At 34.0% G+C, this 72,089-nt stretch overlaps 7 protein-coding genes across 12 annotated transcripts in view; all 7 read left to right on the plus strand.

Annotated features, from left to right (window-relative positions):
* The first annotated feature begins 5,465 nt into the window (after positions 1–5,465).
* Positions 5,466–6,719, plus strand: LOC131001091 (polygalacturonase inhibitor-like). Its single transcript, XM_057927300.1, has one exon. It carries the CDS (start codon positions 5,685–5,687, stop codon positions 6,687–6,689), a length of 1,005 nt encoding a protein of 334 aa, XP_057783283.1. The 5' UTR covers positions 5,466–5,684; the 3' UTR covers positions 6,690–6,719.
* Positions 6,720–13,969: 7,250 nt separating this feature from the next.
* Positions 13,970–14,491, plus strand: LOC130998090 (polygalacturonase inhibitor-like). Its single transcript, XM_057923523.1, has one exon. It carries the CDS (start codon positions 14,006–14,008, stop codon positions 14,489–14,491), a length of 486 nt encoding a protein of 161 aa, XP_057779506.1. The 5' UTR covers positions 13,970–14,005.
* Positions 14,492–19,624: 5,133 nt separating this feature from the next.
* LOC130998092 (polygalacturonase inhibitor-like) lies at positions 19,625–20,533 on the plus strand. Its single transcript, XM_057923524.1, has one exon. The coding sequence runs from the start codon at positions 19,625–19,627 to the stop codon at positions 20,177–20,179; it is 555 nt and encodes a 184-aa protein (XP_057779507.1). The 3' UTR covers positions 20,180–20,533.
* A 2,739-nt stretch (positions 20,534–23,272) lies between these two features.
* Positions 23,273–27,209, plus strand: LOC131001092 (ureidoglycolate hydrolase). The gene is made up of 12 exons (XM_057927301.1): positions 23,273–23,633; positions 24,582–24,667; positions 24,869–24,943; positions 25,092–25,220; positions 25,371–25,457; positions 25,553–25,749; positions 25,842–25,944; positions 26,078–26,169; positions 26,368–26,430; positions 26,509–26,749; positions 26,845–26,885; positions 26,974–27,209. The coding sequence occupies exons 1-12, from the start codon at positions 23,445–23,447 to the stop codon at positions 27,069–27,071; spliced, it is 1,401 nt and encodes a 466-aa protein (XP_057783284.1). The 5' UTR covers positions 23,273–23,444; the 3' UTR covers positions 27,072–27,209.
* Positions 27,210–35,444: 8,235 nt separating this feature from the next.
* On the plus strand, positions 35,445–38,893 carry LOC131001093 (protein WVD2-like 3). Of its 2 annotated transcripts, none has more exons than XM_057927303.1 (7): positions 35,445–35,614; positions 36,782–37,337; positions 37,597–37,681; positions 37,851–37,936; positions 38,009–38,080; positions 38,184–38,294; positions 38,410–38,893. In XM_057927303.1, exons 2-7 carry the CDS (start codon positions 36,786–36,788, stop codon positions 38,662–38,664), a joined length of 1,161 nt encoding a protein of 386 aa, XP_057783286.1. In that variant the 5' UTR covers positions 35,445–35,614; positions 36,782–36,785; the 3' UTR covers positions 38,665–38,893. The 2 variants fall into 2 exon arrangements, with proteins under 2 accessions (XP_057783286.1, XP_057783285.1); XM_057927302.1 differs by lacking the exon at positions 35,445–35,614 and adding an exon at positions 36,178–36,319.
* A 17,772-nt stretch (positions 38,894–56,665) lies between these two features.
* LOC131001094 (uncharacterized) lies at positions 56,666–60,451 on the plus strand. Of its 2 annotated transcripts, none has more exons than XM_057927305.1 (6): positions 56,666–57,293; positions 58,541–58,706; positions 59,080–59,256; positions 59,355–59,438; positions 59,634–59,715; positions 59,811–60,451. In XM_057927305.1, the coding sequence occupies exons 1-6, from the start codon at positions 56,866–56,868 to the stop codon at positions 60,266–60,268; spliced, it is 1,395 nt and encodes a 464-aa protein (XP_057783288.1). In that variant the 5' UTR covers positions 56,666–56,865; the 3' UTR covers positions 60,269–60,451. The 2 variants fall into 2 exon arrangements, with proteins under 2 accessions (XP_057783288.1, XP_057783287.1); XM_057927304.1 differs by having other exon boundaries at positions 56,695–57,293; positions 58,538–58,706.
* An 11,386-nt stretch (positions 60,452–71,837) lies between these two features.
* The window catches only part of LOC131001096 (uncharacterized), a 1,791-nt gene continuing 1,539 nt past the window's right edge, over positions 71,838–72,089 (plus strand). For 2 of the 4 annotated variants that reach the window (XM_057927308.1, XM_057927307.1), the window contains exon 1: positions 71,838–72,089. This exon is cut by the window's right edge. The gene's annotated coding sequence lies outside the window, so the exon portion shown is untranslated. The other 2 variants (XM_057927310.1, XM_057927309.1) reach the window with 2 other exon arrangements.

Raw genomic sequence — 72,089 nt, forward strand, 5'->3', positions numbered from 1 at the left:
CCTCGTTTCGCCGCCTTCTTCACGACACCCGCCGGAAACAACCACCGTACGCTTCTCTTATTTATTTATTTATTTAATTAATTAATTATGAATTTATTTATGTATTTAATTATATGTTAATTAAATAGATTTATTTGTTATATATAGTTAATTAATTTATGATTGACTTTGTTTATACATTGTGTTGTTGGAGCCTTACGGCCTGTCCAAAGTTTGCACGCAAGCATTTAAGATGTTTGATAACCCAGGCGGGTACACATGGAAGTTGACGCCCCAGGCGATGAAGGATACGTTTTTTGGTGAATTACAGGTACAATTAAATTTACAGTACATATAAATTTATCATATTAAATTGTTAAAATGTTTGATATTAAATTAATTCTCTTTCTTTCAACAGAAGGAGTTTTATTGGCAGCCCGAGGATGAGCATGACGTGAGGAAAATGTGGGAGAAAAATGCCCGCAAAAGGTACTCCAACATGATGAGCGACTACAAGAAAGAGCTCAAGGAGTGTACCCGCCAAGGGAGAGAGATGTCTAGACCCGTCTAGATGACTCCCGATTTCTGGACTGGACTCCAGGAATATTGGCAGCGTCCCGAGGTTCAGGCTGTTTCTACACGAGCACGTGCCAACCGGATGTCTGAGCCCGATGAGGTGTATTTGGATGTGGTGCATCCGGATAGGTCACGGATCTACGGCGTCGGGAGTGCCGAGCAGAGTCAGGCTAGTAGGGGGTCTATCCGCAGCACAGGCACTTCTGCGGTGTCTCAGCAGCTTTATGAGACACGGATCTCCACGCTGGAGGAGCGATTGGCGGCAGAGCAAGCAGAACGTCAAGCCATGCAGGAGCGCATGGCTCAAATGGAGGCGTTTATGAGGATGTATAGTGGTCAGCGAGCTCCATCCCCTGATGCCGATGATGATGATGATGATGATGATGCTTAGGACTTTCCGTATTTTATTACCATATGCTAGACTTATATTTATGTTTTCAAACAAAATTACATTTGAACTTTCTTTTCAAATTTATGTTTTATATATGTTTTAATTATATATTTTAAATTGAACTATATATGTTTATATTTATGTTTTCAAATTAAACTATATATTTCAAGTGCTTTAATTATTAAAACTATATATGTTTTATATATTTATGGCAATGATGATGATGATTGCATTTAACATAAACAAATAAATTCAAATCACATTATAATAACCAAATTAAAACACTTTTGGTGTATTAATGTTTTAAAAAAAAATTAAAAAAATAAATTAAAATATTTAATTAATAATTAAATATTTTACCGACGATAAAAATAAGGACGGAAACGAACTCGATCAGTAATTAACAACATATTTCAGGTATTATCCCCACATATTCAAAGATTATAAATATATGAGTGAGTATATAACATTTAAATGAATTAATAGGTGTAGATATATCAATAATACGAGTGTTCTGTACTGGTGACCACTCGAAAAGAATTTCAAAGTTAAGTGTGCTTGACACAGAGCACAAGCAAAATAGGTGACCCACTGGGAAGTCGGGTGACCGACTGGGAAGTTCGTCTAAAGTATGCAATACCGTATAAATACGAAAATAAATTGTGGATATACAATAAATAAATAAAATTAGAAAAATTATCGAGGGCAAAATGCCATCGCTAATTACCGACGGCAATTTGCCCTAGCTAATAGGCCAGCCACCTCCGGCGATGCGCCACCGGATGTGGCCGGACTATTACCGGCGGCATCAATGCCGCCGCTAATTAGCGGCGGCAAACGCCGTCGCTAATTCTCCGGCATTGCTCCGCCAGACTCCGGTGGAAATCACCGACGGCATTAATGCCGTCGCTAATTAGGCCGCTAATTCTCCGGCATTGCTCCGCCGTTTAACGGCGAAATTTCGGCGGCAAAACCGACGTTAATTGCTGGCGGCGGCCGGTCGCCGTCGGATTGTTGTTACCAACGAGTCGATTAGCGGCGACAAGTTGCCGTCGGTAGCACAATTTACCGGCGGCCGTCTTTTATTATTGACGGCATTCTGCCGTCGGTAATCACCGATTTTTTTGTAGTGTCGGAGCTCGGCTCGAAAAAAACTCGTTCAAGTTCGTTTAGAGAAGTTCGATAAATAAACAAACCAAACTTGAGCTTAGTAGTATTCGGCTCGTTAGCTCGTGAACATGTTCGTCAAGTGATTCAGTTTGAAAATTATAAATTATTAGTAGATACAACTTATATTTATCCACTAAAATTAATAATAATTGTATTAAATCTCTAATTAATTTTGTTTGTTATAAGAAAATAATTACTCCCTCCGTCCACGTAATGAGTACCCATATTTCTTTTTTCGTCCGTCCACGAAATGAGTACTCATTTCCCTTTTTGGCAAGTGTACCCACACAACCGTTTAATTAATACTCTCAAAAAGTGGTACCCTTAAACTATTCACACTGCACTCCATACATTTCTTAAAACCCGTGCCATCCACAAATGAGTACTCATTTCGTGGACGGAGGGAGTAATATATTTATTATTTTGAATAAAATAATTTATTTTTAAAATAAAATAATCAATATTTTGAATATAAATATAAATTTAAAAAATTCGTATAGGCTCGATTAGGCTCGTGAACCGCTCGTGAGCAGGGGCGGATCCAGGAATTTTGTTGGGGGGGGGGCTGAACTTGCACGGGGGTTCCGGGGCGGTAGCCCCCGTTTTTTTTTTGGGATATAATATATAGTAATTAATAAATAATTGTTTTTTTGTCATTAGATCAACAACAATAATAAAAACCTACAATAGTTTCATTCATTACCATGTATATTACATTACAAATAATCTATGAATAGACACTTGGCGAACCCGAGCTAGTAATTGTGGAAATAATAAATAATCATCTGGCCCAAAGTTGATCAATGTTGAATTGGGAGAAATTATTTCTCGGATCAAGACACGCCATGCATCTAAGCAAATTAGTGCTAGCTTCGGAAAACCGAGTGTTTAGCTCTTGTATTGTTAGACCAACAACCTAAAATATTAACAGAGTATTTAGTTTATTATTAGTGCTAGCTTTCAGTCTGTCCCATTTGTATTTCTTAACAGAGTATTTAGTTTATTATTATTTTTAATTTCTATATTATAAAAAAAAAAATTCAAAATTTGGGGGGGGGGGTCTAGCCCCCCCTGGATCCGCCACTGCTCGTGAGCCTCAATGTATTCGGTAAGTAAAGTTCGGGATTCGATTCGATACTAAACAAACCAAACTTGAGCACACCACTATTCGGTTCGGCTCGGTTCGATTACACCCCTAATCCCACCAAAACAAATAGCCACGATTCTTCACGCAGATTGAGAGTTTTTTTTATTTTGTTAAATCTCATTGAATTGTAAACTCTTATTGTTCCTATTTTACCCTTGTGCTAATCGCAGAAAATTGAAATTACTTTTGAAACTAGCATTTATTAAATCAGAGTCTTTCAACCATTGAAATAATGATTATACTTTAGCCGTCAAAAAATGAAAAGAAATGAATGATTATACTATTAATTAATGGGAAAATTGCACCTAAATACACAAACTTTGCTAAAAATCCATATTTGACGCGAAGTTAGGATTTTACATTTTAATACACCAACTTTCGTTGTTGTCCAAATTTGACATGACTTAATTCTTAAAAATTCAAAAAATAACCCGTTTTTGTAAATAATTATACAAAGACTCATTTATGTTATAATTTGGGACATTTAAATCAAAACAAAATATTTCCTTATGATGTTTTCTTTTAAACCATTTTAGGCGCGCATCAAAGATTAAAACAAGATTAAAATAATTCTATGATTATTTTCTCTATCAGATCAATGCGGTTCCATCTAATCAAAATTTGTAAATTAGCCCTGTGGGAATTATTAATAAGGCTAAAATTGAATAATTGTACACAAGCCCAGCCCAGCCCAGCAATAAGGCAATAACTGAGTATATTTTGATAGCAATAAATAGTGAGGTGATTTTATATATAACCATCATTATATCCATTATAGCTTTTAATTTTTTTTAAAAAATGGTAAAATAATGAATAAATTTACTATTTTATCCTCATAGCCCCAAATAATAAGAATCATCATAGCCCCATTTTTCATGCTATTGTGGGATATCTCCCAAATTTCAGTATGCGAAACGCAAGGAATATTTGAATTCGAATTGAATATGCAAATTCCCCTATTTAGATTCCTTTTTGGCTCAGTCCTTAGCACATAGTAGTATTTTCGATATGGAGGGAAAGTTGATGTGTTGAGTGCCTTCATATTTGGAATCATCCAAATGTGTTGAGTTGAGTGCGCAATGAAACTTTTTCTGTCAAACCAATTACTTTAGATGGGTGCACTTGGGCAGGAGCAACAAACTCATCTTCCAAAATGCAAATCCATAATATTAATATATACTATACTTTGGTGTCTTCTTATATTTGGGGCCCAAAATTGACACAAGCTAGGCACATGAAATTCCACTCTCTTCAGTCTCACTCCTGTTGTTGAGGATGTTTTACAATTGCATGAAAGATGGTATATGAGGATAGAGCAGTAGATTTATTAATACTTCTATTATTTTATGTTTTAAGTTGAAGGCTAAAGTAAATAAATTAGCGCTATGTATAGAATTACTCTAAATAGTCCAGCTACCACCAGCCCACATCAGTACTAATAGGTCTTTTAATACATTTATAGGGGAGGTTTTTCAATACATAAATCACACACACACGCACACGTGTATACCTATATACATATACATTTGCACAGATCTGAGTTCGTGTAATTAATTTTGAAGCATATTAGGCAGATAATTTTGAATTCTCTGTGTAGCTTATCTACTTTTATGATAGATATTTATTGATAAGTTCTGGAGTTCTTGTAAACCCAAAGTAAAATTATGAAGCTTGTAAGTATATGATTATATGATTATCAATTATATATATATATATATATATATATTAGGAAGGAGGAGCAGTAGCATTTGAGTTCCAAATCAAAGCTCGAGCTAGGGCGCATCAAAATCAATTATTGATCTTGAATTTTCCTTTTGTTTTTCAGCGTAAAACCCGAATAATTTGAGAGCACAGCACATTATCTCATATGACATCCTAATTAAAAAAATACTATATCGATCCCAAAAAATCAAGTAATGAAATATGAATCTAAACTTATACGGAGTATTTCTTTCATGAACTGACCTAATTAGTGGTTGCTAGTCAAGGATTTAAATTTAACCAATATCAATATATACACACCGGACGAATTCAATACCGACATTATACTACTAGCAGCCGTAGGCAATCTTTCCTTGACCGATCCCTTTTTCTTTTTAATTATTAAAATAATAAGATGAAGCTATGGGTGGTCCATTATTGCAGTTTGAAGATAAGATCTGCCGCATATGAACTCCTCAAATTGCATATAATGTCTGAATTTCAGGATTGAAGTCCAATATTTCAATAACAAAGCTATATTGTCAACTACGCCCACTTGTTAATTTCACATAACTCTCCCCTAGTATCTCCCTCTTCCTCTCATATTACCAAATCACGTGTCTTCTCTTAATCTTACTGCTACTATAACAATAAATAAGCACTATATATATATGAATACAACTACAACTTTATTGGTATCAAATAATTAAGCAAGCAAGGATGATGAAGCTCTCTGTCCTCACCATTCTCTCTCTGATGAGCATCCTATCCCAACCCCCACTCTCTCACTCCATTAGGTGCAACCCTCAAGACAAACAAGTCCTCCTCAAAATCAAGCAAGCCTTCAACAATGCCTACCACTTCGCTTCGTGGAACCCCGACACTGACTGCTGCTACTGGTACATCGTCAAGTGCGACCGCAAGACCAACCGCATCATCGACCTCAACGTCATCACCGCCAACATCTCCGGCCCCATCCCCGACGCCGTCGCCGACCTCCCCTTCCTCGAATCCCTCACTTTCCACAAGATAGCCAATCTCACCGGCACACTCCCACGGGCTCTCACCAAGCTCACCCACCTCAAAAGCCTGACCATCAGCTGGACTAACATATCAGGCCCTATCCCATCCTACGTCAGCCAATTCAAAAACCTCACGTCCCTCGATCTCTCCTTCAATGACCTGAGCGGCCCCATCCCTGCGTCCCTGGCCCAGCTCAGGGGCCTCACCGGCCTCATGCTGGACCGGAACAAGCTCACGGGGAGCATCCCAGAGTCTTTTGGGGAGCTCCCCGCGAGCTTGCAGTACTTGGACCTGTCCCACAACCAGCTGTCGGGGAGTATCCCGAAGGGGTGGGGCGGGCTCAACTTCACGACGCTCCAGCTGCAGCGGAACAGGATCGAAGGGGACGCATCGGCCCTGTTCGGGAGGAATAAGAGCATACAGAATGCTGACCTGTCGAGGAACATGCTGGAGTTCGATCTGTCCAAGGTTGAGTTTCCGGACAGCTTGAGATACTTGGACTTGAACCATAATAGGATATTCGGCGCCTTGCCGGCGGGACTGGCGGGGGACACGCTCACGTTTCTCAATGTCAGCTATAACAGGCTTTGCGGCCGGATTCCGGCAGGCGGGGTGCTGCAACAAATGGATTACTCATCGTATTTTCATAATAAGTGTTTGTGTGGAGCACCCTTGCCCGACTGTAAATCATCCCTGCAATAAACTAAAGTTAATTGTCGTGGATTTTCTTTTTATTGGATTAACTTTCACTTTGTCTTTTGCTTCTACTTTTCACATTTCATATTTTGTTCGATCAACTATATAAGATTGGTACCTAATTGGTTTTGAAGACAAATTGGCTGGAAGCCGATTCCACTCATGTTGTAAGGCTACTTCAATTGCGTTCTGATATTGTCCCATGGCATTTCATTGAGTTCTTAAGTTACTCCCCCTTTTTGATATTCGCGTTTCACATTATGGCAAATCCAAATACTCGATCCCACTGGTTGGTGGAATCATGCTAGTCCCTCGATTGCCGTTCAAAATTAAGGATATTCATATCCACAATTTCTATCGCAAAGTTAGCTAATGATGTCTTCTTCATTTCGTGGCTTTGATGAGGCAGGTCGTGTTAAAGATTTTGAAGATGCTAATTGGGGTGAGGCATTGGATGGTGGTGATGTGGATGACATAAAGAATGGAAAATTTGGCTTCCTACTTTTGTTGGTTTTTGCTATCATTGTTTTATTCGGCCTTCTTTTTGTTTATGCTTTTTTTTTTCTTAACGAATATTTTTTTTTACTGGTACTTTTCCCATTGAATTTTCGCTAGAAAATTTTTAATTAAACTCGACCCTTAGTTAGTGTCTCAGTTTCAAGGGTTTGCTAGATTTTCTTTTTCGTTTTTCTCCTTTTATATAATTTCTATTTCGACAACTAATGTATTTATAACTACGAACATTTTTTATAACTTGTGTCCTCTTCACCTTAATTATTTATAAATTTATGGACGAGGTGAGTATTCCCTTTTCCAACTTAAAACTTGAATAGTCCTAGAACAGTTTATTTCGACTGACAAGTTAATTAAATAGCATTCTAGAACAGTTTATTTCGATTCCTAACTTAATTAAATAGCACTAATTCCAAAAATTATGAAATTCGAATATAAGCTTAATTAATTGCATTACAGAAAAAAATTTCATAAGTGATATGAGACTTGGTAGCTATTACGTGTGTCATAAAAATTAGTGACATTTGTTAATGTAGCTAATCACTAATATATAGTTACACTTTCAAACGCCACTAATTTTTATGACATGAATATTAGCTACCAAGCCTCATGTCACTAATAAAAACTATTTTTGTAGTGTTGGTAAGGAGTCAATATAACAACCGAAAAATTGGAGGTCCCAATTCCACTTGATCATTTTTTTTTCTATTAACAAAAAGAACGTACAATATATATAGTCAATGTTATTTTATTTGATAAAAGTAGGAATTACAAATATATATTTATTATATTTAATTAATAATTTGGTCCATTTGATTCTATAACTATAGAAATTTTTTTGAAAATAAGGATAAATATCATATTAAACCCCAAATTATATTCATTTTATAAAAAATGTCACGAACTATAAAAAATGTTTTTAAAAATTCCAAACTATTAAGTTTATATAAAAAATATCATGCGCCCTTTTTTCGGTCTTCGGAATAATGATGTGGCTTGGCGGATATCACTGAGTAATTTAATAGTATGATATTTACCCTTAAAATAATATTTCATCCATCCACTAAAAGCATAACACTTTTGGTGGGCACATATTTTAATAAAATTGGTGGTAGTTTTTTATGTAGTGGAGAAATGGTCTCACCATTTTTTGAAATGAGTGATTGAATTTGAATTGAGATGATTTTTTTGTAAATAAATGGTATTTGTAAGGATAAAATATAAGGAAAAGATATGGGTCCATGTTCAAAAAAGAAAAGTGCTATACTTTTGGTGGACACCCAAAATGGCAAAAATGTCATACTTTTTGTAGACAGATGAAATACTTAATATTCGCTCCATCAATAAAAGAACTTCCTACTTTTTCTTTTTGGGACGGCCACAAAAAAACTTTTTACCTAATTTTGGACTATACCCCACCACTTATAATACTCCATTAACCTTTATTTTTCACATTTTCACCACTCTCAACACTAATTATAATGTCTTTTCACCACTTTCAATATACTCAACAACTTTTTCTTAAAACCAGTGTCACTTCCTGCTAGGAAGATCTTTCATGTACGGAGGGAGTAAATTAATAAACTCTATAAATTAATAAATATCTCTATTCCCGACTTGAGTCAGTTTAAAAAATCATCTATTTTTTAATATTATCAATTAACAATTGTTAAAATATACTCCATCCGTCTCATAAAAAGTATCAAATTTGTCATTTTCGTCCGTCCTTATAAAATGTATCCAGTCTATTTTTGGTAAGTTTTACACTCACAATATAGTGGGGCTCTTACTCCAGTCACAACACATTCAACTATTTTATTAAAACCCGTTCCATTTAGAAATGGATACTTTTTAATAAGGGCGGAGGGAGTAACAATTATGTATACCATGGTAACTTATTAAAATATGAATATATTGTTGAATCGTCTTCACGTTGATCATCATTACGATCTCCAGTAATATCAGTAAAATGAATTGATAGATACATGTATTTATTTAATTTAAATATTATCTCTCATTTGTTTCTTCATATTAAGAAAATACTCTATAAATTTAAAAATTATTAATTTAACAATATATTAATATCTCTCTAAATTAATAAAGTCCATAAGTTCCAAAGTTTATAGAGGTTTTATTGTATTTTTTTAAAAAATTTAACATTCATGTTAATTTTCAAACGCATACATATCAAGGTATATACTCCCTCCGTCCCAAACGAAATGTCATATTTCTTTTCGGCACGGAGATTAAGAAATGTATATAAAGTATATAAAGTGGGTTGATGAAAATTATTTAAATATTAAGTATAGAGAGAGAGTGTATTGCCAAAAAAAAAACATGACATTTCGTTTGGGACAGCCCAAAAAGGAAAACATGACATTTCGTTTGGGACGGAGGGAGTATATGATAACATTTATACACTCCATATGTCCTTAAAAATAGTCCTAAGATGGAGTGTCACGAGTTTTATAAACGTGGTTGAGTGTATTATGATTTATGAGTGAAGAAATGGTCACACCTTAGAGACAATATTAAAAAAAATTAATTAATTATATTATGAGTTGAGAAAGGGTCCAACAGCCATATGCATATGATAGAATATGTTAAAAGGTTGATATATTGAGAGCAATATGTTGTGGGATAATATCTATAAATAAAAATAAACAATTTTTTGTGGACGTACCAAAATAACAAAAATATATACTCCCTCCGTCCGCCAAAAGTGGACCACTTTGGCTAGGCACGGGATTTAATAAAATTGGTGATAATTTTGATGTAGTGGAGAAAGAGTCTCACCACTTTATGAGATGTGTGGTTGAGATTGAATTTGGAGTGGTTTTTTTGTAAATAAAGAGTGTTTGTAAGGATAAAAGATTAAAGTGGATGGTGGGACCATTTCTATAAAAGGAAAGTGGTATACTATTTACGGACGCCCGATATAGTAAAAATAGTCCACTTTTGGCGGACGGAGGGAGTACTATTTTTTGGGACAGAATGAGTACATTTTAGTGTATGCGTGATAAGTACCTTATTTACTTATATAATATTGATTTATAATTATTTTCATTTATCTAGTTAAGTAGTTAGATTCTATAGGATATTTATCTTTTTCATAATTCTAAGAAGAATTTTAGATATGGTGATTCATAAAAGGATGGGTATTGATCACTATTTTTATAGCAACAAATTACCGCAACTAAACGGTGCAATTGTAGTACGCAAATAGTAAGCAGAGTATCGTATCCACAGAGACTATAAAACGAAATCACTCTATCTACTTCCTAAACAGACTCTCACAGTATGCAAGTGAAACGAAATTGAAGGTGAATTACGAACTAAATTTAACCAAATTTAAACTAAAGAGCATATAAATAACAATTACTTAACTCAAATATATGGAAAACTCTGACCCTAGGGATGTACTTTCACTAATCAACTACATGCATTCAACCTATTGATTCAATTACCAATTTTAATCCAACCCTGATGAAAGATCACTATATTATTCACAAGCGTCTCTAACGACCACCTATGAACGTAGATTAATTAATCCCTTTTCGCATTCAAGACTCCAAGGAATAAACTAACTCCAAATAGCACATAAAGAATAGCTTCCTATAGCTTCACCTATCGCATTCAAGACTCAAGGCTAACACTATATCATGCATTCCTGAATCGGCTGAACAATTATCACATTCAAGACTCAAACTGAACAGCTAGACATGTAAATCATTGATCAGATAATTCACAAGAGAACAGGCACCAGGAATCATGAATCACAAGTTGGAAGACAAATTGATATCAATAAATCAAAAACACATAATCAATCAGCTATGTACAAACCCTAGGTTCAGATTAAAAGACTAGCCAGACATAATAAAATCAAACATAAACATAATTAAATTGAACGCAATTGTAAAAACAAATTGTATAAAAACCGAATTAAAACGATTGTAGCGGCTTGAATCTTCAATCTTAATCCAAGCCTTGAAAACTGGAAAGCTAAAAAGTTCTAAAGCTATAAAACTGAAGTATGAAAGTTGGGAACTGAAAAACTAAAGCTGGGAACCCTAGATAGGTCAAAAGATGACCTATTTATAGTCTTAGGGTGAAAAACCAAGTCTTAAACCGAAAAGAACTTGAAAAATCGTAAAAACGCGGAAGAAAACAAAACACGCGGTCAATTCGGCGACCCGTTCGGCGGTCGCCGAATTGATCGCCGAAAATGGCCGGTTTTAGTCACGAAAACGGCGACCGCCGTTTTTCTCTCCGAAGGCCAAAACTCAGACAGGGAATTCGGCGACCTGGCCGGCGATCGCCGTCTTGGTCGCCGTTTTCATCCTTTAAATCACCGAAATTCGGCGGTCAACTCCCTTTGACCGCCGAGTTGCTCCTTTTCCGTCCCGACTCCAGAATCTTCGTCTTTTCTCGATTTTTGGGCTCGATTCTCTCAAAATTCTTCTCTTCAACATGTTCCTTACACTCCATGCTCCAATATCACTCAATTCTGCATCCAAACAGTCAAAACTACACCCAACCGTGAAATCACGAAATAATAGTCAATAAACTCTAAACGATAATGAAACGGGTGTAAAATCGACTTAAACTACAGAATATAAACCATAAAAACCATGCAAAATGAGTGGTAATCAGGTATCTATTTAATCGACGAATTATTAAGGAATCGTGAATTGTACCTAGTTTTGATCGGAGAAGACGAAAGAGGGTAATCAGAATTTTTGAGCACGAGAGTAAAACTGCTGCTCGATAATAAAAGATAACGTATCTCTACAATGTGTGCATGCACGAGTATTTATAGAGGAGTACAAGCTAAGGGTAAGAAAGTAATTTCGCTCCCCGAACACGCTCCTCGCATGGACGGGGGCAAAATAGTAAATTCCTATCTAAGAACATGCACTCCGCGTGGTCAGGGGCAAAAAGGTAGATTCACTGGTGAGGTGGACGATTCCTCTGGCGCGAGCCTTCCCTCTGGCGAGTATGATTCCTCTGGCGAGTATGATTCCCTCTGGCGAGTATGATTCCTCTGGTGAGTATGATCCCTCTGGCGAAAGCCATCTCGCTGCTTCTCGTGATTCCTCTGATAAAGTCATTCCTCTGTTCCGCATATATTACTCCTCATCAAGATATATATTAAAATAGAATTTGGATTAGGTAATATAATTAATTAATATATTTTATAATATTTTAATATCTAATGAATTGATATCTATTTCTTCTCTCTCTCTCTATATATATATATAATATAATATAATTTACTCAGTTACTCTTAAAATTAAATATGTAATCGATATACTCCCTCCGTCCCACAAATCTTGACACGTTTGGTTTCGGCACGTGAATTAAGGAATTGTAGATTAGTGTTTTAAATGTGTAGTTAATAAAATATAAAAGTGATAAAGTATGAGAGAGAAAATAATAAAATTGATAAAGTAGGAGATAAAAGTTACCTTATTTGGAAATGTGTTAAGATTCATGGGACGGCCCAAAAAGCAAAACGTATCAAGATTCGTGGGACGGAGGGAGTATAATAGATAAGTGTTAATCTATAGGGTGAAATACCCAAATTTATAATTTAGTATATAAAAAATACTCACCTCCATAATCTATATTTTGTGTCCAAAACACTTAAAATTAAATAGTACTCCATGTAATAGTGATATAATAAGTAATCCATATTTTGTGTCCAAAATACTTTTTATGTGAGTATAGATTATCCGGGTTCACACTCAAGAATCACGAATAACAACCGTAAATGCGATTTATATGATGAACAAACTCCTCACCATCCCAAGAAATTCGTTCATTCATCCATTAATAGCCAAACAACCACATGGTTATTACATCCTTTACCTTTGGATAACTCTCTCTCTCTCTTCCTTTCTTGTTTCTTTTTCACAGCATGAGGATTCCAGTATGGGGCTGAAATTATTGTACTTTAGAAGCCCCCAACGTGAATTTTGCAGGTTGCATTTGATGCGTGAAATTTTCATAATTAATGTCCAAAAATAAGAGTAATACTCCCTCCGTCCCACCTCATTTGGCCTAATTTTTTTTAACACGATTATTAAAGAGAGTTTGATTGTAGTGTAAAGTATGTGGACATTATATCTATTGTAGTGAAACTTTATTATTCAAAAAAAAAATAAGTCAAGTCAAATGAAACGATCCAACAATAAAAGTAGGCCAAGTGAATTGGAACAAATAGAGCAATAAAGAAAGTCAATTACGCGTATTCTCGTTCAAGAAACTCGGTTGTCCTTTTTACTACTCCCGATGTACTTCCTCGTTGTCGCCAATAAATTAATTAAATCAAATTTTGTATGTCAATTATTTCCCTTGTTTAATTCATACGCGAATGTAGAGATCTCACGTTCCCTCTTTCTCTTGTCAGCTACCACAACCATAAAAGTAGCACAAATACGAATTACAAACAAAATGCACTACATATACCTACGTTGCAACTAGCTGATTGGTTACATGTACAACACTATCACAAAACGCTTGTAATTTGTGTATGTGTATTGATTTAATGATGATAAAGTGGTTAATACGTGAGGTGAAAGGTTTAGGATTCGAATTCATCATTACACGAGAAACATTTAATTTTAAATGTTGGTTGATTAAAAAATGAAAATTAATATTAGTGATTTTGCTCATATTTTGATAGTATGCTTGAATTTGAATCTTAACTTGTTTAAAAAAGTTTAACTCCTCAAATTGATCAACCCGAACTATATATATATGGTTATAAGTTTGGCAGAAATGATAGTAGACCGAAAGCAAGCACGATGAAGCTCTCTCTTCTCCCCATTAATATTGTCTCTCTCCTCATCACCATTATCCTATCCCAATCCCCAGTCTCTCTCTCCGAAACCGAAAGGTGCAACCCTCAAGACAAACAAGCCCTCCTAAACATCAAGAAAGCCTTCAACAATGCCTACCACTTCGCCTCGTGGCGCCCCGACACCGACTGCTGCGACTGGTACATCGTCATGTGCGACCGCCACACCAATAGAATCATCTCCCTCGACATTTTCGCCGCCAACCTCTCCGGCACCATCCCCGACGCCGTGGCCGACCTCCCATCCCTCAAAACCCTAACTTTCCACAAGATAACCAATCTCAGCGGCACAATCCCAGTAGCCCTAACAAAGCTAACCAACCTCGAAATGCTTACAATCAGCTGGACCGACATCTCAGGTGCAATCCCTGTTGGGAAATATACACAAATACTTCCGCCCATTATCAAATCGAAAGCAATATCAAAGATATAAATTATGTAAGACGAAAAAAATAATGACACCGATATTTAACGTGGTTCGGCCAAACTGCCTACGTCCACGGACCCACCCCAATATATTAGAGAATCTCACAAAGGAGGAGTACAACAATACCACACTGTATTTTGTATCTTGCCTACACAGAGGCTATCTCTCGACTCACTTTTATCACTCGTGTTTAACTTCCACACTGAAGTTTTCTCTCACTATATTTTCTCACTCTCTAACACTTCTTTCACAAGACTTCTTTTGTGAATTTGGGATGCTCTTCAAGTTGCTGCGATGCACATATTTATAGCCTCCATTTGTTGATTCCACCTCACATCCCAACTTTCTCAAAGTTGATTCCACCTCACATCCCAACTTTCTCAAAGTTGATTCCACCTCACATCCCAACTTTCTCATAGTTAATGGGGCTGCACTTTCCTCTTTGGTGGTGGCAAAGTTGTGGTGGTGGCAAACAACTTTCTCAAAGTTGTGGTGGTGGAGCCTCCATGTTTTGGCTAACAATCTCTCACTTGAAGACTGATTTTAATCTGTCTTCACACCTTGATCATCGCAGCAGCCTTACTGTCTTCACTGTAGAAGACCAACTGAAGTTGAGCACAACTCCAGTTTCTCTTTGCCAACTGTCTTGGTTAACATATCGGCTGAGTTCTTGCTTCCCTGGATCTTCTCAAGTTGTAAGATCTTCATCTCCAGCAGGTGACGGATGTAGTGATACTTCAACTCAATGTGCTTTGTCCTTGAGTGAAACGCTGGATTCTTAGCCAAGAAAATAGCACTTTGACTGTCACAAAAGAGTGTACTATTCTCATGCTTCTTCCCAAGTTCTCCCAAGAAATTCTGCAACCATACCATCTCCTTGCTTGCTTCCGTCACGGCTACATACTCAGCTTCCGTAGTAGACAACGTGACAATCTTCTGCAACTTAGAAGACCAAGAAATAGCAGTACCACCAAAAGTAAATACATACCCGGTTGTACTCTTCCGACCTTCCAGGTCATTTGATGCCAAATCTGCATCAACATAGCCAACCAACTTGGCACTCTTGCCATCAAAACATAAAGCCTTGTCCGTGGTACCTCTTAAGTAACGAAGAATCCACTTGACTGCTTCCCAATGTTGCTTGCCCGGATCACCCATGAATCGGCTTACTACTCCCACTGCATGCGCAATATCTGGCCTTGTACACACCATGGCGTACATAATGCTGCCTATTGCCGATGCATAAGGAACTTTTATCATCTCGGCACGTTCCTCCTTTGTACATGGCGACTCCTTCTTCGACAGCTTGAAGTGACAACCCAACGGGATGTTCACCGGCTTCGAATTCTGTATGTTAAATCTTTCCAATACCTTCTCAATGTAGTTGGCTTGTGAAAGATACAATTTTCCTGCCGCCTTGTCTCTTTTGATCCTCATGCCAAGAATCTGATTGGCCTCTCCAAGATCTTTCATGGAGAATCGTTCAGACAATTGCTTCTTCAACTTATCCATTTCCTTTGCATCAGCTCCTGCGATCAACATATCGTCAACGTATAGCAAAAGGATAAGATAACTTTTGTCGAACCTCTTGTAGTAGCAACAATGATCAGCGTGGCATCTCGTGTAGCCAATCTCCAACATAAAACTGTCAAACTTCTTATACCACTGCTTCGGAGCTTGCTTCAGGCCATACAAGCTCTTTTTCAACTTGCACACAAGATTTTCTTTTCCTTTCACCACGAATCCCTCGGGCTGTATCATGTACAAGTTTTCCTCCAAATCACCATGAAGGAACGCTGTCTTTACATCCATCTGATGTAACAACAAGTTTTCTGCAACTACCATGCTCAACACTAAACGAATAGTGGTCAGTTTCACAACAGGAGTAAACACATCTGTATAATCAATACCGTATCGTTGCTGAAACCCTTTGACAACCAGCCTTGCCTTGTAGCGTTTGCTACCATCAGCTTCAATCTTGATTCGATAGATCCACTTGCAATGCAATGCCTTCTTCCCCTTCGGGAGCTCTACAAGTTCCCAAGTACCGTTTAGGATAAGAGATTCAATCTCATCATCCATAGCAACTCTCCACATCCGCTTATTACTACCAGAATCTGCCTCTGCATAGCATTCAGGCTCACCACCATCAGTAAGTAGTAAATAAAATTTAGAGGGCGAGTACCTATCAGGTGCACGTCGCTCTCTAACCGGTCTTGGCAGCGGATTATTTGGTGGTGGGGTTCTTGGCTCCTCATCTGGAACCTCTTCAAAATTCTGGCTCTCCTTGCTCCCACTCGAGTTTGAGATGTCTAACTCGACTACTTGGGAATCAGAATTGCCAGGGCTAGATGCTTTCACTCTTTCCTTGTACAACACCTGTTCATTGAAAACCACATCTCTACTTCGAATAACCTTTCGGTTCTGCTCATCCCAGAGCCTATAACCGAACTCGTCTCCACCATAACCAATTAACGTACACTTAAGAGATTTAGCATCTAACTTGCTTCTATTAACATGATCAATATGAGCATAAGCAACACATCAAAAGATGCGTAGAAAAGATAGGTTTACCTCTTTTCCTGTCCATTCTTCCTCAGGTATCCGAAACTCCAATGGAACTGATGGACCTCTATTGATTAGGTATGCAGCTGTGTTAACTGCATCTGCCCAAAACATCTTAGGCAACCCACTTTTCAGCCTCATGCATCTTGCTCGCTCATTTAGTGTTCTGTTCATCCGTTCTGCTACACCATTCTGCTGGGGAGTTCCTCTCACGGTTTTCTCCATGCGAATCCCATTCTCAGCACAGTAGTCTTTGAACTCCTTAAGTTCATATTCTCCTCCATTGTCGGATCGTAGACACTTTACTTTCAGCCCTGTTTCAGTTTCTACAAGGGCTTTCCACTTCCTGAAAGTATCAAATGCATCGGATTTATTTTTAAGAAAATAAACCCATACCTTTCGAGTGGAATCATCAATGAAGGTTATGTAGTATTCCGAGCCACCAAGGGATTTTACAGGCGCCGGTCCCCATAGATCACTATGGACCAGCTCCAGCTTCTGCGTCTTCAAGGTTCTGCCGCCTCTCGAGAAGCTTACCCTTTTCTGCTTTCCGAACACGCAATCCTCGCACAGGCCAACTTCAACAGTTTCCAGGCCAGGCAGCCTACCCTTCGAACACATTATCTTCATCCCCTTTTCGCTCATGTGGCCAAGCCGACAATGCCACAAATCTGCATTGTTCACTCCTCCTGCAAGATCAATGCAATCTTTGGAGTTAGTTGTCATATACAACGTGCCCTCCTTCTTTCCACGAGCTATAATCATAGCTCCCTTGATTATCTTCCAATTACTGCAGCCAAATGTCACTGTGTAGCCCTCTGCATCAAGCTGCCCAATTGAAAGTAAGTTCCTTTTCAGTCCAGGAATATGTCTGACTTGATTCAGCTTCAACTCGGATCCGTTGGATGTCACAACTCGCACATCTCCCTTTCCCACGATTTTCAGGGGCTCATCATCAGCAAGATACACCTGTCCAAAATCGCCAGAGACATAATTTTCAATTATATCTTCATTACTGCATGAATGGAAAGACGCTCCAGAATCCAGCACCCACGACTCCATCGGACTGGTCACGCTCAGGACCAACGCCTCGCCTACATCTTCTGTTGTGGCTGCGTTCGCTGTCTTTTTGTGATCCTTTTTCTTCGGTGGCGCTTTACACTGATTCTTAAAGTGCCCGAACTCTTCACAGTTCCAGCACTGGATTGAACCCTTATCCGTCCTGGATTGGCTCTTTCCTCTGGACTTTGACCTTCCCCTGTTCTGCCTTCCTTTCGATCTTCCTCGATATTCCGTGTTCAGTGCAGTCCCTGACCCTGAAGTAGATGGAGATTCTTTCCTGCGAATCTCCTCGCTGATCATCAGATCTCTTACTTCGTCAAAGCGCAACTTTGCCTTTGCCGATGAAGCGCTAACTGCTGTCACTGTTCCGGCCCAACTTTCTGGCAAAGAAGATAGCAATATTAGGGCACGAACTTCATCATCAAACTCGATCTCCACCGAGCTCAGCTGTGTGGTGATCATATTGAACTCGTTCAAATGATTCTGCACTGGTGTGCTCTCGGACATTTTTAGATTGAACAATCGTCTCATCAAATGTACTTTGTTTGCAGTTGATGGTTTCTGGTACATCTCCGCCAGAATCGCCAACATCTCCTTTGTTGACTTTGCTCCAGTCGTGTGGTAGGCAACGTTCCTGGACAGCGATAAACGTATTGCACTCATCGCCTTTCTATCCAGCAGCTCCCACTCGTCCGGATCCATCTTATCTGGTTTTTCTTTGAGGGGCTGATGTAGATCTTTTCCATAAAGGTAATCCTCGATCTGCATCTTCCAGAAACCGAAATCCGTACCATCGAACTTCTCAATCGTAATCTTTCCGTCGCCCATCGTAACTGCTCCCAATTGATAAACAAGATAATTTTCTCAAAGTAATTCTTTTCTGATGTGGAGGTTCAGTAATTACTGCAACCACAGAGCATACTAAGAATTACAAAAGAACAATCACTGTTCACAACGAAATCACTATTCATGATGAATAGTAACAGCACAAGAAAATTATCAGACCGTCACAAACGTGGCTCTGATACCAGTTGTTGGGAAATATACACAAATACTTCCGCCCATTATCAAATCGAAAGCAATATCAAAGATATAAATTATCTAAGACGAAAAAAATAATGACACCGATATTTAACGTGGTTCGGCCAAACTGCCTACGTCCACGGACCCACCCCAATATATTAGAGAATCTCACAAAGGAGGAGTACAACAATACCACACTGTATTTTGTATCTTGCCTACACAGAAGCTATCTCTCGACTCACTTTTATCACTCGTGTTTAACTTCCACACTGAAGTTTTCTCTCACTATATTTTCTCACTCTCTAACACTTCTTTCACAAGACTTCTTTTGTGAATTTGGGATGCTCTTCAAGTTGCTGCGATGCACATATTTATAGCCTCCATTTGTTGATTCCACCTCACATCCCAACTTTCTCAAAGTTGATTCCACCTCACATCCCAACTTTCTCAAAGTTGATTCCACCTCACATCCCAACTTTCTCATAGTTAATGGGGCTGCACTTTCCTCTTTGGTGGTGGCAAAGTTGTGGTGGTGGCAAACAACTTTCTCAAAGTTGTGGTGGTGGAGCCTCCATGTTTTGGCTAACAATCCCCTCCGACCTAAGCCGCCTCAAAAGCCTCAAATACATGCTCCTATCACACAACAAGTTGAGCAGGTCGATCCCTCCTTCTCTGGCCCAGCTCAGCAAACTGGATGAGCTGAAGCTGGACCGTAACAAGCTCACGGGGAGCATCCCAGACTCGTTCTGGAATGCTCCCGTGAGCTTCAAGTCCTTGGACCTGTCGCACAACCAGCTCTCCGGCGGCATTAACTTGAAGACACAGTTTCCCCACGGCTTGGAGAACTTGTACTTGAGCCATAATAAAATCAGCGGCGCCTTGCCGGAGGGGCTGGCCAAGGCCAAGTCTCTCATGTATCTCGATGTCAGCTACAACCGCCTCTGCGGCCGGATTCCCACCGGCGGGGTGCTGCAGAAAATGGACTATTCAGCTTACTTTCACAATAAGTGTTTGTGTGGACCACCCTTGCCCAACTGCAAATGATTCCTAGCTAGCCTCCATTTTCTATCTATATCATATCTTAAATAAAATTTAATTATCTTCACAAGTTATTTGTTTTGCAGATTTATGCTACTGATGTGAATCGTATTAATGGGGAAATATTTAATTTTGTCAAAGTCGACTTAAGTTGAAGAACTGAAAGGATCAGTCGAGACATTACAACTAAGTATGCTTCGTACAGAAACGTTCTTCACGTACAAATGAAGCACATGGGATCCTCTCTCCCACCAGTTTGTGTGTACCATCGACCATCGTGTATAATTTTTTAATTATATTTTCTTCAATTTTAATTTATTATGCTTTAATATTATAAAAAGATAATTAACAAGGGTTCACTCATCCAATTAGGGTTTATAATTATTTTTTTATGTCCCTCAAAAAAAAGTATTTTTTTTATATTTATTTGAATTAATAATTGATTATTTGAGTTCATTAATTCAAAGTTAGGGTATATAATTTTTTAAAAATTTAATTTTTATTGATAAATATTAATTAGAGTTCATAATATAATAATATTTTTTATTTTTATAAAAAGTAATTATAAAATAGATAAATTAAGAGTGGTACACAGTTGGTACACACAAAATAGTGGGATAGAGGATCCCATCTGCAAATGGAGCTAAATGTGGTATTCATTCAAATGGGATCCTCTGTCCCACAATTTAGTGTGTACCACCTTAATTCCATTTTTAATTTCTCTATCTTATAATTATTGGTTATAAAAATAAATAATATTATTATATAATAAACTCTAATTAATATTTATCACTAAAAATGAAATTTAAATAAATTATATATCCTAACTTTGAATTAATTAATTAATCAAAATAATATATTATTAATTCATATAAATATAAAAAATAATTATAAACCCTAATTGGATGAGTGAACCATGTTAATTACTATCTTTTTATTATATTAAAACATAATAAATTAACATTAAAAATTAATTAAAATTTATAACAAATTAAGAATGAGACACGATGATACACACTAAATTATAGGACAAAGAATCTCATGATATGGTATTCAGTTGCAATGTCTTTATATAAAGCTTTACTTTTCCTAAATTATACTCTCTGTCGCCAAAATACATTTTTATTTGAGAGTGATACAAGTATTAGGAAATTGGTTGAGTGTGAGTGGAATTAATAATAAAAGTCTACTCTTATAGTTAATGAGTGAATTGTGTGAGGTATACTTACTAAAAATGAAAATAATAATGCATTTTGGAGATGAACCAAAAAAAAAATATGTGAATGATTCGGTGACAAGGGAGTAGAACATTAAAATTTACTTTGAAACACAAGTAATAATTTTATATTTTTAGAAGATTGGGATTTGAGCCATCTAGAAGAAGTTAATGTGTGTGGATGTGATTATGTATGTAATTAAAAAATAAGATATAATAAAATGGATACTTATTTTTAGTTATTACTTACTAGTTTTTCAACTGTATAAAATAATTTTACATATTTTATATTCCAAAAAACAAAAAAAAAAATGTTGTTCATGCATATCACAGAAGAAATAAATATTACTTCCTCCGTCCCAGCTTTTAGTATCCAACTTTCCTTTTTTGGCCGTCCCACATTTTGGTATCCATTTCTATTTTTAGTAAAAGTAGGTGGGGCCCTTACTCCACTTTAATTATTTTAACTCTCACATAAAATGTGAGACCCTTATTCCACTCACAACACATCAATCACTTTATTAAAATCCGTGCCGTTCTCAACTGGATACCAAAAGACGGGACGAAGGGAGTACTTCTAAATGAGGATCCGACAATTTGGCCCTGGCCCTTGGGCATGGTGGTGTTGTGCATCGGAATCCAGATTATGTTCATGCACCTGGTGGAGGGGCTAGATTGGGTGGATTCCGTTTACATATTGGTGATATCGATGATGATGGTGGGGTACGTAAACAAGGCGTTCAAGACTATAATGAGGAAACTGTTGGCGGAGGAGAGGGTTCACAAGAGGCACTAGAAGATTACAAATTGGGCGTTGCATCAGGAAATAATGGTGAAGAAAACAACGACGTGTAGTTTATAATTGGAATTTATTTTTTTGTTTTTTATTTTTGTTTTTATTTTTATTTCAAATACCATTTCCACGTACGTAAAGAATGCCACGTCAACTTGCCATTATGGATTTTTGGCATTCAACATTAATACTCAGACTCTGAAAAATTCTTTTTGAGACACAAATAACCAAACTTTGATACGATATGTTCTTTTTTATATTTATTTTCGTTAAAACGCTAATACGATGTAACAAAATCGAATATTACCATAATAATAATAACAATAACAATAATAATAATAATAATAATAATAATAATAATAATAATAATAATAATTTTTGCGTTGGATTGACTTTGAATGAGATAATAATAATAATAATAATAATAATAATAATTATTATTATTATTATTATTATTATTATCTCATTCAAAGCCAATCCAACGCAGAAAATAAGTATATATGCATAGATTGATGATTTTTTATTTTTTATTTTTTATTTTTATAACAAAAAGCCTTTTGAAAGACTAGGACTCTTTTTCTGAAAATTAAATTAAGGAATTACTATACTGAACGTTCTCGCCTTCTCGGGCCTAGGCCATTTCGTCCGTTCCAACTTCCAACATGTTTCTCATGGGCTAAGAAAATTTTGTGCCTCGCATTATTGGATTATTGAAAATGGGTGATTTTATCCAACTTCCAACATCTTTAACTTTTCAACACTCCAATTATCTCACCATTTCGTCTCCTGCTTCTTCTGGCAAGGGATAAATTGATTTTTTGGGTTACATATTTTTTCGAATCATTTCAAAATACACTAGTCGCTTTCTATCTCTTTCAGTTTCTTTTGTATGGAGTATTTTGTAAGAGGGTTCTTGCTTTGTTGATATCATGTTCACTTTATATATTTTATTCATAATTAACAGAATAAAATTGATTTAACCCACCATAAGTTTGAAACTTTTTAATCGAAGTCATTTCTTTTAGGGCATTATGCTATGTCAACGAGATTCAGATCAAAACGCAAACGTGACATACCATAATTGGAGTATGAACTAGAATTAATTAGTTGCTTTTTGATAAAAAAGATAAACGCTAAAAGACAACGTTACGTGACAATGCAAGACTGACACAGCCCGCACAATTTCCCAACCAAGAACAATTGTTAAACCTCAAAACTCCAAAGATTTTAGCACCAATTTTTTTGCAAAACACACCAGAAAAATGGCTCCCAGAATCTCTCTCCTCATCCTCTCTCTCTACTTCTTTGCTGGAATCTCATCTCAGAGTAATGAATATGACGCCACAATCAGAATCATGGAGGAGTTTTCAGGGTACCAAATTCGTGAGCCAATCTTGCAGGATTCCTCCTCATCTTCACTTTCAGTAGACACTGAAACTCTACAGAGACAGGTATTCTTACTCAAAATCTATGATAAAAAAAAAAATGCTATTTTAATTATATTACTTTATTTTTTAGTCTCATAGGATTGCAAAGATTCGAATTTTTTTAGTGTTCTTTGAACTGGGATATTGCTGAGCAAGATGGATTTGATGGATAATGATAATGAGTAAATAATTCTTGATGAGTCTTAAAGTAACTTGCTGTCCTTGTGTGATACTCTTGTATGAATTGAAGTGGGCTTCTGTCGGTTGTGTTGCTGCTTAGTTATTTAATTTTGTTGAAGTGATTATTGATTTGTTGTCAAACGGTCATTTGTTGTATAAATTTCAAGAATGAAATATATAAGTTATATGCTGCACAGATTGTACATGGTTATTTCAGAGTTCTTTAGATATTAGCACTGTGATTCTGTCCTCATTGTGGATTATGAGGGTTTTTGATCTATGGTTTATAGGCATTTTATTCATACACCTACCAAATGAATCTTAGTATCTGTCAATGTCCAGTGTCACACACTCACAGTAGACAACCTTCGCGGTCAAGTGCCTCAAGAAATTACTCCCTTCATCCCATGAAGCATGACCTAGTTCTTTTCGGCACGGGAATTAAGAAATTGGTATTTTGTGTGTTAAGTGTGGTAGGTGAAAAAGTGAAAAGGTGGATAAAGGGTAAATTTTTTGCCATTTTTAGAAACAGGTCAAGCTTCGTGGGACAAACCAAAAGGGAAACTGTGTCATGCTTCGTGGGACGGAGGGAGTACTTGTTTTTTGTCTTAGTGGAGGTTTTGGATTTCAAAAGCATCTGTGGTTTTAGATAATTCCCATGACATGACTTGATATTTATACAAGAAAAGTTGATAGATGGCTTTTGAAGATTTTGAATGTTGGTTGCAATTTCTGCAGGCGATTTTAGTGTAAATGAAGTTATTAACATGTCTATCTAATGTTATGTTCTAGATTGATGAGCTATCAACTTTCTCTGATACACCTGCGCCTTCGGTCACCAGGATCCTTTACAGCGAAAAAGATGTACAAGCAAGGGGGTAAGATCTTGACTTGGCTCGATTAAGCTAACATTGTTTGTTTATATGCACATGTTGTCGATAGTATAAGCTTGCATTGTACGTGCCTTGAGATTATTCGCTGATGAACTGATGTAGCCTTTAATGCCTTTGTTCATATTTATGCCAAAAGTGTATATACTAACTAGAAATTCTTGCTTACAATGCCACATTAACGTGCAGGTTTGTCAAGAACTTACTGAGCATTTCTGGTCTCTCAGTCAGAGAGGATGCAGTTGGGAACATATTTGGTCGATGGTGAGTCGTTAGTTCATTCTACAGGAACAGTATTCCCACTATGAGAATGTTCAAGGAAAAATATTGTAGTTGGTTTTCTCTCAGTAACTCTAATTGATTTCTCGAGAAAATGATTTCCCAATACTGAATGTGATTGACTTCGACACAGGGTAGGTTCTGAACCAGAGCTAGCTCCTGTTTCCACAGGTTCTCATATAGATGCTATACCGTACTCGGGGAAGTATGATGGAGTAGTCGGAGTGTTGGGTGCCATCGAAGCAATTAATGTACTAAAACGGTACGTTGGCCTTTTTCACATCGAATAAGATGATTTATGTATCAATTTAGGCACACATGAGACTTATGGCTTTACATTTCTTTTCAAAGTCTTCTGAGTTTATTAGACAACGAGCTTCTCTCAGACCTTATCAAATTTGAAGCTTAACAGTTCAGGATTTAAGCCTAAGAGATCTCTGGAGGTAATCATGTTTACATCAGAAGAGCCAACGCGATTTGGAATCAGCTGCTTGGGAAGGTTATGGCCTCGTATTTTCTTGAAATGCTCTACTGTCATACGGTACCATGTCTCTCTTGCTAAAACTCGTTTGATTGTCCGATTTTGTAGTGCAGCCGCTTATTATCTGGAAGTAAAGAACTGGCCCAACTTCTTAAGAGGACAGTCGATGGTCAAAATATATCCTTCTCTGATGCTGCCAAATTTGCTGGATACACAAACAATGACTTTTCCAGCGTGTTTCTAGAAAAAGGAAGCTATTCTGCTTTTATTGAATTGCATATCGAGCAAGGTCCCATCTTGGAAGAAGAAGGTTGGATAGCTCATCACTTAGTGATAATTATCTTTTTTGATTGAAATTAGGGAAACGTTCCTATAAATTTTCCTTAATTTATGATTCTGCAGCAATATCAATTGGTGTTGTGACTGCCATTGCTGCTCCAGCAAGCATCAAAGTGGATTTTGAAGGTAACGGAGGGCATGCTGGAGCTGTTTTGATGCCAAAAAGGTATCATTTTTTAGCGTCAGATAGCTGGAAAACGAGAGTCCAAAATGAGTAGATTGCTCGTTCATAGTTGTGGAAAGTGTGAGTAGATATTGCAACACCATAATCCATTTTTCCATGAATTGTTTTGGAACAGGAACGATGCAGGACTGGCTGCTGCAGAATTAGCGCTTGCTGTCGAGAAACATGTCTTAGAATCCGGATCAATCGACACTGTTGGGACCGTTGGTGAGTAGCACGCCCTTCATGCCTCGCTATGGATCATCCACTAACTCTTCATGCACTTTCACTTCTTTCTTCACGACTTCTCTTTCACGTGCTAGACTTAGATTGTGCTCGATGGAATATAACATTTTATCTTTTCCCATAACGGTTTTGTGTCGTTGGGATTAATTCTGTTTCTTGAAAAAAATGATGTAATTTTAGGTATTCTGGAGCTGCATCCTGGAGCAATAAACAGTATTCCAAGCAAAGCACATTTGGAGATTGGTATGATTCTTTTGCACTATTTTAAGTCATGAGCTTTGGCACAAATTGCAAACAAATTGTTGCATGCGAGCATTGCAGATACTCGCGACATAGATGAAGAGAGGAGAAATCTTGTGATTGAGAAAATCCATGAATCCGCCGTCAGCATTTCCAAAGCTCGTAGCGTGGAGCTCTCGGAATTTAAGATAGTGAACCAGGATCCACCGGCAGTCTCAGAAGAGTCGATCACCAAAGCAACGGAATCAGCCTGCCAAGAACTGAACATGCCTTACAAGAAGATGATCAGCAGAGCCTATCACGATTCTCTGTTCATGGCCAGGTAAAAACATCCATCTCAATATTAATCACAATTTGATGCAACATTTGATATCATGATCGAAGTAGTCTTAAACCTTGTTTGGTAAATCTTGGCAGAATATCTCCAATGGGCATGATCTTCATTCCATGCTATAAAGGTAGGGTATGATATATATATATATATATATAGATGAAGTATTTTGTTATATTAAAAAAGTTAATGTGATTTAACATTTGCGTGGGCAGGATATAGCCACAAGCCTGAAGAATTCGCAGCGCCACAGGATATTGCAAACGGAGTGAGAGTATTAGCGCTAACGCTTGCCAAACTCTCTGTTTCTTGATGTCTTCGTCAAGCCTGTGTTGTGTGCTTGTGTATCTAAATAAATTGCCTATTTTTTTCTACTTTCACCACATTATTTACAAAATTAACGAGGATTTTCCTCAATTATATTATGCTCATTTTCTGCTACTTTTCTTCATATCATCATTTACATCTTCACTTAACATTCAGCACCTCTCACTCTCTCTCACACGCACACAGATAGCTGCTGCATACCTTGTGGGAATGCATAGAAGCTCAAGGCTTAATGATTTTATGTTATAGGCAGAGGGAAACTTTGTTCTCTCTCTCTCTCTCTCTCTCTCTCTCACACACACACACACACACACACACAGATTTCTGTGTAACCTGTGAATGCATGGAAATTCCACTACAGGTTGAAAAATAGATATACAGCTAGCTTTGCGGGTGTATTTAATTTGCAATTAAAATACTAGCACTAAACAACAAATATATTTTGTCCAAATTTTTCGAAATCAAAATTGAGAGATTATTGTATACAACATATATTACATTAGAGTCGACACGGCCTTTAAAAGTTATGGTTATTCAATAAAATAAGTGTATGAACGAATAATGATTTTGAATAATGGAGCTCAAATAATTAATTTAATTTCTCTTAAATCGATTTTTAATTAATGAAGATTCAATCCAGCTTTAATATCATTTCGAATAAAATATGTCAATTTGTTATATACCGTATATAAATCTCACACACATTGATTCAGGCAAAAATAATCATACACAATAAATTTGTTGTGGTAGTTCTTTTCATTGAATGACAGTATATTAAGCTGTTTTTATTGCGATTCCATAACGTAAATTAGTACCGACTTAACTGCAAAAACAATTTACGCCTTTTAATTTTAATCATATCTAAAATTAGCTAACAAACCATGAAACCATCAAGTTCATGCACGCCTTTATATCCCATAAAATAGACTGAAATTATCCTACAAATTCTATATATAATCCCAAGTGTATCAGTTGGATGTCATAGTTTCATATCACAACTGTCGAAATCAGAAGGATTTAAAATTCAGAGCTCCTGTATAATATAACAACAAATAATAATTAATTTTATTTTATTTTGGTTTTAAATGAATTATTAAGTCTCAAAAAACGTAATAATTATGAATTACTACTATTTTGCAATTTTTTTAGGGGATGAGTTATTTTGCAATTAATAAGTAATTATAGAGGAAAAGAGCATAATGACAACCGTACTTTATGCTACAATGGTAGATAGAATCTTGGATAATGGAGATTGGGGCCTATGATGCTTCACTTAGGGTTGAAGATTCCATTTCTAGACAAGAAAAAGGAAAGGGAGTCCAATATTTGTTTAATTAAATTTAAATTTAATTTAATGTATTGGTCATATTTCGTTTCTTTCCCACTCCAATTATAATAATTGTTACGTGTCGTATATCTCCTACTATGTTTTATTAAGATATACGTATTAATTTTATTTTATTGCATTGATACAAAGCGAATTGTTAAACATTGTACTAAAATATTGCTTGAAGGTAGATGTAATAATCTTTTTATTTTGTGTTGGCGGCTAGAACCTCAACAAACTTATCAAAAGAGTTTATATATACACACATTTCCAGGCTAATGGCATATTAGTTAAGCATAGGACAAAGTTACAATAATTAAAGTCGAACAAAATTAGAAACAAATGATTGAGGGGAAACAAAGAATTCCAATAAATGTTGAATTGGATCCCTTTATTCCATTGTTCTACCAAATGTTACACTAACTATATTTGTGTAAATATAATATACATATACGTAGACGTTTTTGGGGTTTGGTAGGAAAAGAAGGATTATCCTTTTGATAACCACTTCACATATATTGAATAAAATTAAGCACAATAATTAGTTGATGTAGTAGGTCACTATGTTTTAGTTAAGGTGTAGATAGACCTAAAACATATGGACAGCAATTCGTTTGTTTGATTTCCTTACCTCTTTTTTTTTGTTTTAATTTATTACTTTCGAAGTTGTGGAAATAAATATTATCAAGTCCGATCCGTCGAATATGTCTCGTTTAGTACAGTTTGTCTCTAATTGTGATTAGCAGATTTTAAACTTGATAACTACCATGTATTTCTACTATTGCCACAAAAAATAAAAGGGCAAATAGCACCAAAATCCTCGAAGTTTCGTCAAATTCGCATTTTTCCTTTGACCTTTAATTTTCTTGTTAAAATCCTTGAACTTAATTCCGATTCTCGCTTTTCCCATAAAATTGATCGACAATTTAACTAATGCTAATATGGCTGTCGGAAAGCCACGTAGGATTAAGTTTCCGGCGACGCAAACTACATAGTTTCGCCAAAATCCTCAAAGTTTCGCCGAATTCGCAATTTTCCCTTGACCTCAAATTAGGGTTCTTGAGACAAAAAAACACCCAATCCATGTCTTCGTCTTCGTCATCCCACTGGAACTTCAGCCACAGACATACAAGTATGAGGCTGCCACCGCTATAACTCCAGCGAGGAGCCCCCTCGTCCTTCGCCTGTACTCCCTCAAACTGAAACACCATCTGAATCTCCCTCTCTGTCCACTCTCATCCGCCCTTGGCTGGCCGCTGGGCAGCAGCGACACCGCCACCGCCGACCCCAACCTCCCTCATCTCTCTCAATTCTGCCTTTATGTCAAACGACGACACACAACAATCGACCGCCTTGTTCCCTCAACCAAACCAGACACCCTCAACAAGAAGCTCAGCAAAACGACGTCGTTTAGCTTCATTTTAAGGTCAAGGGAAAAATTAGAATCACGTGACGCTATTAGGTTAGACGCAAAACGACGTCGTTTAGCTTCTAATTAATCTATTCAGCATAAGTGTGCCACGTTGGTGACACGTCATCTAATTAATGGCCAGAAAACGTCACTAAGGGAAAAACGAGAATCGGAGACGGTTAAGGATTTTAACAAAAAATTTAAAGATCAAGGGAAAAATGCGAATTTCGCGAAACTATAAGGATTTTGGTGTTATTTGCCCAAAATAAAAATAAAATGTTCGTTTTCATTTAAAGAACTACTATATTTTATATCAACAAATTATAAATCAGACCTAACATATATCTATGACGATCATTATACTTTGGATCTTAATTTGATATTACTATATATCCATTAATTTGACATGAGGAGATACTATAATGTTTTTTTGAGATATTTTTCTACTTCAAAAACAGCTACTATGGGATAGCTAATATAGTAATATATACTATATTTCATACCTATAACTCCAAAATATAACCTCAATCGACCCGAAAGTTGACAAATGAAATTAACATGTTACTTATTAAATTGAGGTTTATTATAAAGTGAAAAAGAAAAAACATCCCTTGAAAGCACAAGATGCAGACTAAGGGCACAAAACTTAAAAAGCGAAGGAGAACAACTCAAAAAGGAAAGTCAGGATCATTATCCAAATCATCCGACCAACGCCTATGGACGACATTATTCATTGCAATCATACTAGGCCTATTGGTGACGTCAACCACAAACTCCATCGGTTTGTTACCCATTTCTTCCACATTCCTGAGACGACTTTTAATACAACCTTCCGGAATTGCATGTATAGGCTCTCGTCCCTTTACCGAGCCCTTTGGACGACCACGTCCGCGCTTCTGCTCCGAGAGCAACTGCATCCCCTGATTAACTTGCTCCTCTAACCTAATAATACGACTCGCCATGTCATCCGGAGAAGAAATGGATTTATTATCAAAATCAACTTCCTTAATCGGCGAATTAACCCGCTGGCTCGCTGAATCTTCTGCCCCAACTACCGGTTGTTGCTCTACCACAGCTCCACTATTCGTTCCAGAATCCAACTCCAAAGTTCCCTCTACATTCGAGCCCTCCTTATCACTAGCCTTGTCCGTGTGAGGCGACCCATCATTTTCTTCCTCATGTAAAGGGTCTGCTTCATAATTGGAGTCCGCAATGATAGTCTCCTCCACTTCCTTTTCCTCATCCTCATCTAGCGCTTGATATCGGTTAGCATCCCCCGACAGAGGGAGATCATTTTTCTTAAAAGGTGCCGCGTCTAGAAGATCAAGACCTGATAGAAATTAACATGTTACATCTTATTTATGTTATAAACTTAGAAAAAAAAAATCCCTTTATGCTTTGGTTATTTTTTTTCGGCTTTTAACTTGGCATGTTCTCGACTAGCTATGCCTTCAATCTTTAGCTATCGTTTCACTTTCATACCAATAAAATTGCTGCTAAATTAAGGATTAGTGGGTAACTAATAGATGCATAATGAAAGCGATAGACCAATCTTAGTTGAACAATAATTATAAAGATTACGTAGGTGTTTGTGAAGGGTTGATTGCGAATTGATATTCAAGATGTGGTAAAATATGTAAGGTACAAGATTATATTAAGATAATAAGATATATTCATCTCATATTTTTATCTTTTTATAGGTCAAGGCTTATATATCCCAGCAACAACCAAAAAAAAAAAGATTCAACTCTTTTTGTCTCCTTTCTCCCATTTTTTTCTACCACTCAAAATCAAAACATATGTCCACCAAAAGAATCAACATACGTCCATAATAATATTTTCGGGGCTGAAAATTGTAGTAAGTCGTTATTTTGAGTTATCAAAAAAATTTATGGGAGTGTAAACAATTATTTACTACAAGTTAGAGGGCGTGTACATTAATATTTTAAATATTATATTTAAATTACAAATAGGATAAAATTGGTGCAGTATTCGACGATTAAGTTTATACTATAACTTAGTAAGTGGATGACGAGCCGAGCTCGATCATCAAGATAAAAAGCTCGAATCGAGCTCGAGCCGAGCTCGAACACCCGAATATTTAAACGAGCCGAGCTCGAGCCTGTTAGTATTCGGCTCGGCTCGACTCGGCTCGGCTCGTTTACAGCCCTAGATATTAGTATATGAGAATTTAATAAGTGGGTTTGGGCGAAGGAAAGGATTCCAATTAAGTATGGTGTAAGACTGCTTTTATTGATAACCTGGACAACCGGTCGTGGGAATAAACAAAAGCTTTAAACCAAAAATAATAATAAAAAATTTGGAATTTGACAACCGGTTGTCTCTGCAAATTGCAGACCAACCTTTAGCATGACCCATGTTAATCAAATAGAAAGATGCCACTTGGCATTGTGTTATTAAAAAATATGATAATAAATAATGGGGTTATTGCCAGAAAATACATATACTTTATCAATTTTCTGATTTATATCATGACCTTATAATTTGGCCAGAAAATACATCAATTTTCAATTTAATTGCAATTATAACATGACTTTATAGTCTGGCCAGAAAATACACCAAGTTTCAATATATTCTCAATTATAACATGACCTTATTTAGATTTATTTTCATCATAGATGTATTAATATTTATATTAAATTGTTATGTATAAAATATTTTTAATTGATTGATTAATTTTTATAAAAATTAAGTTAGATGATTATTATTTCATAATAATTATTTCATAATATATATATATATATATGTATGTATTTTTAAGCCATCAATATAATATCTTGTTATATTTATATATATATATATATATATATTTGATTTTAATATTCTATATTTATTTAAATTATGAAATTATAAAAAAATTACGTACGTATATTATAGAAACTATGTTAAAAAGTAAATATTATTATATACTCCCTCCGTCCCCAAAATAAGTTCCTCTTTGGGGACGGCACGAGTTTTAAGGAAAAATGGTAAAATGTATTGATAGTGAAGAAAAATATGTTATAATTAGTATTGAGAGTGATGAAAAGGTGAAAAAGTGTTATAATTAGTATTGAGAGTGGTGAAAAAGTGAAAAGTAAGAATAAATAAAGTATTATTAGTGGTGGGGTAGTTGTCCAAAAATGAAAAAAAAGAAAGAGGAACTTATTTGGGGGACGTCCCAAAAAGGAAAAAGAGGAACTTATTTCAGGGACGGAGGGAGTATTATTTACATATAGATGTATATTTATCAAATATATATGTATTTATGTATAGTATATTGTGAGATGAAAAGAAAATTAAAAATATTTAATGTATTAAACTTGGTATTATTATACTAAATTAATTACAAGGTCATGTTATAATTGAGAATAAATTGAAACTTGGTGTATTTCCTGGCCAGACTATAAAGTTATGTTATAATTGCAATTAAATTGAAAATTGATGTATTTTCTTGCCAAATTATAAGGTCATGATATAAACCAGAAAATTGACAAAGTATATGTATTTTCTGGCAATAACCCCATAAATAATATAAAAAGAAAAGATATTTAAATTGTAATGAATTATTAATAAAATATTAAGGTTGTAGAATTTAAATAAATTATAAGTTATAGATGTGGAAGAAAGAGAAATAATTTTTTATTAAAAGATTGGGTTGTTGAGGTCATTGATAAAGATAGTCTAAGGGGTTTATCAAAACAATAAATCTATGCAGCCACATTGTGGCCACCCACACACTAATATAATAAGGACAATCTTGATTTATTGTATTTATTTTTTTAAATAAAAATAGGATTTAGTTATTTTATTATATTCTCTATATTGTACTTATTTTTTAAATTTTTATTTGCATTTTTTATTTTTTATTTATTTATTAAAAAAAATAAAAAAGTTACCAAAAAATTGCAAAAAAAATAACTATAATGTAGAGAATATGATAAAATAACTAAATCTTATTTTTATTTAAAAAATAAGTTAAATAAATTAAATTATTTTCTACTTAAGTAAATTGTGGGTAGCCACAATGTGGCTGTTTAGCATTACTCTTATCAAAAAGGGTGGGTTAGCACTTAGCAATAGTAATAGTAATGAAGGAGATGGGGCCCATCGCAAGCAATAATTCTACTAATTACAATTTGTCGGACAGTTGAGACTTAAACGTCGTTATGACAATCTAACCCCTCATAGTTAGACTGTCAAAATTATCATTAGCTGTATAATGCTATGCTCATTGCTCCGCCCAGTTATGTCAACAAATAAATCATAATTACTATGAATAAATTCAAAACAATGAAAAGCCTTTATTCTTTTCTTGTTTTCTGCATCCAAATTATTTTTTTTCTTTCCTGATTTTGATTCAATACACTTAAGATGCAGGTTTTTTATTTGAAGAATGCTGTATTTCATAAAATATATTTCAACGAACTCTTTATTTTGTGGAATTGACTGATTTGGTAGATAGTTCTAAGGATCACTTTTTCTTTCAAAAAAATATGTACTCACAAATTATCTGGATTTGGAGATGATTATGATTATATATTGTTCTATATTATCAGAATTTTGAGGTAGTTTCGCGACTTTGTTAATCATAAGCTAAGCTCGTTAAGAGGAAATGACTTTTATTTTAGTACTTGATTTATTTTATTTTATTTTTTTGCAGATTTCCGTAATTCAGAGGATAATTTATGCCAAAATATTGTTGTGCCAATACAAATTTTATTCATTTTCTATCACGATTTTTTAAATACAAAAGTGATGTAAAAACACTAGTTGTAACTGTAATATTTTCGTGTTGTTGGCTTATTGTTTTCAACTTCGGGTTAAAGCAAAGTTAGTTATCTCCTATAATTCTCAATGGTTGTTTCGTGCACTCTATCACAATGAAATTTAATTTATACATAGCAATGTATTATGCATAACTCAAAAAATATTTACTCACTAAAAAAATTAAAATAATAATTGTTGTCATACGTTATCATAGTCATTTACAACTTACAACTTGATCCCATAATATCAAATCATCAATATACAGTAATTATAACTCAATAACGATAATTATATTATATATATATATATATATATATAAAAAATTATCTGAATAACTTGTGGTTTTCTAGAAGGCGCCGCAGCAAGGAGTCTATCGCGTAGATATGGACGTCTTTATACAGGATGATAGTTCGAGAACTGATGTGGGTTTCATTATCCTCGATCACCTCGGCAAAGTTATCGCCGCGGTTAGTCGTCAGGCTAGGCAAGTTGGATTACCCGTCTTGACTTCTGAATATCGTTCATTTAGATATTAATATATAAATTCAGATTCCGCCTAAAAAACATTTGTCGTTTTCAAAAGAAAGAATTGCAAACAAATTTATAGAATATCCAGGCATGTAAAACTTGGACCACCAAAATCAAAAGACAAGAACAATTAAATTCGAAAATGTTATTACAACACAACAAAAAAGAAAGTCATGTTCATGTACAAAAAAATTCAAAAAAATTACCTCCAAGCCAGACCCTTAAACGTCATTTCACACCATCACTTTTATGACAATTTTATTAAGCGCAATTACTTTACTCTCAATTGTATTCCACTCCATTTCAAAATTCTCAACCGCCGTCAACTAACGTCGTTATTTTATTCCACCCCTTCTCTCTATAACTATCTGCAACAGAAGACAGAAAAAGCCCACCGTCACACACACTACACACACTGGGAGTTCACGGAAGCTCTTGATAAGAAAAACTCAGAAGCCAAATTAGGCAAAAAGATTTTACTTTTAGCATATCCGTAAGAAGAATTTCCTACATTTTCAGCCCTTTCTTCTTTGCTCAATCTGTATGCTTTGTGTGTTTGCTTGCACAAAACTGTAGCTATTGATCAAAATTTTCGTTTTTGTTTTTTCTGATTCATTATTTTTTCTAGCAGATCTGATTTTTGTAAGAATGTTTGGGGGCTGGAATTTATCCTTTTTTACGAAATTTAACTGAATTTTGAAATTGATTAGTGTAATTCTGCAATTAGGATTATTGGGTTGGTATATGTTCTGATTACTTAGCGCTGTTCGTTGTTAAATTTTAATGTAATGTTATGCGACAATGTATGCATTTTTCATTTTATCATCTGGTACCTTGTGTACCAAAAGTTGTACTACCTTGTAAAAATTGTAGCTGGAGTGTGATTTATCACTTTCTTAATACTACTTCTTAATGAATAATTTGTGGCATGCCAAAAAGGAGTAAACTTGGTTGGCTGGTTTTTCAAGTCAGCAATGTTATTGGCAAATTACTTTTTCATATCATTGAATGTGGAAAATATTGAAGTTATCATTTGTTTAGATTTCCATTGATATGGAAAATATTGAATCATCGTTTGTTTGGACACTCATTTGTGTTTCCTATTGATAAACCTGTTAGAATTCTGAAGTCTGAGTCAATATGATTAGGTTTGTACATTTGGGAAAATGGATGCCACCATAAGTGAATCAGATCATAGGTTCGTTTCCTTGTTCCAATTCTTGTGTGATCGATAGCTAGGATAATGCTGTTGGCTGGTTCAAGATGAAAAGCCTTAACACCTACCTTTCAAAAGAACCAAGTTACATGCAATTTTATGAAGTGTTATGAATGCAACTGAAGGATGTCCTTATCCAATGCTTCCTCTTTCAAAAACTGAAATGTCTCTTTTGAATATTTTTGCGAAGATTGTCCAAAGAGTGTGTTTTAGATGTTTCTTTTGTTGCTTGAGATGGTATGGTGGTGTATGGCTGTTTAAGCCAGTATGAGGTGAAATTACTGTGGAACAAATGCATATATGTGTGAACTCAATATATGATACATTGATAATAGATGTGAGGCATGGATATATGTAACACCGAGAGATTTTGCTGACTTTCATGCACTTACGTTATCATTATACACAGACCTTTACAATAGTGTTTTTGTTTTATCATCTCAGTGATATGGAAATAGATGGCAACGATGTTCATATTGACAAGGAGCCAGATGGTGTCATAATATACGCAAATGGTGTCACCCACGGTTCAGGTTGTGGAAATGCTTGCCTGCAGGATGTGGCACAGCTGTCTGAGATTATCGACATTGATCCACAGCTTGTTGATATATCCGATGAGAATGCCGAGGTACAGGATTGTGTGGTAAAAGAATGCAATAGTGTCAAGTCCGAGGAAACAAAACCTTGTCAGCAGGAGACATCTGAGGAGAGTGTTCCTGAATCAAAGAGTGCAAGCGAGAAGGATGATGTGAAATCAGAAGGTCAAAAAATGAGAGATCACGATAAGAAGACACAAGCTTGTGGCAGAAAAGCTACCAAGCCAGCTGTTGGAAGCTGTAAAACAAAATGCACAGTTCCACAGCCATTTGCTCTGGCAACTGAAAAACGTGCTTTACACGGAGCCCGTCCTAACGGACCTGAGTGCGACAATACCACTGGTGGAGACAAGCCATCCCATATTCGTGTCCCCCTGCAGCCTAGTTCTGTGAAGCAGAATCTGGTAAATTCTCAGACCAATTAGAACATTTATTTGTTTGGAAATGTGATTTGGTTCTTGCTTATATTTTCAACCACTTATTATGAAATGACATGCTTTAACTGGAGATGTGATTTGGTAGCTCTTCAACACAGATTATCGTAAGGTTATGTCACGTGCTTACTTCTATAACTTTCCCCTAAGTTAGACTTTTTATCATGGTGACTTTCTTGAAAGTTAATTAAGGTATTACGGTAGTGACTCTTTGGGCATGTGGGTACAGATAGTCGCGCCTATTGTCCAAAGGAAGCCACTGCAGCCCGATAACAAGAAGCTTGTTGACGAAGATAACTGCTCCGTTGCCTCATCATATCCTATTCTAGCATAAAGCTATTTGTTATTATTATTACTACAACGCCATTGTCAATTTGTCATCATTATAATTATTATAGTAGTAGTAGTAGTAGTAGTAGTAGTAGTAGTAGTAGTAGTAGTGTAACTGACTGCTTATCCTGATTTGCCTTAACTATCGAAGTACTGTTGCGCCAGCAAGAAAGTATAAGATAACAGTTGCCTCAGCCCCAACATTTAAGAGCAGCGAACGTGCTGAAAGAAGGAGGGAGGTAATATCTATTAATTTACCTTGCATGTGAAGTAGAATGTGCAATTATTTACACGAGACTTGTCTGTTTTAGTTTTTCTCAAAATTGGAGGAAAAACATCAAGCACTGGAAGCTGAGAAAAATCAGTATGAGGCAAGGACAAAGGTAGTCACAATTTTGAAATTCTTCAAACCTTTTGCTTTAATTTGAACATAGTCATGAAATGTGTCATTGTAATACTACTTTTCTGGCTTCTTCAATTTTGTAGGAAGAGTCTGAAGCAGCAATCAAGCAACTGAGGAAGAGTTTGAATTTCAAAGCAAGCCCAATGCCGAGCTTCTACCATGACGGACCACCTCCAAAAGTCGAACTGAAAAAGGTACTGCAGTTTAATTGCATTATCTAATGAAACAAAATTTACGTGTAGCATTTGCTTATTCATTAATATTTGTGCTACATCTTAAGTCTCTATTTTATTGTTTTCTGAAAATCAGCCTCCTCCAACTCGAGCAAAATCTCCAAAGTTGGGCCGAAGGAAGAGCTTCAGTGATTCAAAAGATTTCGATGGAGGGGCAGAAGAAGCTCGCCATGGTTTTCACATTTTCAGAGACAGGTCCACGAACAGGAAAACCGGGACTGATAAACAGAATGACACTGCTTCGTGGAAAAGTCGAGAACAAGTGGGGGATGAGTCGTTTACGTCTAACCTGATCGGTGAGAGACACATGGACATTGCTGTTCATTCTTGATGAGCTGCTGTAAGTTATTTATTCAATGTCAGAACAAGTTAATCTATCAAGAGATGAAAACCTCTGTCTTGTGCCTTGTGGATCCAAAACCCCTTCGAGTGGCTTGTTTTTATATTAATGCGTGAAAGTGTAAATTTTCTGTAACTTATTCAGATGCATTTGTAAAATCTTTTGCCTGATTATGTATTCCTTTTCAGTGTTGCCAATCATATCTAAGTTTACCAGACTATGTTACTCTGTTTTTTTGTCTAAGTTTAAGGGTTCGTTAGATTGGTGTGAAGTTTGTAAAATTAGTCGAGCCTATCATAACTTTTGTGTATGTATTTGCATCTGATAGAATGTTACAACAAAGAATTGAGGTAGATGAGTCATTTTGATAGTTTTCTAAGTGGATCAACTTTTCCAGAAAATTGGAATTATAGCTAAGTTGAATAGTTCTGTTTTGCACACTTAGGTTCACTTACTAATCACTTTTTTTTCCTTCTCTGTTTTGTCTAGTTTTTTGTTTCCTTTTTAGTTTGTCCAACTGTATTTTTCTTCTTTATTACTCTCTTGTTTTCGGTTTGAAAAGAATACAGAAGAAATTAATCAGCCATTGCTTTGAAACAATGGCTACATTAGTTAAATTCTCTGATTTTTCCTTCTTCCTTTCACTATTGGAGAAAAACAATTATACACTTGAGACCGAAGTAATACATTGCCACTTTTTCAATATCGAAAAGCAGTGTTAGGAAACCGAAAACGTGTGGAAGTTAGACTCAAATAAAAATCAATTGTCTTGATTTCCAATTGCCTCAACGACTGGTCAGTACTCAAAAATTGGATCCATCATATATATTGGTTATTAGGAGTATGTCATTAGCAAAAGTCTTGGGGCATTTATGTAAAAAAAAGAAATACTCGTATTGTGAATGTAAATCTAACATATCAACAATATGGATGTAAAGAGAACAAGATATGAAGGAGAAATTTGATTCTTTATTGACCTCAAAATGGATCCAAAGCAGCACAATACAATAATATAGTGGTAGAATACTAAAAGTCACACGGTAAAACCAGCTTGTGATTATTTACAACAATTTGTAAGTTTTGTGGAAAAATAAACACAATAAGTGGTAGAATACTAAAAGTCACACGGTAAAACCAGCTTGTGATTATTTACAACAATTTGTAAGTTTTGTGGAAAAATAAACACGAGACTAGAATAGGGTAAGATGCAGAGAATTTCATCATCATAGAAAACACCCTTCGTAGTTGAAGATGTTATGTTTTTCAAGAATTAGATTAGTATTTGTGGTGCAATAGATTAGTATTGTAGCATGAATACCAATTATATTACTCCATAAATAATAAAATGAAAAAGCATGATGTAAGAAGTTGTCAAAAGTGTAACTACTTGTCAAAAAAGATAGCCCTTGTCAGTTGTCACCCTGAGGTATATAAGGTCCCATGATAAATCAAATGCATGCTCACTCCTCTTCAATCTTCCCTCTCTCTCTCCCCTCAACTGCTGAGGGGGATGTTGTCTGGTTCGACACCCTTTCGATAGAAACGACGTCGGACCAGGCTTCATTCCCCTCAGCTCTACAGATTAAGGCACACTTCATCAACCTTCATCTTGGTGTGTTTTCTCATTATAGCAGATGTTTCATCTTTTGTGTGTGCGTGGTGTGTGTAAACATTTTTTTTAATATAAATTTTTCTGTCATTTGAATAGCATAGCACAAGAGTTGATTCTTTCAATCTTTGAGGCGTTTGGATTTTGAGGAAATTGAGTAATCATATTTATTCGTATTGGGAGATTCTCTCTCCCTTTTGAGATGTCATTGCATATTTTGTGGTAATGGTGAAAAGATATTCAAATAATTCTGAATAAGAGGAAAATGATATGAGATTGGTTTTGTTGATTTTGTGAGTGTTGAGTTTAGTGGTGATAAAGGATGAACAACAAACTATTTTGAGGATGTAGAAATGGTGGATTTCTTTAGAACGTGTAAAGGGGGGTATGTGTGTGTGTGAAAATGAGAATAAATCTCTGGAAAGAGAGAAAAAGAAAGTAAGGTTTCATCTTTTCAATGTTGATGCTTTCTACATGGTACTTTACTTGCACAGAGCGACAAAGAATAATAATAATAATAATAATAATAATAATAATAATAATAATAATAATAATAATAATAATAATAATAAATTTCTTAATTTTGTATTTGAATAGAGTTGTGATTTGTGATCCATTATAGACTATGAATAACGTTGTATGATGCGTGCGTGAGTTGACTCTATCGTCACACGGTATTTAAATTTATTTGTTTAATAATTAATTTATTAAAAAATGGTATATAATGGAATAGTAGTACGTGATATAATTTTCTTAATTTTTCTTTAATTATATATGACATTTACTATGTAGGTATCACTTAAATGGGCAGCACATAGGATACATTTTGCACAATTATTTAGATCAATTCAGTTGACTAATCTAAAACTTGATGTCCCATTTAAATTTTCAAATGCTCGGATTTAGAAACTATTCATATAATTAAATTGATTGTGGAATTCTTCTGGATACAGATATATATTAGGGGATTTTTTTTTTAAATACCACATAATAAAAAGTAGAAGTTTTTTACATCCATTCATAAGAGTATAAATTTTTTATACCAAAGTGTATTAAATTACTACATTACCCTTACTATATATTAATAAGTTAAAAGAAATAATAAAGTATAAGTTACGGCTTGCACACGATGGCAAGACACGATCGTGTAGTCACTGTGTACATCCATCGTGTGCACAAGATACGGTCGTGTAGCCATCGTGTGCAAGCCATAACTTGTACTCCCTCCGTCCCAATAATCTTGTCCCACTTTCCTTTTTGGGTTGTCCCATTATTCATGTCCCATTTCCTTTTTGGGAAAAAATTAGGGGTCTCATTAAGGTTAATTATTTAGGGTATTAATTAATCATGTTAATTTACTCGGCTCTCTCTCTCTACCACCTCCCCCTTCTCCCTCTCTAAAGTCGTTCCACCATTTCCCCTCTGCAAATCAACCGGCGCCGCCGCTCCCTTCCTCTCTGTTCCGCCGGCGCCGCTGCTTCCTTTCCCTCTGTTCCGCAAATTTTGCCCGGCGCCAGCTACCCTCTTCTGCAAATTTCGAGCCCTAGCTTCTCCTAGAAGCCTTAAACTACATCGACGTCGCCTCCCCCCTTTCCCCTCTGTAAATCCGTCAATCTGCACAGATCTAGTCGAGTCGAGTTGGGTAGCTGTTGCTCTTGTTGAGTTGAGTCGATGGAGGCGCGGTTGTCGCTGGAGTCAGGGGGGAGAGGTCCGACGAAGGCCTCTCCAATCTGCACAGATCTAGTCGAGTCGAGTTGGGTAGTGCCCTCTCCAATTTCCACCGCCTCACCTCCGTCCTCTCGCATCCACTGCCTTTCCACTGGCCTCCTCTCATAGGCGCTGCCTCCATTCTTCCCCCTCTGTTCCGCCGGCGCCGGCGCCGCCTCCCCCATCCCCCTCTATTCACCCGGTGCCGCTTCCCTCTTTCCCCCTCTGTAAATCTGCCTCCCCCTTTCCCGCTCTGTTCCGGCGCCACCGCCTCTCGCCTCTCGCCTCTTCGCCTCACCGCCTCCGCCTCTGCCTCTCGCCACCACCTGTAGAAATCTGAGATCTGAGATGTTGTGAGGTGTTGCGCTGCTCTGAATCTGATGTGTGTTAAATTTTTTTGTTGGTTGTTTGAATGATGGTGTGTAATGGGTGGAGAGAGACAGACGAGGGGAAAGGAAGGATGCCGGCGCCGGCTTGCCGGAGTTGAGATCGACGTCGGCAGCATAATTTTGAAGAATTAATTGTTGCTTTGTTATCAATACTTAAATCAATTAACAATATAATTAAACATGTGGGCCATACAACTTAACCTCTAATACAACTCTCCTTAATACCCGTGCCGAAAAGAAACGGGACAAGATTACTGGGACGGAGGGAGTACTCTTTTATTTAGGGGTGTTTTAGTCTTTTTATTGATTTTGATATGAAAAACTTATACTCTTATGGATGGATGTAAAAAACTTTTATGTTTTATGCTTTAGTATAAAAAGATATATTCTTTCTATATATTATTTCTAGTTAAATCATATAACTAAAGAAAAAACACAAATAAGAAAAGATAAGATTACCACAATTCCGTCGTAAGCAAATGTTTTGAAGAAAAAAAGGGGCAAATAAAAAAGTTTTAAAACGTTTAAACACACTTCTCTCGAAAAGAAAGATTAAAAAAAATATTGATCAAACTTAAATATATGATTGTGAGTGGGGTAAAAGTTGAATTGTAGAGGTATTGTTAATTATACCATTATTTTTGTTAATCTTTTATTATCATTTAGGTGGGTAACAGGTAAAACTTCCACTCACTTGTACCTGCCGAATTATACCACCAAAAATTAAATTCTTAATTCTTTTTAACTGTCCTGTTTAATTTTCTGCACATTCATTTGTAATTTTGCAATGAAAAATGTTGTTACCATTAAGTAAACCTACAACTGTAATTAAGGAGGGCAAAACGCTGCGACATTTGAATTTAGTGGCAAAAAGTAACCTTTTAATTCATTTAAGAGACCAAATATATATTGATGGGATCAATTCAATTGGAGGTGGCGAGGGTTAAATGCATATTCTATCCATTACAATCACAACTGCAATAAATATAGTGGGAATTATCACATATAACCAATTTTCATAAAAACATGAGTTTTATAGCCCCACTTTATAATACATAAGTTAAACAATCATTTTAAGCTTAAAAGACTACAATACCCTTTGACTTTTATATATTTTTATTTAATATTAATATTTTATAATATATTTTTTATTTTTACAATTTCTTTCTTTTCTTATTTCTTTTTTTCTTCACCTTTCTTCTTCATCTTTCTTCTTCGCGTTTCTTCTTCACCTTTCTTCTTCACGTCGCCGTTCACCACGTCGTCGGAGCCTTCTTCACGTCGACGTTTACCACGCCGTCCAGCCGCCGTTGACTGCAGCCGCTGTTGATTTCAGCAGCAGCAGCCGCTGTTGAATGCAACCGTTGATTGCAGCAGTTGTCCGTCCGTATCACCGCCGTTCGCTGAACTCAGCCATGGCCGTTCGCGTCGAAGCCTGCCCCGACTGCCCAAGCTCCAACCCGCACATCCACCACCGTCAAGGCCGCTGCCGCCGGCCCTGCCATGTGCTGCTCTCGTTGATGCCGCGTTTTTCAAACCCTCACGTCCAATACTCGATGGAGTACTCGATGGAGTACTCGATCGAGTACTTCTCAGATTATTTTTCTCTTTTTCATTATTTTTTTAGGAAGTTGGTGCTAAATATGTATTTTGTAAGCTAAACTACTTTGATTTGATTTGTGGTTGGATTATTATGTATCGTGTTTTATAATAGCCAAATACACTCTCGTTGATGTTACAAACAAGTAAAGTGGATTGAAATCACAATAATTGAAAAAAAAATCATCGTTGTTCTTCACTACACAATGGAGTATTCGATGGCGTTCACCATCGAGTACTCCATCGAGTAGTGAAGAACAATCTTCAATTTTGCTCATTTTCTTGAGATTTGTAATGGTATAAAGCGTTCCGTCGGTCTTAAATAACGTGGTTATCCTAAATTCAATGAAAAATAAACATATTAAGTGTATTTAGCTGTTACACTTGAGTAAATGATAAAAGTGTAGTATATATACTACATAAGAGATAGTGTGAACTTTTATTTTGAAAATCAAAAGATGTGTCACATGTTCAAATGAAACATGTAATACCGACAATAATTATCATATATCGTGTTTTATAATAGTCAAACACACTATCGTTAACGTTACAAACAAGAAACATGGATTTAAATCACACAATCTTCAATTTTGCTCATTTTCTCGGGATTTGTAATGATATGAAGCGTTTCGGCGATCTTCAATAACGTGTTTATGCTAAATTCAATAAAGAATAAACATATCAAGTGTATTTAGCTATTACACTTGAGTAAATGATTGAAGTATAGTATATCTACTTCATAAGACATAGTGTGGACTTTTATTTTCAAACTTAGAATATGTGTCGTGTGTTCAATCAAAACATGGATTTTCGACAATGATTATCACACCTCGTGTTATATAATAGCCAAATATACTATCGTTGACATTACAAACAAGAAACGTGGGTTGAAATCACAACAATTGATTAAAAACCCATCATTGTTTTTCAGTACTCGATCGAGTACTCGATGGTGAATGCCGTCAAGTACTCCATCGAGTAGTGAAGAACAATCTTCAATTTTGCTAATTCTCTCGTTATTTTTAATGATATGAAGCGTTCCGTCGATCTTAAGTAACATGCTTATGCTAAATTCAACGAAAAATAAATATATTAAGCGTATTTAGCTATTGCACTAAAGTAAATGATTAAAGTGTAGTATATCTACTTCATAAGACATAGTGTGGACTTTTATTTTGAAACTTAAAATATGTGTCACGTGTTCAATTGAAACATGGATTTCTGACAATGATTATCACACCTCGTGTTATATAATAGCCAAATATACTCTGATTGACGTTACAAATAAGAAACGTGGGTTGAAATCACAATAATTGATTAAAAACCCATCATTCTTCTTCACTACTCGATCGAGTACTCGATGGTGAACGCCATCGAGTACTCCATCGAGTAGTGAAGAACAATTTTCAGCTTTGCTAATTCTCTCGTTATTTTTAATGATATGAAGCGTTCTGTCGATCTTAAGTAATGTGCTTATGCTAAATTCAATGAAAAATAAATATATTAAGTGTATTTAGCTATTGCACAAGAGTTAATGATTGAAGTGTAGTATATCTACTTCATAAGACATAGTGTGGACTTTTATTTTCAAACTTAGAATATGTGTCACGTGTTCAATTGAAACATGCATTTTCGACAATGATTATCACACCCCATGTTATGTAATAGTCTAATATACTCTCGTTGACGTTACAAATAAGAAACGCGGGTTGAACGCCATCATTCTTCTTCACTACTCGATCGAGTACTCGATGGTGAACGCCATCGAGTACTCCATCGAGTAGTGAAGAACAATTTTCAATTTTTCTAATTCTCTCGTTATTTTTAATGATATGAAGCGTTCCGTCGATCTTAAGTAACGTGCTTATGCTAAATTCAATGACGCTGCTCGATCGAGTACTCGATGATGAATGCCATTAAGTACTCCATCGAGTAGTGAAGAACAATCTTCAATTTTGCTATTTCTCTCGTTATTTTTAATGATATGAAGCGTTTTGTCGATCATTGTTCTTCACTACTCGATGGAGTACTGGATGGAGAACGCCATCGAGTACTCCATGGTACTCGATCGTGTACCCGATAGCACCATCGAGTAGTCGGTGTACTCGATGAACTACCGAGTACCGTATCGAATAATGATTTTTTTTCATTGTTTAGAGTACAAACGATGTAACATTTTTATTTATTAATTAATCCAAAAAAATAATACAAAAAAGATTATTATTTTTCATTACTCGGTGGTGTACTCAATGGAACCATCGAGTACACCATCGTGTACTCGATGGCACCATCGAGTACTCGGTGTACATCTTGCACAATTTTCAATTTTACTTATTTTTTCGAGATTTGTAATTAATGTTACATCTAATTATTAACGAATTATACGCTTGTACGAATTATAATCAAACCATCAAATATAATAATCAACTAAATTATCATCCAATCATCAAATATTATAGCCAACTACACATCAATTTAAAATAAAATCAAAATAGTTTAGTTTTCAAACAAAACTTCGATACATATCCATCAATGAGTCATATAACTCAACCTTCCACGCACTCAAGTTAATGCGTATAGTTACCCAATGAAATCTAACATTGCAAATTGCAATGACCTACACATTACAAAACACATATTTAGCGAATAAAAAAAAGAGCATAATTTCTGGCGAGTACTCGATGGAGTACTCGACCGTGTACTCGATCGAGTACTCCATCGTGTACTCGCGGCGGACAAGAGATGAGCGACATATTGCAGCAGCAGGGGCGGGCTTTGAGCCCTAGTTCAGCGGCGGAGAAGGGGACTTCGACGGCGGACAAGGGTCGGCGACGGGTTGGACGACAAAGGCTGGGCTTTGAGCCCTAGTTCGGCGGTGGAAAAGGAGGGCTTCGGCGGCAGCAGACGACGACGTGACCTGGGCTGGGCGTTCGTACGCGAGCTAGGCTTCGATGACGACAGGGCGACGTGGGCGACAGCGCGAAGCGTGGCTGAGCTTCGACGACGGCGATGGGTCTGACGGCAGAGCTGGGCGAGCGAAATTTTTTCTGGCGAGCTATGGATGTGGATTTCAATTTTGAGGGAGAGATGAAGAGATTATTTGAATTTCTATTTTGTGGGAAAAAATAAGGACGGGTATAATAGTATTTTCAACAAAAAAGGGTCATGTAACTTGTGTATTGAAAAGTAGGGCTATATAACTTATATATTTATGAAACATGGCTATAAAAAGATTTGCCTCATAAATATATAGAGAAGAAAAAAAATGGTAGTCATAAGAACTAGGTCAAATTTGACGGATGAAGAAAGAAATAATATTGCACAATAGCTTCTACAACACAACAATGATGTAGATCTTCATTATAGAGCAAAAAAGAAGTTGCACTACAAAATTTTCAGGTTGATATGAAGACCATTCGACGCATCTGGAAGTCAGCAACTACACAACAAGTATTGGGAAGACCTATACAGCTAGTATCAATGAAGAAATATGTCAAACATAGATAAAGACAAACAGGTACTTGATGTTGAGAAAGTCAGAAATATGTCGGTACTAGAGAGATCATCCCTCTGAATAATGTCATGTAACTTAGGTGTAAGTAAAAGCTTGCTTCATAGGTGGGTGAGGGAAAAGAAGATAAGGCCACACATTAATGCAATAAAACCATTTCTCCCCCCCCCCCCAATGTTAGGTAAGTTTTTGTGTTGTTTGGAATGTAAACTAACTTTATTGTTGTTGTTTTGGAACTAAAGTCTCAGCAAATTTCAATTATTTTGTATCATTAACTGTTTATGGGGTCAAGTTTTACAGTTTCATCATCCTATTTCAACCTACAATACTAGGAAACTAAGTTCCTAGTGATGACATAAATAAGATAGATTCAACCATGGAAAGAATCAGGCATCAAGATTAGGCACCACAAATTTCAGGCATCAAGAATCAGTCACTGACATCAAGATTTCAGTCAATAGCATCACCAGCCCAAATAACACCACTCACAAACAGAAAAGGTAAGATTCAAGTGCAATATCAAATTGCAAATGAGATTATCATATTTCAAGCAATGGCATCACCAACCCACATATCACAACCCTTAACCAGAAAACAAAGATTCAAATGCAGTATCATATTCAAATCATATTATCAAATTTCATGCAATGGCATCACCAGCCCACATAACAACATCTTTAACCAGAAATTAGAAGTGTCAATACAATAGAAAAAAAAATCCTAGCATGCGTTGTACCAACACCTTCAATGGTGATTCGGGCACCATTGTTCCAAAATCCAAGGCAGATTCATAGATCTGCATACTCATTTCATCGGTCACTGTTGACTCAAAGAAATCATTCAAAAAATCATCGTCGATTGCAAGAGAGGGATCCATCTCCGATTGCAAGAGAGGATCATCGCCGATTGCAATAGGGATTGATAGATCAACGAAGTGTACTAAAGAATCCCAAAGATAGAGATTTTCAGAGGGAGCCGGAGAATAGGAATTCTCCATCGACGGGAATGACATAGGGTGGAGTTCTCTAGGGTTCACAGAGAGCGTATTTTAGGCGGGCTGTATAATAAAGAATGGGTTGGGTAAATTTGTGAGGCTTAAGTGTGTGGGTAATTGAAATGAGTGGGTTCATCAGTGGTAATTGATGGTAAATAAATGAAAGAAAGAAGGGTGTAATGGTACAAAAAGCTGAGTAAGGCACTACTTTGTGGACAAGAAAAAATGGATAAGTAGGGCGATATTTAGTAGACGGAGGGAGTAATAGAGAATTACTATACTCTAATTAAATCTTAAACGACATTTGATTATTATTAATAATAAATTAACTATTAATCAATTAGTAATTACTATTCAATTATAATAATTAATATTAATCAAAGTCTTTAATGCTATTTGGACAAAATATGTACGGACAAAAAATAGTTAAATACATTAAAAAATATATTTATTTAAAATTTTGATTCAAAATTAAAAATAATTTAGTTATTTTTATTGTTTTCTCCATATTGTAGTTTATTCTTTATGTTTTAATATTTTTTTGATATTCATTATCTTTTTAAGTACAAAAATCACAAAAAAAAACAGTAAAAGTCAAAATAATTATTTAAAAATTACAGAAAAAACAATAATGTGGAGAAAACAATAAAATCAACTAAATTTTTTTTAAATTTAAAACAAAAATTTTAAATAAATTAAAATTTTAAAATATTTAATATTTTTTTATTTAAATAAATTTTGTCCAAATAACATTACTCAATTATTTATAGTACACGGACCAATTATTTATACCCACAAAACAGTACACGGACCAATTATTTTGTAATTGTGAATCTCATAATTTAATAGTCAAAAAGAAGAGGGGACAACTTGAGTATGTTGAATGAAAAAAGTAGTTTTACCCAAGTAAAGGGATCACAATATTCTAAAAAAAATAAAAGGTGAAGGGATCACAATATGGAAATGTTATTTTTTGTCAATATTAAAAATTGTTTCGTGTTCAAAACTCTGGCGCTTTTTGTGAGTTGGGAGTTGGAACCATAAAAAATCAACGAAGAATTACTTTCAAAGACAATAAATGAAGTCTTTTTGAAGACCTAAAAGATTAAATATATTTTCTGAATATTAACCAAATGGACAGGAAGGGTTAAAATTCCAAGTAAACATAGTTTGCCTTATTTTTAATCATATATACCATTATACTATATTAACATCGTCATAATGTTGGAATAATGATTATAATTTGCTACGGGCGGAAATAATTTGAAACACAAACAGAAAGGTAAAAATCAAACGAAATAAATTATGTCAAAATTACAATTAAAATAACAAGCACAACGTGAGAAATATTGATTGAATGAGACGCTCCGATAGTGCTCTCAATTTAAGCGTATAATCTCTAAAGATAAAATAATTCTGATGTAAGAACACCACAAACAAAGGAGGCTTTGACGACTTAAAATAGAGACTAAGTACTGAGCTCTTCGAACTATGAAATTCCAAATGCATAATTTGAAGTGCACATCGGATCTCGTCAATGCTTATTATTGTTTAATTAGGACATTTTAAACCGTTTCAAGGAGCCAGCAATGAGAACATCAATGCTAACTCACTCTTCCTACAAGATGTTTGTTTGATTTGGACCATATCTAAAACAAAATAAAAGTGATAGCTATCCGATAACCCTATATTTACAAATTCAAATTTATATTAGATTAGTCAAAAGATGTCGGACGAGTCAAAGCACCTTCAAATGGTAATTTCAAATCGTTTAAGTTCGCGGAAAAAATTCAAAAATGCTGAAAGTTTGTGTAATTAATACGCAAATAGTTCAAAAAATATTAAGACTGCTAGTCATCATTTCACGTTGGCAGCTCCAACTGACACATCAACATTAATTTCGAGAAGATCCGTTTTATGAAAAAAATAAACAAACATAAAATTCATATATTTAATTTCAAAAAGTAAAATTTTATAAAAAAAATATTAAAAATTTGTATATTTACATACAAATAATCCTAAAAAATTAGACAGCACGTAAAATTGGTGCAGGTGCTATCGGTCGCGCTTGCACCACATAATAATTCCCACCAGAGCGAGTGTACCGACGCATCCTAAATCGCTTGATCATGCGCAGCAACTAATCCAGTTGTTAGCACCAACTGGTCCTCTATAGGGATGGCAATGAGTCGGATCTAGACCGGATCTCATCAATACCAGATTCAGATCCGTTTCATTTTACTAGATCCAGATCCGCGGATCTGAAAATTTAGGATCTAGATCCAGATCCGTCAGATCCGCGGGTCCAGATCCATGGATCTACTGTTTTTAAATTAAATTTAAAAAAAAGTCACAAAATCAACACCATTTAATTTTCTTCATAAAAAATATTGCACAAAACAAAGTATTTTAATTTGTAATTCTAATTTTTGTATTATTTTTAATTTTAATATATTTAATTAATAAAATAAATATAATAAATAAATAATTGAGATCCAGATCCGCGGGTCCAAAAAATTGAGATCCAGACCCTGAAAAATGGATTTGGACCGGGTCCAAGATCCATTGTCATCTCTAGTCCTCTACTATCCTGTTGTATTCTATGCAATTCCTTACTGTTACAACTAACATCGCTTTCCAGAAATATATCTTGTGAGCCAATTCTAGGACAGGTAAATCAACGCTCCAATATTACGGGGATATTCCTTGTCCTATTTTAGATACTCCATAGGCATACCCTCTTTCTCTCTCATTTTACAAATTTTCATTTTCAATAACAATAATGATGTTTGAACACTAGGTGTGCAATACACCTCCAAAAAAACCACCGGTTTTCCTACTAGTCCAAATGAACCGGTTTTTAGTGATTTATTGATTTACTAATTTATCCTTTATTACATATATTGTTTTTTTTTTTTTTTGTGTTATGATTTTTGAATTTTCGAATTGTTTTTTTTTTCCTAATTTTTCAGTTTTTTGTTTCCTTATATTTTCCAACTTTTTTTAAAAAAAATAATATTATTTATTTTTATTGATGATTAAATTATTTATTTATATTCTAAAATTGTGTTTTATTTTGTTTCCACTAATTTTATGATTCTCTTTAAAAAAAATTCTTTTTTTTTGTTTCCACATTATTTTTTATTGTTTCGAAAATATTTTTTTTTCTAAATTTTTTGTTTTTTTTCGAAAATTATATATATTTTTTTGTTTCCACATATTATTTTTTTATTGTTTCGATAATATTTTTTTTCTGAATTTTTTGTATTTTTCAAAAATTATATATTTTTTTATTTGTTTCCACTAATTTGGATATTCTCCTAAAAATAATCCAAGATTTGTTTCCACAAATTTAGAAATTATCCTAAAATAATCTTCTATTTGTTTCCACTAATTTAGATATTATTGATGATTAAATTATTTATTTATATTCTAAAATTGTGTTTTATTTTGTTTCCACTAATTTTATGATTCTCTTTAAAAAAAAATCTTTTTTTTTGTTTCCACATATAATTTTTTTATTGTTTCGAAAATATTTTTTTTCTGAATTTTTTGTATTTTTCGAAAATTATATATTATTTTTTTGTTTCCACATATTATTTTTTTATGATTTCGAAAATATTTTTTTTCTGAATTTTTTGTATTTTTCGAAAATTATATATTTTTTTTATTTGTTTCCACTAATTTGGATATTCTCCTAAAAATAATCCAAGATTTGTTTCCACAAATTTAGAAATTCTCCTAAAATAATCTTCGATTTGTTTCCACTAATTTAGATATTATCCTAAAATAATCCTTGATTTGTTTCCACTAATTTAGAGATTTTTATTCTCCAATAAATAATATTTGATTTGATTACACTAATTTAGAGATTCTTATAAAATAATCCTAGATTTATTTCGACATTTATTTTATTTTTCGATTTTTATTTTTTATTTTGCGAATTATATGTTAATTTTATTTATTTCTACTAATTTAGAGATTCCTTTCAAAGTATTCCTAGATTTGTTTTCATTTTTATATTTTTTTCAAATATTTAATAAAAAAATTCGAATACGATTTAAAAAAAAAAACGAAATACAAGAATAAAGGTGCTTGGTGGATTTGAACCTGAGACACCAATAATATGTGAGTTATACTTTGCCACCTTGTCCGGTAGTGGCAACCGCATTAGTGAAGCGTTAGAAAGAAAAATAAAATTAATCATATGATGGGGCATGGATTGAAAAAATAAATAACATATACTTGGATTAAATGTATTATAATAATTCAGTAAATGCTATATAACAATAGGAAATAAATTTTAATTAATTAATTAAAATAAATTAGTGAAGTTCAGAAAAAAAAATTGTGAATACAATGTAATTTTGGTTGGAAAACTATATAACATATATACTTTAAGAGAATGTATTATAATATTTTATTGAAGTCGAAATAATTAAACTCAACGTTCATCAAGTTTAATTACATAATTGAAATAAATTAGTGAAGTTGAAAGCAAAAATACAATATAATAAATCCTACGTAGAGATTTTACTCGGAAAACTATATAACATATACTTTATTAAAATCGATATGATAATAAGAAAATGAACTACTATAGTGTGAGTAACGAAACAGAAAATTTTCAAATGAATCACGCGATGAGATTTTGCTCGAAAAACAATATTACATATACTTTATTGTAATATACTCCCTCCGTCCCACTGTAAGTGAGACATTTTTTTTGGGCACGGAAATTAAGAAATGTGTATTTTGTGTGTAGATGAAAAAGTGAAAATGTGTTTAAAGGGAAAAGCTTTTACCCAAAAAGGAAAAGTCTCACTTACAGTGGGACGCCCAAAATAGAAAGAGTCTCAGATACAGTGGGACGGAGGGAGTATTATAATAAAGTATTGTATTATATTACATGTTATATGGTTCTCCGAGCAAAATGCCATCGTATGATTCATTTTTTTTTGTCAAATTCACTAATTTATTTCAATTAATTAATTCATCTCTATTTCATTGAGTATAATTATTCCTTATTATTATATCGCGTTTAATACTAAATTATAATTCATTGTATTCAAGTATATGTTATATAGATTCCGAGCAAAATCTCTACGTAGGATTGATTATACTTTAATAAAATTTCCTTCATTATATATATCTTATAAAATTTATTTTTATTACAACTTCACTAATTAATTAAACTTCATTTCATCGAGTATAACTATTTCGACTTCGTTACTCACACAATAGTGGTTCATTTTGTTATCATCATATCGATTACAATACTTCATTATAATATATTCAAATAAAGTATATGTTATATAGTTTTTCGAGCAAAATCCCATTGTATGATTCACTTGAATTAATTTTTTTTCCATTACTCACACTATAGTAGTTCATTTTCTTACTATTATATCGCTTTTAATAAAGTATATGTTATATAGCTTTCCGAGAAAAACGCCATCATATGATTCGTTTTTTATTAAAACTTCACTAATTTAATTCAATTAATTAATTCATCTTCATTTCATTGAGTATAATTATTTCGACTTCATTATTTACACTATAGTAGTTCATTTTTTTTTATTATCAAATCGACTTCAATACTATATTATAATACATTGTCTACAAGTATATGTTATATAGTTTTATAACGAATAGTTGAATCGACCTGCTATACATAGTCTTGCAAGTGAAATACATTCATATCAACCATTCCACTTCATTTTATTATATTTTTCCTCAAAATCACTAATTTAATTTAAAATAATTAATAATTATTTATTTTATAACGAATAGTTGAATCGACTTGTAATACATAGTCTTGCGAGTGAAATACATTCATATCAACCATTCCACCTCATTTTATTATATTTTTCCTCAAAATCACTAATTTAATTTAAATTAATTAATAAATATTTATTTTATAACGAATAATTGAATCGACTTGTTAAACATAGTTTTGGGAGCGAAATATATTCATATGAACCATTTCACCTCATTTTATTACATTTATCCTCAAATTCACTAATTTAATTTAAAATAATTAATAAATATTTATTTTATAACGAATAGTTGAATCGACTTGTAATACATAGTCTTGCGAGTGAAATACATTCATATCAACCATTTCACCTCATTTTATTATATTTTTCCTCAAAATCGTTACATAGTCATCTATTTCAGCGGCAGACGCCATAAATGAACGTCTGGCTTTTTTAAAAAAATCTGACAGAATGAAAACTTTAGTTTGCAAAATTTGAAAAAAAGTGTGTTCGTTTTTTTTTTTCCCAATCTGTGTTGGGATGGCCGATTTGTATAGAGAAATTCAAAATCTAAAAAAAACCCTAATATGGATAGATTATAAGTGGATTTAGTTTTGATTTTGTAAAGAAATATATTTGAAAAATAACAAACCATAAAAAAACGAATTTGAAAATTACAAAATTAAAAAACTTATTAAAAACCTAATATGGATAGATATAGGAGTTGATTTTGTTTTTATTTTGCAAATAAATAACTGGGAAAAACAAATCCTAACAAATCCTAAAATTTAATTAATTAATTAATAATAGGAAACAAATTAGTGGAAACAAATAAAAATAACAAAATTTTAGCAATATAAATATCCGAAATAATAACATAATTTTATATTAGATAAGAATAAATAATATTATTTTTATCTTATAAAAAAAATCTAATTTTCGAAAAAATTAAAAAATAATATCCAAAAACAAATCTAGTATTATTTTAAGGAGAAACACAAAATTAGTTGAAACAAATTAATAAAAAACAAATAAACACAAAATTTAGGAGAAATAATTTTTGAAAAAAATAATAATATTAATTTAGAAAAAAAATAGCTAGAAAAAAACCTAGAATTATTATAACAAGAAACACTAAATTATTGGTAACAAATCAATGATTAAATTTAAAAACAAATAAATCAAAATCAAAACCGAACAAAAAAAAAAAAAATCGAATTATATAAATTATAAAATTTCCCAAAATAAAAACATAAAAATAAAGAAACAAAGGCTTAAAAAAAACATGTAAGGAAACAAACTAATCAACCGAAAACAAAGGAAAACAAATGGCCGAAAATTAAATGGTAGAAAAAAAGAAAGAAAATGGATAGAATAAATCAAGGATAAATCAGTAAATATACTAAATCCATAAAACCGGTCCACACTTTAACCAAGTAAAAAACCGGTTTTTTACCAGGTGTAACGTACACCTGGTGTTCAAATATCACTACTCTTTCAATAAAACTTATCTCCAAAACAACATTCTCAGTAAATTAATATATTTGTTAGTATAAAAATTAGTTTTCGTAGTACAAATGACTACGTTCAATAAGTGTACGAAAAATATTTATTTTTTACAAAAACATACATTATATGCCCAAATTTAAGTGAATGTCTGAATGAACAAAAATCTATTTAAAAGCTAATGATCTTATTTAATTTTTTGTGAAAAGTCTAAGAAATTTCTTACATAAGTACCATCACATAAGAAATATGTAAGGAAAACATGTGACACGCATTTAGTTTAAATTTAATGTATTAATTTACTTATTAAAATATCAAATAAATACAATAGTGAATTTTAAAAAAATAAAAATTTATTAATTTGCCCACGCATGAGATTTTACATATAGTCAAATTTTTTTAATTGAGTGATTTATTGAAAAAATACAAAATATGTAAATAAAATGTAAGAATGTGTAAGAATTTGTCTATCAAATATAATTGTGATTGAGACTTAGGGTAATTTAATCAATTTGAACACAAATGCATATTTTTATAAAAAAGAGTTACTATTTCGTACTCCTATAAACTTCATAAAAATTGACATTTTAAATTTTCACCCAAAATTTATAAATGAGTTTAAAATACACATACATATATAGTAATAATATCATATAAGACCAGTCTCATAGATTTTTATTCACCCAAATACTTCAATAAAACAAAGACCAACAATTTGCAACATTTGAAATAATTAACTTGAGCACACCAAATTATAATATTTGCTAAAATTAATTCACCTTATTTCCAAATTTCTTAACTGATAATTACAGTAATTACTAGTTTTGGTCCAGGTAAAGAAATACTAATATATTTTAATTTTTTGTTGAAGAATTATACTAGCCCATACTCCATAGGCTTGACAGCAACAACTGTAGGACTGGCCAAAAAAAAAAAGCAACTGTAGGAAACTGTAAAACCCGATTTTATCCGAAACGCAGCGTCTGATTAGCCCCGTTAAAATAAAGTTTTCGTTCCACCGCAGAGCCTTCTCTCTCTCTCTCTCTCACCTATAACCCATGTAGCTGACTCCATTGAAAGCTGAACGATAATCCCTCCTTGTTTCGCCAATTTCATAAATGGAAGGGGGATGGACGGGATTCAACAATAATGCTATGGATTTCTTCAATAGCACTGCGGTGATGGAGGCGTTCGTCGACGTCTTGGTCTGCGCGGTGCCGATTTGGGTCGCGGTCATGATCGGCTTGTTGATCGGGTGGTCGTGGCGGCCGAGGTGGTCCGGATTGGTCTTCCTCGGCCTCCGATCCAAGCTCCGCTACGTTTGGACCCTGCCGCCGGGGCTCGGTGCGCGGCGGTTCTGGCTCGCCTTCACGGCGCTCTCCGCCTTCTCGCTTTGCCGCGGCCTCTGGTTTCGATCCCGTGGAATGAGCCGGAAGGTGGATAATTCATCGGCGCAGGAGTCGGCGGACTCGGCGTCCAATTTGGCACCGCCGCCGGCCGCCTCCGCTCAGGAGTCGGCTGATAATTGTAGCTGCAGCGACATCAGGTACGTGTTTTCTACATCCTATGCAAATATTTGCATATTGATTATTTTTGTCGGTGTGTGGATTTATAATGTTGTATTCAATTTTGAACCTGATGCTCGACATGAAACATTTATTGTATTCATATATAGTTCAGGATTCAGGATTGTGCTATAAATTGCAATTAATTGTGTATTTAGTTGTAGTGAGATTAGTGATCGAGGAGTTAGCATTTTGAGCTAGAGAGAAGCCTTAGTAATAGCTAACTACATATAATAATAGGGAGAATAGAGGACTTGGAATGCCTTTGGATTCAGGATGAAGAAAATTAATCATCATCGTGATATTAACATATACGTGTGTGGTTAATAAGTGTGTTTTTCCAATTCTGAGGTCTCGTGTTATGTTCAACAGTTGTTTATATTCAAGAAATTTATAGAACGAACACAGGAATCTAGTGTGGCGCATTGCTTAGTAAGAAGTCTGTGTTTTGAATGTAAAGGCGTCAGCAAGGAAGACATCTTGCATTTATGCGTATCACGAATTTTTAAATACGCTAATGATCATTGTTGCTTTCATCTCTGGGCTTAGATAAGTGAACAATATCTGCTTTAGGATTATCTATATGGAGTCTTCAAGGTTGTATCTTGGAAACATTGTTGCCCAAGAATGTTTTGGGAAGTTTAATATATTTACAGGCCATTTACCCTATATATCTTACCGTAGGGTTATTGGTGGAATATGTAGAAGGGAAGGAAGATTAAGTCGATTGGTGGTTATGACTACATTTTCATTACTTGACATCATTTTTTTGGCTTATTGAATGATGTTTAGATGGATTAGTTAGTTCTTCATGCATTCTTTTACAATATAGGTTAATTCCAGTAGTATAGCAATTCGGTAATTTATTGGGGGTATACAATGGTTACGTATGAGCGCATCATACACAACACTACTATATACAACGGTTTTTTGGGGTATAAATAACAGAGAAACTCCGTTATCTATGTGCGAAAATCTGGTAGTGTGCCTTTACATACGTATTATTTCGACCTTTTTTCTGTGAGGTTTTGATACATTTTTGTAATTTTCTCTTCCTGATTAGTTACTGGTTGTTAATACACAACCAGTTATTCATTGAATTAGTGGGATCGTGTTATCTGGTTGTCTATTACTAGTTACTTTCGTGGATGAATTTGACATACTACTCAAAATCAAATACTCTTTTGATTTGATCAGTGGAATATATTTATAAATTTACCTTCAGTAGGCCTCTAACTGGAGCTCCAGATGGAGAACCGAATGCTGTCACAGAAAAAGACTTGGAACACCTGTTAAAGCTTCTTAATGTGAAAGATGGAGACATGGCATGGCAAAGCATGATGGAGCGCTCCACAACAAACATGCATTACCAAGCTTGGCGCCATGAGCCTACGGTATGAGTAGGTGTTGTAATATGTCGGTCTTGCAGTTTTGGGCCAAGTTCTCATGGGAAACTGTTGCTCTATGTTTTCTAATGGAGCAAATTAAAAATATTAATATTAATATTAATTATAATAATGATTATATCGTACTTCTGGTTTTATCTTATACATTCTTTTTTTCAATAATATGCCGTCGAACACTTGCTATATTGACGACTCCGAGAGTCCGTGTTTTATGTCTGTATGTCTAGCGTTTGAGAATCACATGAGAATAATATCTAGGTTTCTTGTTACTATTCAGTCCATCTACTACTAGGAAATGAGTGTTGTTCATAGGACTTGTGAATCATATGAATCCCGATTCATTATTATATTCTGTTCACAGAATGGCCCAACAGTTTACCGAAGCAAAACCATTATTGAGGATACAACTCCAGAGCTTGTCAGAGATTTTTTCTGGGATGACGAGTTTCGGCCTAATTGGGATCCTATGCTCGTATACGTCGACATCCTGGAAGAATGCCCTAATACAGGGATGATGACTATGCACTGGATTAAGAAGGTTTGTTAAACAGGAGCAGCTCTGTCCCTTCAATACTTTCATTTTTGCTTTCTTGACGGATTTTCACCTAATGACATCGATTATTCCTTCCTATACAGTTCCCTTTCTTCTGCAGCGATCGAGAATACATCATTGGTAGGAGAATATGGGAACAAGGAAACGGATATTATTGTGTGACAAAGGTATGGTATTTGACTCGACATGACATGTATTCCCGCTGCCATTTTTTGCCTTAAAAGTACTCGGTTGCATCCATATGAAGTTGAATACCTCCTGTTAGGAACTTGCATTTTTCTTTCCGAATGCGATCTTGTCATCATTTTACTAATTAAGTTTTTATGCGCAATAACATGAATGTGCAAATGCTATGGGTGCAGGGAGTACCATATGCAGCTTTGCCGAGGCGTGACAAACCTAGGCGTGTTGATCTCTATTTTTCGAGCTGGGTTATCAAGCCTGGTGAGCATTCGTTGCCATATGGCATTAACACCTACTCTCTCTCTCTCTCTCTCTCTCTCTCTCTCACTCATTGTAACGAAATGTAAAATATACAGTTCAATCGCGTAAAGATGGCCAGTCATCAGCATGTGAGGTCACGCTCATTCACTACGAAGACATGGGGATACCAAAAGACGTCGCTAAGCTAGGCGTTCGTCATGGGATGTGGGGAACTGTGAAGAAGCTACATGCTGGCTTTAGAGCATACCAGAATGCAAGAAAACAAGAGTCATCGTCACTATCCAGATGTGCTATCATGGCAAGGACGACCACTAAAATCTCTTGCAATGAAGGAACTGATCCTAAGGAGCAAGAACCCGATGATCGAGAGCAAAGTGAATTCGCAGGAGTAGGCAGGCAGAGAGGTGGCAGTGGAATCGACTGGAGGTGGGTAGCGATAGGGGGAACGGTGGCCGTTGTTTGTGGGCTCCAAACGGGTCTGATCGGGAGAATGTTGGTGATCGGTGGAGCGGGGCACAGGATTGCGGCGAGACGAGGTAACAGGCTGCGATAATTAGATGAAAACGAGGCTTTAGAAACGAGTGATGCAGTAAAATGGGTGTACCTCTGTCGGTACATATTTGATTATTGCTCTAGTTTTGGGCGTTTCATAGCGTCTAGATCCTAGTCTTCGATTTCGATGTACTCTCATATTTCTGGCTATAACATCATAAATTATATCTTCTCATCTTCTTTATCCTTGTTTGCAACTTTCTTTTGGTGCTTATTAAATTTAATTTTTTATCAGTATTAATGTTAGTAAATATAATCTCTCTTTTATATATATTTTGGTGTCACTAATAAGTTTTTTTTAGAAAAACTGCTATTTGAGGTGTGTAGTGTGTCGTTCTTTCGCAATAACTACAGCGCTTTTTGGTTTTCCAAATTTAAAATGGATGTATTCAAACAACTTCATGAAATTTGTTACTATGGTTCTAACCCCGATTATCCATATCAACAAAACATTCAATCTATCAACCTTTTAATTGTCATATCAATTGATTGTTCTTACACTAGCGATCCTATTCACTGAAACAATTTCTCAATGTAAAAAGCATAAGTGGAGTTCAAATGAATTAAACCTTTACGATGACACGCTGCCTTCTTCGTTAAGACACATGTATGGGTAGACTAGTCCAAGATTTACAATTAGCCAGACATAGTCTGTTAGTTTGTTAGCCACAGAAGTTGCAACAGATTCCAAGTTTCAACAAACTTGCATCTGCAATAATTTTGATCACTTCTACGAGCCCCTTGAACATGCACGTGTCACCACCCCAATTACATACTTTTACAAGTCTTATACATGCTACGTCGCGTGTATTGTATGACCGACATTGAACACGATAGATTCTGAGTATTTTCATTTTTTTTTGTTTTAAATGGCTGAGTATTTTCATATTTATCAATTATATAAAGAGCTATTTATTGGAGAGCTCTTCACTGTTCTCTATTCTATGTAGCACTCTCACAATTTACTACTCAATTATACTCTATATGACATTTTTACATTTGTTTTCATCTATCCACATTGTGATAGAGAATAGTGAAAAGCTCTCTAATATATAGCTCTTTATATAATAGATAGATTCAATGTGGGATAAATAGAAACAAATGTAAAAATGTCATATAGATTAGAATTGAGAGTGAAACAAATATTAAATTGTGAGAGTGCCACATAAGATAGAGAATAGTGGAGAACTCTCCAATATGTAGCTCTTTATATAATAGATAGATTCTATGTTGTAGATGATATAAGGTAGTTCTGTATTATTCAAATAGTGTTAAGGTTTAAATTGTAAAGTAATGTGTTAGTCTTGGTTTTAATCTAGGATACCAAACATCAATTTTATAGTATCTAAGATACCAAGCAAAAAGAAATGGTACTAATCACCCCATTAATTTAACATATCTTGACTTTATCTATTTAGATAAATCCTAACTTGACTATCACACGAGGCCTAAGAATTCTAATAGGAACATGACTTTTTATAATTATAATAGAGCTATGATTTTTTGAGTTTATCATTTTTTTTAAGATAATTTCCCTCTTTATCGGGCACGTGATAATCTTCAAGATAGCACCAAATCTCGGAAAATCGGGGCTATTTGGCTACTAATAGCTCTGTTATCAACATAATTTTGTTGGCTTTATTGTAATCTTTCGTTCTATGAGAGATGCATATTTTTATCCTTATCGTATAGTCTAAGGGCATGTTTGATAAGAGAGATAAATGTGTATTAGCTTATTTATCTCTCCTAATTGCATGTTTGATAGGCAACATAAATAAGAGCCTCGGCCCGCAATAAACGTGAGGCCCGCTGTAATTTTACTATTACACTTAGACTATGAAACCCTCCTCCCCCCTGAGTTCCCCAATCTTTTTTCTACAGTAGATTTTATTAATTTTGTTTCTTCCATTTTTGGCCTCTATCCTCTCTCACGCCTCAAGCCCTCTCTCCCCTCTCACGCCTCAAGCCTCAAGCCTCAGTCAGCCGGAGGGCAGCTATCATCGCCTCCCTCATCCTCTCTGACGCCGCCTCCGCCGCTCGCCGACGACAGCAGTGCCGCAGCCGACCGCTGGACGACGAACGACGAAGAGTTGCCGCCGCCTCGCCTCCCTTTGAGTCTCCTCCCTTTGGACGGCGAACGACGAATAGTCGACGAAGATAGGGCCCCGCCTCGCCTCCCTTTGAGTCGTCGCCGCTGAGAAGAAGAAGAAAATGGGTTTTGGGGGGGAAGGGGGGGAGGATCTGCACAACTCCCTTTGGGGTGGGGGGGGGGGTTGGCGAGGCTGAGAAGAAGAAGAAAAGGGGTTGGGGGTGGGGGGAGGGTCTGCACAAATTCGGCCGGAGGTGGGGGGAAGGATCTGCACAACAAAGTTGGGGTGGGGGGGGTGGGGGGGGGGGGGGTTGGCGGCTGAGGGAAGAAGAAGAAAAGGGGTTGGGGCTGGGGTACGTGTATCAATTTTTTTGATAGTTTTTTTTTTTTTTTTATTTCTTAAATAAAGGACAAAAATGTAATTTACTAATTTAATTTTTTTTTAGACAATTTGTTAATTTAATCTTAAGTTATATATGGTCTATCAAACAAAAAAATTAGTTATCTCAAGTATTTTATCTTAACTATCAAACACTTATAAAATATTAACAATCTTACTCAATCTATATTATTTATCTAGATTTTATTTATCATCCCTTATCTCATTCCAACTATCAAACGGGCCCTTGTTTTGAGCCTATATAGCCTTTAATATCCTATGATTCTACGATTGTGTGATGAAACTGTAAATTTTGTTTTTTAATTCAACAAATTCTATTATTAACTATTTTACATTTAACAAAAGTTAATAAAGTAAATTTGTTTCAACTGAATCAATGCACATCAAATTCACCAAATCAATGCACATCAAATCCACCTGATTTTTTCGACCTTCCATGTTATCATTTAAGCAAATTCAATGAATAAACACTCTTTAAATGTAACGAATAAAATCAAATATTTAATAATTAAATAAAAAATATAATGAATATGTCCCTTCAACAAATATATATATATATATATATATATATATATATATATATAGGGAGAGGTTCAAGAAAGAACCATAAATAAAAGAAGACCGGAGAACCATTTTCAGTCATTCGATCATCAAGATCTACGGTGGATGCATCATCTTGTTGGATGAATGCAAATCTTGGGTTCGAATCCTGAAGGGAGCATTTTTTTTTAATTTTTTTAGTGCATTAATTTTAACAGCGAATGCATTAATTTTTACAATGAATGCATTAGATTTGATGGTTCTCCCGTTCTGACAAATAATGTAGTTCTCTCTAGAACCACACCCTATATATATATATATATATATATACTCCCTCCGTCCCGCCCAAGATGCTACATATTCCTTTTCGGGCCGTCCCAACAAAGATGCTACATTTCTATATTTGGCAAAAATAAGGAATTTTAAACACTTAATTAACACTAATTAAGTATTTCTTTATTACATTCTCTCTCATACTTTATAACTTTATTACCTTCTCTTTCTTACTTTATCACTTTATTACTTTCTCTCTCTTACTTTATCACTTTATTATTACACACTTAAAACATTAATCTACAACTCCTTAAATCCCGTGCCGAAAAGCAAATGTAGCGTCTTGGCCGGGACGGAGGGAGTATATAGGGTATGGTTAACATAGAAACCCCTCTTAAGATGAAAACTAGGAACCAATTTAAAACTATTGATTTAAATAAAATAGAGGGCTGAGATTAAACTACATATGCACAATTTTGATTGCATAGATGCACAGTTTCAATTGCATAGATGCACAATTTTGATTTGCTTGAGTATTTTGCATTGTTGGTTTCAATTGCATAAATTGCATATTTTTTAAGTTCACAGTAAAATATAATAGATGCACAGTTTCTTTTGTTGACTAAATCCTAACCATTAGATCTAATATTTAAAAGGCCAAGATTAGGTTCCTAGTTCTCATTTTAACAGAGGTTTTTATTAGAACCTCTTCCTATATATAAGCAAAATAAATCCTATCAATTTGCTTAATAAATCCTATCCTACGTGGCATCATATCATCAATCCATTCTAATTTTCCTCAATTCTCATTCATTCTTATTTTTTCTAAATTTTTAATCAATTTCTATATCTAAATATCATTAAATATCTAAAAATCATTAAATAATATGGAAAGAATTAATTGCTTAACACATCTCTTCCAACGTCAATTTATTTGCTTCATAGTATCTGCACAAATCTCTATCTCACCGGATATAATTTATGTTTTATCAATTTGTTATTTTATCACGAATTTAAATATTATTTTTGTATTATCAATTTGTTATTTTATCACGAATTTAAAAAATAAATCCTATTTACGTGGCATCATATAATCACTCCATTCTAATTTTCCTCAATTCCCATTCATTCTGATTTTTTTTCTAAATTTTTAATCAATTTTTATATCTAAAGATCATATCATTAAATATCTAAAAATTATTAAATAATATGAGAACCATTAAATAATATGGAAAGAATTAATTTGCTTAACACATCTCTTCCAACGTCAATTTGTTTGCTTCATAGTATCTGCACAAATCTCTATCTCACCGGATATAATTTATGTTTTATCAATTTATTATTTTATCATGAATTTAAATATATTTTATGATAAGAAATACTCATACAAGGAATATTCCACAAGAAATTAATCACAACAAATAGTTCAAGTCCATTAAATCATTAATAATAAAAATTTCGAAATTATAAATGAAATTAACGTTCGTTTATCAATTATAAAATGATGTTTTATAATAATTTGAGAACCATTAAATAATATGGAAAGAATTAATTGCTTAACACATCTCTTCCAACGTCAATTTATTTGCTTCATAGTATCTGCACAAATCTCTATCTCACCGGATATAATTTATGTTTTATCAATTTGTTATTTTATCACGAATTTAAAAAATATATAATCACTCCATTCTATTTTTTCTCAATTCCCATTCATTCTTATTTTTTTTTTCTAAATTTTTAAACAATTTCTATATCTAAAGATCATTAAATATCTAGAAATTATTAAATAATATGAGAACCATTAAATAATATGGAAAGAATTAATTTGATTAACACATCGCTTCCAATGTCAATTTGTTTGCTTCATAGTATCTGCACAAATCTCTATCTCACCGGATATAATTTATGTTTTATCAATTTGTTATTTTATCACGAATTTAAATATATTTTATGATAAGAAATACTCATACAAGGAATATTCCACAAGCAATTAATCACAACAAATAGTTCAAGTCCATTAAATCATTAATAATAAAAATTTTGAAATTATAAATGAAATTAACGTTCGTTTATCAATTATAAAATGATGTTTTATAATAACAACTAAAATTTCATCCCGATCATATTAATTTTTAATACATATAACTACAAACGGATATAAGTTTTAATTTGACTCAAATATAAATAAATTCTATTAGAAAAATAAACCTTTGACAAATCAACTATTCTTATATTCATCTATAGAAAGGTGTAAGATTAATTTTACTTCTTTCACCTTCTTCATGATCCTTCTTTGTTTTTTTATTTAGATTATACGTTCGTGGAACAATCCTCAGATACAAAATATATAAATATAGTATAACTGTTATTTCCGACTTGCTTTTTTCTTTTGATAGAGCTAAACAACCTTTTGGATATTTGTGGTTGTTTTAGGAGGTAACTTTTGACATATACTCCCAGTCCCAGTGCTTCCTATGGAAAGTCAGCATGACATGGTGCATGCCTCCGTAAGTTAATCTCAACTTTGGAATATGTGTCAAGTTCTCAAGTTAACTAAGAACATGAAATTACATGTATTTTATTCTATCTTAATACATAATTTAATTAATTATATTAGCATGCATAATTTATTCATATTATAAACTAATCTCAATCAACTGAATATTATTTTAGTATTAAGTAGTGATCAAATCTTTTTTTTTTACCTATGAATTTTGAAGTTAAAAATGTGCAATATTCAAGAAAATAGCAGGATGAATTCGATAGAGATTTAAATATTTGTAGAATTAATAATATATATTTTGATTTTTGAAAACACATATCACATATAATTATTTTTTAATAAAAAATCAGGCAAATACTTATGGTTCTAATGCAGAAGAAATCAAAAAAATTATAGAATAAATACTTAAAGTAGATGACGTTATTGTCGGTGAAAGTCTTGGTGATGGTTGTTTTTTCTCGAATATTTCGGTGTTCTGAGATCTGTCTTCGCTTAGTCACTGCTAATTTGAAGTCTGCTGTGGGCGTTGTACGTAGAGAGATCTGTCGTGTAAGTTTCGCATTTCTCTGAAACTCACTCTCTCTCTACATTCAAAATGCTTGCTGACATTTTTACACACGGAGATGTTTTGTACACGCATACGAAATGCAACAAATCTTATTACAACTATAGTAGAGAACACATACCCTGCGTAATTATTAAGTCATGTCTCTAATGTCTACCAAAGAAAGATGTGTTTATCTAATTTCGTACAACATTTGCAAAGAAGATGGACAAGTTGACTTCGATGAAGAAGTACTCTGGGATGAATATCTTAACACGATCAAGTGTTCATGATTGCTTATTCATGGAATTGAATTGAAAGAGAGATGCATAATCATGCTTCTTAGAAATATTGATTCATCTAATGAGCTTTGCAATGACACTAGGCTCATTGTAACTCAGCTTAGGGAATATGTAATTAAAGGCAAACTCATTTTAAGAAAAAATACGGGCAAGAAATTTCCTATTGTCCAGAATAATTATGAGTCAACCGAAATTTACTAAATGTCGTATTCGGTTCCAAAGAAGGTAATTCTAATAGGTCTAAAGATTTTAGTATGTGATGAAAATGATCATACACATGACACAACAAGTAACGCGGTGTATGATGAAATTTTCGAAAGATTATATATGAGGTAATTATAAATTTAATAATTTATTCAGACTTTGTAAATTGAAGTCATCACTGATATTATTTAATTAATTTTTTTTTCAATGACTGGTTGCAGCTACATTAAAGACAGATTCACACTTTAATTTTTTTAATTAATTATATATGTATATTTTATACTTCAAACCATGTATTTCATTGTAGTCAATCCAAACTCTAAACGAAAGCTTAGATTATTATGTAATAATTTATGGAACATATTTTATATATATAGTTATTTTGTGCCCCCATAACAAGAAAATTCTGGACCCGTCCCTAGCTACATACATCTACTTTAGGTAAATTTAAAGAAATATTGCAATATTTGTATTAAAATTTTGTGGGTGAGTACTCTGTTTAATAATACATTTCATAAGACATTTAATTTAGGCCAATTTCAAATAAAAGTTACAGATTTTATATTTTAAAGTTATTTAATTTAATAATTTATTTTAGTGAAATAAAATTCATAAATAAAAAATTAATTACACAATAAATTCATATAATAATGAATTCCCGTCGAATTTCGACGGGCCACTAACTAGTAAATATAAAAATGTAATATTTGAATTGTATTGAATAAAATCTAATGTTTAATGAATAAATAAGAGAAAATGTAATGAATAAAGTTCGTATGTTTGTCTAGGTCGATTGTAGATATGTTTCCTGACACAACAAATTATCTTCGACAAATCAGTGAAAATTGTTCATCATAATTAACAAGCTTTTCATTAAAAAAAACAATAATATGATTTTAAAAAATATAGAAGATCGGAACAAATTAACGTTGAATACGTCAAACGTCAAACAATATAATTTTAATATGTAAAATAAATATCAGGAAATACTAAAAAGATATACTCCCTTTCGTCTCACGAATCTTGATGCATATTTTTTTTGGTCGTTCCACGAATCTTGATACATTTCTAAATATAGTAACAATTAGGTAAAAAAATAAAGGTTTCTACTTCTTAATTACCTACTTTATCACTTTATTACCTACACATTTTTCTATTTTATTACCTACACACTTGTACTTTATCACTTTTCTACTTTATTACGTACATACTTAAAACACTAATTTACAACTTCTTAATTCCCGTGCAAAAAACAAATGCATCAAAATTCGTGGGACGGAGAGAGTAGAAGATAAACAAATTAATGTATGATAGAAATAAAGAGCGCTTTTGAAATAGCCATTTTGAAAAATGAAACACAATATTTGGTCACTAATTGAAAAAACACAAAATTTGGCCATTTATTACGTGTAAAGATAATTTTGCCCTTAATTAAGGCAGACCTGATTCGGGTCGAATTCGGGTTTGCGCGCGAGTTATACACATATGGCACTATTAGTGTCATATGTGCCAACCGAAAAAAAAAAATCTAAGTATATGACACTAATATGACCATAAGTGTCATTTGTGCAACACTACATAAAGAGAGTATATGGCCCTAATGACACTAATATGGCCATAAGTACCATTTGTGCAGCACACCAAATGGAGAATCTAAACCTTAAATGGGGAATCTAAAGATTCTAAATCCTAAATGGATAATCTAAACCCTGAATGAGGAATATAAACCCTAAATGGATAATCTAAACCCTACGGGGAAGTGTTCAAAATGGTCATATAATTGTATTCATCTAAATAATATCAGCACACAGGTATATGACACTAATGACACTAATATGACCATAAGTACCATTCGTGCAACATTGAGTATATGGCACTAATAGTGCCGTATGTGCCTAACCCGCACGCAAACCCGAATTCGACCCGAATCTGATCTGCCCTAATTAAGGGCAGAACAGTCATAAAACGTAAAAAAATGACCATATTTTGTGTTTTTTCAATTAGTGATCAAATATTGTGTTTTCTTCTTCAAAATGGTTATGGGAGTATATTGTTTCATAGAAATATATCTTCCATATATAAATAAAAAGATTTGTATCAACATATTTATAGAAAAACGGTTATACGATTTTTTTTGATAAATTAATAATAGTAAATAAAATTTAAAGGTCGCGCCACAGGGGACTCGAATTCAAGACCTTTGACATTATGAATTAACCCCTTACTGTTTGACCAACACACACAATGTTATATGAATATTTGATTATTACCTATATGACCTTTGAATTAACTAAGGGAGCCGAAAATTTGGAAAAATATGAGTCGTTAGATTACAAGAAATATATTTTCTCTCACTTTTCATCAAAGTAAACACACCCTTAGAAGCGAATTGCGTTGTTTTTTTTTTTCGCTATCTATAGAAATCAAACTCAGGACCATAAATTCATTCAACAAAGTGATGAATTAATCATAAATCTTGATGATTTAAGTATTGAAAATAATTCCTTTTTATAATTTAAAATATGTTTTTATTTTGACCCACTTATGTATGTACTCGAAAAATTGATAAGCTAATTAACTTAATTGCATGAGAAGTTAGAAAGTTGCATTTCTAGATCGAACAATATAATTGCGTTCTAGCTGAGCCAATAGCCATACACTTTTCTTTTAGGGCGAGCTATACACTTATCAATTTATAGAATAAATAACATTTGTGTACGTATATACTCGTATAATTGTTACACTAATTAGCAAAAAGAAAATAGATAAATGCTCCATACTGTTAACGCCTTTATGGTGAAAGCAACTCCAAGTTTGGGGTTATTTCGTTTCGACAATATGAATGAATGGCTGATGTCTCGTGGGCTGTCACACACCCTTAATTGATAGAGACTTTAATATTTTTTTTTTATAATTCTCATACTAATTAAATTGAGGTTCTATCTTACTAAAAAATGTCACCATTCATAATTAGCTTCTTATAATACTATTGAAATAATTATAGTAATAAAATTACAATTTCCTATATCTATCACAATTCCCACTACGAGATTTGTGATACTTATCGTTATTTGTGAGGGATTGGAAGCACTTTTAATATTACTTATTTTTATCCTAATGACGTACAATATTCACAATTTCACATTTTGTTCCAATAGTAAATGATGATACATGCTATGATAAAATTAGGTTGTGATATTTAATACATATAATATAACCTTTGTAGTACCAATACTTTAGACTTGCTTTTTATCCCTTTAAATGGAGGGATAACAAAAATATATAACTTTAACTTATCCCACATTTTACATAAAATAAAAGTTCACCATTTTCCCTTCCTTATTTTCACTTCAAAGAGGGATAATATTATCATACCAAATTAAATGGAGGGATAATATTATCCATCCTTAAAGTGAAAATAAAGAAGAAAAAATGATGAACTTCTCTTCTGTGTAAAATATAGGATAAGAAATAAGATATTTAAAATCATAAATTTTTATTATCACTTCTTTTTCCATCCATTAAAGTGAACGCACCCTTATAATACTATTGGATGACAATGTATGAATAAAATTTGGATATATAATGTGCAGTTAACCCTTACATACTGAATCCTATTGATGGATACGTTAATGTGGCGAATGACGTGTAAGTGCTATAATTACCTAGGCAGGTCAAAATAAAAGTCACCTTTCATTTAATTTTCAGTTATATCATACAAAAAAAAAGATCAGTTACCTTAAAAGGAAAGAAAGTTACGAGGATGAAAGATGAAGTGTATTAAATGGATATAAGGTCAGACCATTTGCTTTTGGTAGATACTAATTTAGTGCACAAGCGGGCCCTACACTAAGAAGAAAATGAAACTGGAATATATATGCAAAAAGATTTGGACCATTTCTAGACTTTGATGTAGATAAGTGGTACCACACATACAAAGCTCGACTATAGATAAAATATTAACACAATCAAATCAAATCAAATCTATATGACTATAACTACTATGAAAGAACTTTTATTTTACATTTTCTGGCATATTATATCCTTCAATCCTTGTTATATACTCCCCCGTCAATAATAAGTGTGATGTAATTATCTTATTTCATATCAACACTAAATTCTTATAATTCAATCTTACAATCATTCTTTATTTACCAAAAAATCACATGAGTCCATAACCCACACTAAATCCTTATAATTTAATCTCAAATATTCATTATTAAATATATTGAGACCATTTCTCCACTAAAAAAATATCTACTAAACTTTTATTAAAATTCGTGTCAAACTTAATATGTCATTACTTATATATAGTAACAAGAGGGACTATATATTTAATTTAAGGGTAAAATTGTAATATGGTATACTATATTTACATATTTTACTATTATAAGTGTATTATTCTCACATTTTTTTTATAGCTACATATAATCCTTATATACTTAATTTAATTTTATAGGATACTTTAGTCTTTAATATATACATGTAGATTTTATATAGTCGAGACAATATAATAATTCATTTGTATCTGATTAAATTCTCCAAAATTGTCATGTTTTTTTTTCCAAAAAATATATCGTTGTAGGTGATAGAATTATAAATAATGACGATATTCGGAGCGGGTTTGTAGGGTCCCTTGCGTGGATTACATCATACATGATATTTCCTACAAATTAATTGACATAAATAGTCTTAAATCAAGATATGTTTAATTTGGCATGATATGTAGATTTGGACATAGCGAAATGAGAGAATGTAAATAATTAGTTGAGGATGAAAAGCGAATACGTAGATACGGTGTATTTAGGGGCATGCAGTGGAAGTATTAGTATAGCCTAGCCTAGCCTAGGACGTGGATGTAACTCAGCCATTACTGCTTCAAACTCATACTCTCACACTTACCTATGTGTCCGTCTCAGATAAAGAGCTACCGCCTTTCTTTATACTCACAATCATAAGCCAACATA

This window comes from Salvia miltiorrhiza, chromosome 8 (genome assembly GCF_028751815.1).
Source record: "Salvia miltiorrhiza cultivar Shanhuang (shh) chromosome 8, IMPLAD_Smil_shh, whole genome shotgun sequence".
Taxonomy (NCBI): domain Eukaryota; kingdom Viridiplantae; phylum Streptophyta; class Magnoliopsida; order Lamiales; family Lamiaceae; genus Salvia; species Salvia miltiorrhiza.

What these genes read in the sequence shown, in the direction of transcription:
- LOC131001094 (XM_057927304.1), top strand. Translation starts at nt 56,866, where the DNA reads ATGGAAGGGGGATGGACGGGATTCAACAATAATGCTATGGATTTCTTC. An exon ending in CTTGGCGCCATGAGCCTACG is followed by an intron (nt 58,707 to 59,079) that starts GTATGAGTAGGT and finishes TTCTGTTCACAG; the next exon opens with AATGGCCCAACAGTTTACCG. An exon ending in GAGCTGGGTTATCAAGCCTG is followed by an intron (nt 59,716 to 59,810) that starts GTGAGCATTCGT and finishes TAAAATATACAG; the next exon opens with TTCAATCGCGTAAAGATGGC.
- LOC130998092 (XM_057923524.1), top strand. Translation starts at nt 19,625, where the DNA reads ATGGGGCTGCACTTTCCTCTTTGGTGGTGGCAAAGTTGTGGTGGTGGC.
- LOC130998090 (XM_057923523.1), top strand. Translation starts at nt 14,006, where the DNA reads ATGAAGCTCTCTCTTCTCCCCATTAATATTGTCTCTCTCCTCATCACC.
- LOC131001093 (XM_057927302.1), top strand. Translation starts at nt 36,288, where the DNA reads ATGGATGCCACCATAAGTGAATCAGATCATAG. An exon ending in GTTCTGTGAAGCAGAATCTG is followed by an intron (nt 37,338 to 37,596) that starts GTAAATTCTCAG and finishes ATGTGGGTACAG; the next exon opens with ATAGTCGCGCCTATTGTCCA. An exon ending in TAACTGCTCCGTTGCCTCAT is followed by an intron (nt 37,682 to 37,850) that starts CATATCCTATTC and finishes ACTATCGAAGTA; the next exon opens with CTGTTGCGCCAGCAAGAAAG.
- LOC131001091 (XM_057927300.1), top strand. Translation starts at nt 5,685, where the DNA reads ATGATGAAGCTCTCTGTCCTCACCATTCTCTCTCTGATGAGCATCCTA.
- LOC131001092 (XM_057927301.1), top strand. Translation starts at nt 23,445, where the DNA reads ATGGCTCCCAGAATCTCTCTCCTCATCCTCTCTCTCTACTTCTTTGCT. An exon ending in GGAATCAGCTGCTTGGGAAG is followed by an intron (nt 25,458 to 25,552) that starts GTTATGGCCTCG and finishes TTTGTAGTGCAG; the next exon opens with CCGCTTATTATCTGGAAGTA. An exon ending in GCTGTTTTGATGCCAAAAAG is followed by an intron (nt 25,945 to 26,077) that starts GTATCATTTTTT and finishes GTTTTGGAACAG; the next exon opens with GAACGATGCAGGACTGGCTG.